This window comes from Drosophila sulfurigaster, chromosome X (assembly GCF_023558435.1).
Source record: "Drosophila sulfurigaster albostrigata strain 15112-1811.04 chromosome X, ASM2355843v2, whole genome shotgun sequence".
NCBI lineage: Eukaryota > Metazoa > Arthropoda > Insecta > Diptera > Drosophilidae > Drosophila > Drosophila sulfurigaster.
The window spans coordinates 21,349,194-21,421,282 of record NC_084885.1 but is presented as its reverse complement, the minus strand read 5'-3'; the positions used below and the strand labels follow the sequence as shown (position 1 = coordinate 21,421,282).

The 72,089-nt window shown below is 35.3% G+C and overlaps 1 protein-coding gene across 4 annotated transcripts; it reads right to left on the bottom strand.

The window, feature by feature from the left end:
• Positions 1–17,811: 17,811 nt before the first annotated feature.
• Positions 17,812–68,690, bottom strand: LOC133848771 (runt-related transcription factor 1). 4 transcript variants are annotated; one of them, XM_062284463.1, is made up of 6 exons: positions 68,427–68,690; positions 36,007–36,965; positions 28,038–28,151; positions 26,095–26,211; positions 20,626–20,844; positions 17,812–18,975 (listed from the first exon to the last, which is right to left on the bottom strand). In XM_062284463.1, exons 2-6 carry the CDS (start codon positions 36,563–36,565, stop codon positions 17,936–17,938), a joined length of 2,049 nt encoding a protein of 682 aa, XP_062140447.1. In that variant the 5' UTR covers positions 36,566–36,965; positions 68,427–68,690; the 3' UTR covers positions 17,812–17,935. The 4 variants fall into 4 exon arrangements, with proteins under 4 accessions (XP_062140447.1, XP_062140448.1, XP_062140449.1 ...); XM_062284464.1 differs by having other exon boundaries at positions 26,095–26,196; XM_062284465.1 differs by having other exon boundaries at positions 17,813–18,975; positions 20,626–20,823.
• Between the last annotated feature and the right edge of the window lie 3,399 nt (positions 68,691–72,089).

Below are 72,089 nucleotides of genomic sequence, written 5' to 3'. Positions count from 1 at the left end.
TTTAAAATATTAGAAAGTAGCTAACACACATTGTATGAGCATAGTTAGAGTGTTAGCAAATTTCCATGATTAGTAAGAGAATAAATATACATCTCAAAAATATAAAACTCATCTTAATATAAATAAATTGCCTTGATAGAGTAAATCATGCAATTTACTTATTAATTTTAGAAAGGATTTATATTTCATTGAATTAAACTATTTCGAAAAGTATTAGATACTTTTGTGCAACATACACCAATTATAAAAATACCTGTGCTATAAAAAATATGTAAATAAACTCTTTCTTTTTTAAGAGACGTTAAAAGTGAACCATTAAATATCATTTTTAAATACTTGATCAAAATATATAATACCAAAATCAAAGAAGTAAGGTTTTGTATTCTTATTCATCGTAAAACGAAGAAATGTGATTTTTTTATTTGCATATTTTTTATTCCACATGAATTTTATACCATTTTTATTTATTAATTTGATTCTTTCTTATCTCATTTATTTATTTTAAATTTTAAAATTGATTTAATTATTGTTATTATATATATACACATTATTATTATATATTTTAGAAAATATTTGTTGTTTGATTAATTTAATTTCTTTTTTTTAGACTTTTTATTTTACATATATTTTACATCACATATATATTCATAGATATAATTATTATTATTTTATATTTTACATATCGTATAGGGCATCTCTTGGTTCAAACACATTCTTGTGACAGATATTCGAACGTTGTTGTTTTTGTGTGTGTTTTCTTTCTTTCAGCGTTTTTACCGCCAACACAAGATTTAATTAAACCAAAGACTTGATTTATGAACGAAAGGATTTGATGTCCGCACTGGCTCCGGCTGCAGATCGGGTGGTTGACTTCGGTTTGGAAAAATGTCGAGCAAATGGGGCGAACGGCTTACGGCACAGAAACAGCAACAGAAACAGAAACAGCAGCTGAAACTGAACCAGAACGAGAAGTAAAAACAGAGAAACAGAACAGAAGCAGAAGCAGAAGCAGAAATTGAAGCAGAAATAGAAGCGGAGCAAAGTACGCATTGTTGTTGTAATAATGATTTGGCTTCCACAAGAACTGAGAACAAGCGAAAGGACAGAGGCAGCTTCGGTTTGGGTCCTTTCAAAGGCAGCATAGTATGTGTATGTGTATGTATGTGTGTGTGTGTGTGTTGTACAACAGCTGAAAGGTCCGTTAAAAGCGTACTACACATAAAGAATTGTTTTGCTGCGACTCCAACTCCTCAACATCCTTCTCGAGCTTCACGTTGGCAATATTTTCTATTGTTTTAACCCTTTTTTTTTCTCCATACAGCTGTATGTATGTATTTGTATATATGTTTACGTTGTTGCTGTCTCCGATTGTGCTAAAGGCAAGCAGCATTTGCGGCATTGCACAGCATCGATTTAAAAAGGAAAAAAATCAATTGAATTTTCTGCTGAAATATTGTGAAAATAAGTTTGCCAACTTTAAGCCCCATAATTTTCTACTTAAACAACACTCGAAGTCAGAAACAAGAATGCAACAATACAGAATACCCTTGAAAACTTGCACAAATTATTATTATCGATTATTGTTAATTATTGACCTGAAACAATTTAGTTGATGTCCATTTAAATCTTCTTGCTGCCAGTTGAGATAAAATTATATATAAAAAAGTTCGAAATGAAACAAAGTTATCGAAAGGTAGAACTTATTAAGTTGTACAGGTTTTTTACTTAATAAATATTTAAAAGAAAAATAAAAAATCAAAAGGTTGCAAACAACTTTCGCATGAAGTATTTTTAGAAAGAAAGGACATTGAAATCGTATTTTATCTTTCCTAGTTAGCCATGCTTTTGACGACTTTTGATTCGTCGCTATATCAGGCGAGTGAATGAGCTTCAAGACACAGTAAACTTAAAAGTGCCAAGTTTGCTGGTGAAATACCAGGCGAACATGAATGAAGAGCAAGCAAATGAAGATTTCAATTATTACAGCCTCTAAGTAAGCAACAAAAAGTTCAAGTGTATGCAACGGACTTTAAGCGCTAATTTTAAATTTTTAAATATTTTATAGCATACTTTGAGGATGCGTCAAAGTAAATAGTTACCCTGATAATAGCTGTAACTCGGCAGGATATCGAAGGATTTCGAAAGGACCTGCCTTTTTGTGATCACATATATCGGAACTATCGATTTACATTCAAGGATTTCGAAAATTCAACCAAAAAAATTATCGAAAAATTTGAAAAATTTTACAAGGGGGAGGCATGCAAAATTGTCCTTAATTTAAAATTTTCGCTGTAACTTGGCCATTTTAAGGACGATTTGGATATCCTTTGGCAAATCGATAGATATTGATATAAGGATACAGAATGTGCACCAATATCCTTAAAAGTCCTTCCAACGACGGAAATAAAATGAATTTTTCCTATGCGAAAAATTACTTATATATCTGAAGTCCTTGCAAGGATCAAGCTGATATTGGCGGTAAACAACTTCTATTTATTATGACTATCGACTGGCAAAAGGACATTCAAATCGTCCTGGTACTTTTCGAGATATTCAGAATTTTTAACTCTTAGCGATTTTTTATTGGGCTTGAAGTCAAAAATTTACAAAAGTCGGATTCTGACATCATACTTTTTTAATCTTAATCGATAGTTTTGCATCTCAAGAGTCGAATGCAACAAGTCTCGTTGAAATGTGCAGGGATATAGAAGATCTAGAACAATTTGACAAAAACTAAATGATATGCAGTAAATGCAAATTTGTGCTGCATACTTTGAGGCTGCATGTATTCAAATTGTTGTTTAAGTTGTAGCCATAACTTGGCAGGATTACGAAGTAACATGTAGTTTAGTTTAGTTCTGCTAAGATTTGAAGATTTCAACGTTATAATCTGCTTTACATTGTCGGACGATTTAGTTATGTTTTGTGTTTAATAAATAGATACTAACACAAAATTACAGCAGTTGAAACAACTGTTAAAAATAAATAAGCTACAAATAAAAATAAAAAATAAAAAGTTAATGCCTTTTATTTTAAATTAACGATTTGTTTTTATTATTGGATTTAATCTTGTTCTAGAATTATGCACACAATTGAATAATATGTAACGTAAAATAAAAGTATTTTGTACAAACTAAATTGATTGGTCAATTTCGCGCAGTGTATCGGAGATTGATATATGCATTGTATTGATAGCCACCAATAAGGAGAATTATTTGGGGTCTGCATGTCATGCGAATTATTTTAATAATCTACGCTGAGATGTTCTGGACAATGCATCATTCAGTGTCACATGTCTTCGATGTTCAGTTCTCTCAGTTTGCGGATTCGATTGTTAAGTTTGTGAGCCTTGTTGAGTTTATGTTGTGCTCTGTTGAGTGAGTTGAGTTGTCATGGCAGCGCACACAGTTTATTAATTTAATTTCTATAAATCTCTCGATATTTCATTTGGCTGAGCATTATTTTTGTTTAGCCAGAGAGCCGCAAATTGGAATTTGCGATTACTAATTGGGTTCGAGTGAGTCAACGAGAGACAGATGCAAACAAAGAGCGAGATAAAGATAAAGACAGTGTGCCGAGTGCGCTCTGTTGAATGCCTAAAGCAGACCGCAAAAATGAATGCAGCCCTGGTCAGTTGGCCAGCTCCATGCCTGGCAAAATTTCGCAAAACCAAAAAAAAAACAAAAATCAGGAGAAAAAAAACAAGCAACAAGCTCTGCAAAATGTGCTCCAAAAACTTTGTTATTTCAACCACCGGCGGCAACGACGGCGACTGTAAAAAGTTTATAGGTATCCCCCAGCCCCCAGCCCCCACTTTACTCCTCCCTGGCGGCTATCCATTTGCCAAGTGGCTGTCCAGTAGAATGAGCCGCCCCAAGCCCAAGCCGAAGCCGAAGCCCAAGCGCCTATTGCTTACCACAACCTCAGTTTTTGCTAATTTTGAGTATTGCCATCGTAAATCTTTTCATTAAGAAAACTTTGCATAAGTTTTCGCAGCTTGTTTGTTGTTGCCCACCCAAAACAACGATTACGTCTTGTGCCAGAGGACGCTATATACACAAATATATATATATACATAAATATATACGAACTTTCTCCCCCCTTTTCTGACCATTTCTTTTTTGCCCAGCCGCCTTTTCGTCGGCGTGTTTTCGTTATTAGTCTGATTAATTTGGCTCTTTTCATAAATTGCCAACAGCATTCTAGCCGCAGTTTCCTACCCCCTATCCCCTTCCCATAGCCTTCGCATCGCCCTCTATCAACTGGCAACAAGATAAGCCCACAGACCCGGCTCCATTACAAAACAAAGTGAAGAAGTCGCCACTTTGCCAGGGCCACAACGAAATTTGAACACACTTATTGCAGCTCGCAGCGAATCTGGAAAATCTGGACTCGATTCACTCTTGATGCTTGATGAAACTTTGTTGCCCCGTTTTTGTTTGGCGGCAGAGTAAACATGCTCAGCGCGCTGAAACCTTTTTCAACAACTTTTGCGTTGCGTGAAGAGGCAAAACTCTGAACCACATCATACATTATCCTAATAAAGGATAATTCATTAGTATTTGAACTTTCTGGCATTTTTTGAAGTCTTTTGGCTGACGAGGCAAGCGCCATTTTAATTGCTGCCGCATTTCGCATCTTTTGCCCTCAGTCCATCTAGTTTTTTTAATTCAGCATCAACAACAACATCATGACGCTTCTCGTCATTATTTCGCTCTTCATCTTCATTATGATTGCGTTCCGTCTGCTGCTATTACAACTAGGGCATTTGATTGCGCTGATTTGTTCCACGCTTTTCTCCAAATTTGTTCTTTCCGTTCCGTTCCATTTTTTTTGTCTTTTTTGGTTTCTCTTCTTTTTTTTATGTAGCCTGGCTTTTGGTTCTATTAAAAATTCCGCAGTGTTTCAATTTTCTGGACCCGCATATTTCACGAATGTTTATTAATAAAAATTTCATAAAATCAATAAAAACGGCGGATGTTACTTGGCGGAGGGGAGCACGGGGTGTTGTGGCGAGGGAATGTTGAGAAAAAGCCACTTGATGGCAGAGCAAGATAGACAATAAAACCGAGAGAGAGAGAGAGAGAGAGAGGGAGAGAAGGAGGGAGGAAGAGATTGTCAGTGTGGCATTCTGTCAGAACTTTAAGCTGCTTTCAGCTTTATGGTCTCGCAATCTCGTAGTTTCATTAGTGTTGCAGCCACCAGCAACGTGCCATCAGATCACTCGCCACCCGCCACCCGCCATCCGCCACCCGCGGCCACCCACTTTTGTGGGTACTCTGAAAAATGGCGTCGTTGTCGTCGTCGCACTTAAGCCAAAAGGTAAAGTGGAAAAGTGTAAAGACAGCTCACAAAGTGTATGCGGTATCTTATTTTAAGCTGTCAGCCAGCAAAATATCCACCCAATTCCAAAGCTACGAGTATGTAAAACCTTCACAACGTCTCTCCCATGCCACGCCCATGCTTGCGCCCTCACACGTCACTCATTATGCGTTGTGGCATGCGCTGCCTTAGCTGCCCCGACACACATTAGTATGGATTTTTAATGGATTTGGCGTTAAACTAATATCGCAGCGTCGCCTCTGAAGTAAAGCAGAGTCATGTGGTTGCGATGCTCTTCCAAGCCGAGCAGCTAAATCCTTTTCCCTTACATGTATGCTTGTATATACATATTCATTTATACATACTATATATTTAGTGTAGTGTAGTGTACGTTCTTTGCCAACATATTGTCGGCGGTTAGCGACTTGAAAGGCGATTCGTTTCAGCTTGGCAAACTATTAATTTTACAGCTGGCGAGGACGAGTCAAGCGAACAGCTCTTGAGCTCAGTTAAGGAACAGTCAAGGGTCAGGGACAAGGCGTTAGATTCATTAGACAATACACAAGGATTACGTTGCATTACGCTGTTGCAAGTAAATACGTGCATTCAACTAAATTAATGGTGTACAGAAAATGTTAATTTATTTAAGCAAAAGAATCATCGTGAATAGTATAAATATAATAATTAAAAAATTATATAATTAAAATTAAGAGATTGCATATAAATAGGTGCACTCAAATAAATTAATGATGTACAAAAATGAAAATATGAAAATAATAATTAAAAGATTTTATTAGTAAAATAAAGACATTGCAAGTAAATAAGTGTACTCTAAAAAATTAATGACGTACAAAAAATGTTAATTTATTTAAGCAAAAGAATCATCGTGAATAGTATAAATATAATAATTAAAATATAAAATTAAAGTATATAAGTAAAATAAAGACATTGCAAGTAAGTACTTGCATTCAAATAAGTTAATGACAAACAAAAATCTTTTTAATTGGCGTAAATTGAACATTTTTTTTATGATGAAAATTCTATAATCTTATAACTAAGTAAAATTTACATGTTGCAACTAAGCACGTGCAATCAAAATTGAAAATGTACAAAAAATGTTAAATTAAAAAAGGTGAGAAGGATAATAAATAATGTGCAAGAATTGAAAAAATATTGAAAAAGAAAAGAATGATGTTATTGTCCTTTAAAATACATATCATAAAAAGTAATAATAAATTAAAATTAGAAATATATATAATATAAATATTTATATTTTTATTGCAACTATCAATTTACATGAAGGGAATAAGTAAGAAAGCTATTGTCGATACTGCTTGACTGTGAAATACCTGCTACACATCTCCAATAAAACCATATTCTAGAAATATACTAAAAATATACCGTAGAAATTCTAAAATATACCAAAGGCCATATATGGTGTATCGATAATATACTACATCCAAAATATATCATAAAGTATTAAACATTCCAGATTTTCAGCCAAGGTATCTGAGATCCGATTGCAATAGGATCTTTTTTAATGTTTAAGGAAAATACAAATAAATTATTTACCTAGAAAAGATTTCCTATAATCCTTAATATCAAATAAACACGTTAAATAATTTATACTTAACTGCCGAATAATATTTAAGAGCAAACATCGCTTAACCGCATATTTTTCTGGCTTAAGTATAAGCAGAGAAAAATAATTATAGATATATTAAATATATTAAATAATCATAAAATTAAAATATAGATATTGCAATTAAGATAATTTATGTTGGTTCACTTAATATCTTATAGTTAAAGAAATCTATTTTAATGTTCAAAGTTGAGGCTGTAAAGAGATATATACAAAAGATATACACATACGATTATATAAATATATGATAAAAAAAGGTTTTGCTAAAAAATAATAAAACAGCAATAAAAATAAATGAAATTAGATCATAAATAAATTTAGAAAATGATTGAGTAAAACCAAAAATCTCAAACCCTAAGAAAAAAAAACCATTTGCAATGGAGTTTCGATTTGAAATCTTCCAATCGCATTTCCTTATTTCAGTTTCAGTTCAAGTTTCACACCCATCATCCAACCATTTCCTATTTCCAGCAAACTCAAACACACTTACACACATACACACACACAAATACACACCGCCTACGAGTATACGACTATTGCGTGTTCGCTCGCACACACACAAGGCATAAGCCGAACATTTTCTTGAATAAATGTTGCGGTTAACCACAACTTATAATTGGTCGAAATGCCTTACGCTCGAATAGAGAGCGACGACGACGACTTACCCTTAAAATCTGCCTATACGAATGTGTATGAGTGTGTGTGTGTGTGCGCCTGTGTCAGTGTCAGGCTATTGACGACCAATTGCCAAATCATATTTATATGCATTCCAACAAAAATCTAAAGTAAATGCAAAGAAACGATAATGATACGTTAATAATAAGGTGCATTAGAAAAGCTTTTGCGCTGGCGCCATCTATGGACTTTCGACGGCAACAGATTCAGAAAAAAGCAATGACGAAGGAAAAAAAATATCCGCCAAACTCGTAAAAGTTTATGCCTTGGCCCAAGAAAACGTCTTGGACCCGGTCTTGGTCTTGAGCTTCAAGTCGAAGACGTCGTCGGCCCTTGGGGCACCATCCACAAAGGGGGTGAATGTCTAAGTTAAGTGGATTTTGGTGTGCGCAGACGCCGGGCAAGAAGACGAGACCATGAGACCATGGGACCATGGAACAGCACCAATGGGGGGCACAACCCCAAGTTTCTTCAATGCAATTCTTTTCTGGGGGAAAAGGCAAAAGTTAAGAAAACTTTGTTGTGAGCTTTTTTTTGGCGTATGAAAAATGTAAATAGGTTTTGTTCGCTTTTGGGTTTGCCTCTTTCTTTCTATCTTTTTTTTTTTTTTGCTATATTTTTTTTCTTTGGTTCGGTTTGCATTAGTGGTTTGTGTAGCGCCCGCCGCTAGATGGCGCCAGGCATGCTGTTTGCTATTTTTGCGCGCATCGCGCGCATCGAAAAGTGCAACGAGCCACAAATGTTTGCTAATAAATAAACATGCGTAATGAAAACTAATGAATAATGTAATCATTTTCCATTTTCTAATTTTGATATTTTAATTAAAATGATTTGCAACTCGTAAAAACCGCAAAACGATTTCAAATCATTCTGCCCGGGTCCCCAAAATGTATTCAAATCATATCATATATACAATTTTTCTCTTTCACACACAAACACACACACACACACATACGCACACGTACACTCAACACACATTGTTGTTGCCATTTTGTTTTAAAATGATCGCATTTATTTCGCAATTGCCAAAAATCAAAATCATTTTTGCTGCCAGCTGCCAAAAACATGGCCAAAACAATATTTGTTTTGCCCCCCCACCCCTAAATGTTCATGCATACGGCGAGTGTGTGTGTGTGTGTGTGTGTGTGTGTGTGTGTAGATGTGTAGGTTAACCTTTTGTGTGGTAAATGAAACGAGCTTCGCTTTATGTGCGCTTGGCTGGAGTGGTCAGCGCTTTGAATGTGTAAATGCCTGAATGTTTTCGACCCAAAATAATAGAAATATGCTTAGTATAAATATTTATAAATATAATGAATATAATAATAATAATGTCGAATGCAAACGCGTTTTATTAAATATGAAATGTGTTTTTAGCAGCCAATTGAAAATAATGCACGCACAAATCATACCACATGTTTATATACACACATACATACGAGTAGGTACATACATACAAACAATCACACACACACACACACACACATACTCATCAATATTCACATTTGCATTTGGCATATTTGCTTAAATATTCAAATGAACAGATACTTTAAAAGAGTTGCATTATTTCAATTGTATTTTTTTGATTTATTTATTATATTTGTATTAGCTATGTTAAAAATATAATAAATAAATAAACAAATTTCTAAGCTTAAAATATAATAAATAAATAAGCAAATGCGTTTCAAATTGTGCAACTCTTTTAAAGTAACTGGCCAATATCATGAATTAGAATTGCTTGTAAAGTCACAATAAATAAAAGAAACTTTCAATTTTGAAACTGCTTAAAAATACAAAAACATTTGAATAATAATTTAGTTGCTTCATATATTTACTTTTGCTTATTCTTAACTATATCGAATTCAAAAGGAATAATAAGAAAAGAAAGAAATTATTGAAATTTTAAGTTAATTAAATGTTTTCCATATTTGCTTTTAATACTTATTTTATATTGAATATATGTGTGTAAAATGATTGACAAGGAATACAAAAATTGTTATAATTGTCATTTAAAGTTTAATAATTAATAATTAATTTATCTTGAATGTCTTGAACTAAAAAGGATTGATTGAGAAAAAGCTATATGACATTTATATTTAAAGTTGCTTAAGCAATAAAATTATTGATTGGGAATTTACACATTATCTGCTGTATTTTTAATAATTTAGTTAAATAGTGACAATTTCTGTAATAATTTATTGTAATAATTATGATTAAGACATATTTTGCTTGCATTAAATCGAAAGTTGCTTAACAAAGAAAATGCGCTAATTGCAGAAACATTTTCTTTAATAAATGTGAGCTATAAACTTAAATATTTTGTCTTTAGACTGATGGCTTTTGTCGCCTGAAGGAATTGTATGCGTTATTGCAAAAAATAATAATAATATTTTTGTATATTTTATACTCATTCAATTTGAGTATTTCCAAGCTTCTTCGAAAATGTCAAAAAAAATCACTACGAACAAAGAAATGAATTGCACTAAAAAGTTATTAAAATATAATGAAAGATAGTTTTGAATTAATTTAGCAAAAGAATTCACTTCAAGAATACAACAATTATTTAGAAATTTAATAGAATGGAATCAAAGTTCTTGCCTGAAATTGAGACTGAAACTTGAAGATGTTAATGCGTAATTAAAACATATTGAAAATTCACCAGTTTATTAATAATGAAGTAACTGTTTTGACATAGAAAAAATGCGAAATGGAATAAGTAATTGCAATAATTATTGATGATGATTTGAAGATTGTTAAACCATGCCAGAAAGTGTGGTTGCAACTGCAACTGCAATAGCAACAGCAACAGCAACAGCAATAGAAACGGTGGCAGCAACAAGCTGCACACCTCCCGCTCTCTAAAAACAATTATGGAAGCCAGAATTCTACATAATGAGCATGCATTGAAAGATAATTCAATCAGGCTCACATAGTTAGTGCCGGACTCTCTCTCTCTCTCTGTATCTCTGTCTCTGTCTCTCTATGTATGTAGAGCTATCTTTCCGTCTCTTTTTGTGGCTGCCAGGCGTGCTTGCATCTCTTTCTTTCTTCGAGAGAAGAGACAGAGAAGCTATCTTTGTCAAACAAACATGCAGCTGTGCAAATGCAATCAATTTAGTAGCAAATTGCATAATTCGACTTCAATATAAATTTTCGTGCGTTGCAAACTAACGCAAAATGTTGCCAAAATGTCGACACTGTCCATGTGTGCATGTGTATGTGTGGGTGTATTCATGTGTGTGATTTGTGCATGTAGTCGTGCATTAAAATTAATTAGATTCGAGGGAGTAATTCCAGCGACAACCGCACGAATTAATTGATTCAAATCAATATTCGGCATTTCGGGCCATGCTCGAAAAACCAACCAAAAACCGAACCAAGAGAGCCCTTCAAAAAAGGTGACACCCGATATCCCCCACAAACAAAAACTGTCCACTCCACAGTCCCCCCCGCCAGCAACCAACTCAACGATTCTCACCCATAATCCTTGCTCGATATTCGGCTGCTGGCAGTCATCAGCCTCAGTGGTGGCCACACTAACAAACCATATTGAAAACGTGCTCCAATCGTTGAGAGTTCAGTTTGATTTGTCTGACAGTTTTACGCAGGCACACACGCGGTCTGTCCCTCGTCGTCGTTCTCTCCCCTCTCCCCTCTCTCTTTCTCCTTTCTCCTTTACCCTTTCCTATTAAGCTGCCGTCATGCTGATGCTGATGCTGCAGTGCCAACATGGGACACAAAAGTGGCTTCAATAAATTGCCAGTTATGTAGCTTGGGGCGTTGGCTCAAATAAACAATGGCAGCGTCCACTTGATGAAGTTGCTTATGAAATTCAAATGCATTTAACACTATCCACACTCATTTCGCACTTAAGGGCCTCAACTAAAAAAGACCAAAGTTCGACATTAGTCGGAAACCTATTCTATGTTATTGTTTTTTTTTTAAGTTTGCAAAATGTGAAAAAACTGTGCTGCTTTTGAAATGCATTTAACTTTTCCACTTCTATATCTCGTTTAACGGCCTCAACTGGAAAAGGACAACGTTTTGGAATTAAGCGGAAATATCTTGACAACATTTTTCTGTGCTCTTTTTTTAAAGCTTGCAGTGTGTGATAAAAAACTGCAGATTTTAAGATGTGGTTCAGACCATCTCGTTTAACGGCCTCAACAGGTAAAACCAAGATATGCCACTAAGCAAATATACTTGGACAACATTTTCCTATGTTCGTTTTGTTATGCTTTTTGAATGAGATGAAACAATGATCTACTTTTAAAATGCAATTCAGACTATCCAAATCTATATCTCGTTTAACGGCCTCAACTGGAAAAGGACAACGTTTTGGAATTAAGCGGAAATATCTTGACAACATTTTTTTGTGCTCTTTTTTTTTAAGTTTGCAGTGTGTGATAAAAAACTGTGCTGCTTTTAAAATGCAATTCAGACCATCCAAATCTATATCTCGTTTAACGGCCTCAGCAGGTAAAACCAATATTTGCCACTAAGCAAATATACTTGGACATAAGTTCTTTTTGTTATGCTTGTTGTATGCAATGAAACAATGTTCTGCTTTTAAAATGGAGCTCTGACTATCCTCATTAATATATCGTTTAACGGCCTATACAGCTTAAGCAAATATTTGCAACTAAGCAAAGTTGTAGTGACAGCATTTTTCTCTGTTTATCTTTTAATTCTTAATTAGTTTTAGTAACGAAAAAGATGTGCAGTTAAATGAATTTTGTTGCAAAACACATTGCGGCCGTTAAGTGCAAATATCGTAAGGCACTGCAAGCTTTTAAAGCAAGTGTGCATTACAGTTCGGCATTTCAGTTTAACCAAAAAAAAAAAAGGGAAAAATGTAAAAATGCCAACTGCAGTAGGTAAAAAGGCAAACGGTCAAAAGCCCAAACAAAAAAAAAATGAGGCTACAAATAATGCACACAGTTCGAACTTTGTGAACAATTTGCACGTACTGCATTTTCTCTCTTTCTCTTTCTCTCTCTCTCTCGCTCTCTCTCTCTCTCTCTCTCTCTCTCTCTTGGCTTGCACCTGAAGTCTGTGAACTGTGAACTGCGATTGCTGTCAAAGGACGAATGCCAAAAATGCAACGGCAGCCAAACGAAAACGGGGAAATGTAGAATAAACAATGAAAACCGCTGCGAAGAATGTTTTCATACCTTTTAGCCAACGCATTGGGCATTTGAGTGTCTATGAGTGTGTGTGTTTGTTTGTGTGTGTGTGTGTGTGTGTGGTGAGGTGCAAAAATGGAGCAGCCGTTAAATATTTGCGCGTTGCGAGTAACGCCAACAGATTTCCAAATGCAGAAACTTCGCGACGTCGGGAAAAGAGATGGAGGAGGAGGAGGAGGAGAGCCGCATAATTTGTGCCGCCGACCAAAATCACTGCAATATTTTGTTGGCCATTCACCTGCATCAACGCCAATTGGGGAGCACTTCTTTCTTTGCCATTGTTATTTGTCTCGTTGTTGTTTTTGCTGTTGCTTTCGTTGTTTGTTGTTTTTGTGGTTTGCGGCTGTTGTGTTCTTGTTGTTGTTATTGCTGTGTAATTTTTTTTCCGTTTTTTTGACCTTGTTGTAGTTGTTTTCATTTTGTATTTTTGTTACGATTGTCGTTGTTTGCCAGTCAGTTAGTCAGCTTGAAAGCGAGCCAGCTGAAGGCGGAGTTGGTTATGGATATGGATATTTATATGGCTTTTGTTGGTTTGCTGCATAAACAAGTTAAATATATTAGCACATAATTAAAAAGTTTGCTTTCCACCCCTTGTACTCCAAAAAGGGAAGAAGCTGTTTGCTAATTAAGAGCGTCAAGCTCTTTTTTCCCCGTCACACACACACAGAGAGATACAGATACATGTGAGTGGCTTTAATTGGTATGATAATAAAATTTATAAACACACTCAGACACCACACCCATCACCTGCATAATTGAGACACACAAAGTTTCACTTGGCATAACGGCAAGAGCAACAAATGAAGCAAGTCAAAAAGATGATTGTCGGTTGTCGGTTGTCGAGGGTTGATCCCAAAAATGATTCCCAAGCCTCTTTAATCATAAATACATATTCTACACACACTCGCATGTTTGTCCGCCTTGCATTTCATTTCTATCCACCTGCTACTAATTATAATTTTCATTTCAATCTGTAGACTGAGTGCACCTCGCATTCATTTTACGACTGCTCAGTTGGCATTTATGCTGCCACCTTAGCACCTTAATTAACGTGCCTCAAAGAACAGTTCAAAATAATCTGTGCATATTCTTCTCTTGTAAATTGCGTTCAGCTTCGGATATGTACTAGAAAATACTCTACAATTTTGTTGTAATTTAAGGCGAAACTTGACACATAAATGAAAGCAAAATTTTGGGAGAATAGATTAATGATTGACAATCGATAGTGCAAAATAACTGAAATATAAATTTTATATTTTCTTTCTCACTCAATAATCTCTTAGCATTTCAATTTACTTTTCAATATTGAACTGGATTTTTGTTAAAGGCAATAAGCATTATAAATATTTTTTAAACAATATAAAACCTGTTTCAGATTTAACACAATACATTTACTTTAGCAGATAGCTATAATACATTTAAGTATTAAACCAGACAAGCCAAATAAATTATTGAATACTTTGGTTCTTTAGTTTCTATTGCTCCCACTCACTATGAGATGACAATACTAACTAACTTCAGATGGCGTGGAAAGTCAATATTAGATCGGATATATCATTAATCGATATTTACATATGCATTTAATACATAGTATCATTGTGGCTTTTGCTGTGCAGTTTCCAACAAAACTATTTTCATCTTTTATAAGATTTCATGAACTTAAATTACAAGAAATATGGGATTAATATTATTTATAATAGATATTTTAATTCATATATTTCAATTTTATTTAAAAGTCACATTAACTTTTCTTTTGTTTATTCAATCTAGATTAATCTTTCATATAAATAGAAGTAGTAAAGAAGTAGTGAAGATGTTTAATAAATGTATAATACAAAATATGATTAATAAAATGAGTTCTTAAAAATATCATTACTTTTTTATCATTTTGTGTATTGGAACATAATCATATAGAGGCTATATATACCTGTCCATGGAGCAACTAAAGGGTACTGCAAATGAATCTTATTGTATGACAATGAAGAACAAGCATACAAACATTCGGCTTGCCAAGCCATTCACTTCAGTTAAGTTCAGTTGAGTTGAGTTGAGTTGCGATGTAGATGAGAGATGTGAGTTCAGAGTTAGTCACTCAATCAGACAGTGTGGTTGCCAAGGGATTCATTCGCCTCTCATATGAAACGTGTTAATATGCGAAGCACGGCAGAGAAAGAGTGCGAGAGAGAGAGTGAGTGCTAGAGAGAAAGGGGTAAATGAGAAAAATGCTTCACTCGTGGATTCGCAGACAGCATCTCAAGTGGTTTCGTAGTCTCCATGCAGCTAAGCTATACACAAACAAACACACACACACACATACATACATATACACATATTTCCTTAGAGTGTCTTCTTCTTAAAATGCGCAGCTCATGTGAATGTGTGTGTTAGTGTTTGTTTGAAATTTTATCAAGCAACGCAAGTAATGGTTGAAATTTTTAATTATTCACCCTCACACACAAACACACTCGCACACACACACACACACACATATTTGTGCCTCACACTTGGGAATTCGAATGTTTCCGTTGCATACTTTGGGGCGCAAGCTTCCTGCTAATTTGCCATGCAAAACATCTTTAGAATTCTTATAAGTAGGCACAAGTGAAATAATTAAAAGTTGCACCAGACTAAAATAAAGTAATGTCCGCACCTTTCCCTCTCTCTCTCTCTCTCTTTCAGCTTCTTTCTTTCTCCCTCTTTCGGGCTCTCTCTACGGAAACATTTATCCCAAACCTTTTGCGGTTATTTGCCCAGCTAACTGCACACGAGTTGCCACTACGTGTTACCATTTAGCTTTATCTCGACTCATTTGTTACGCTTCGACTTATTCCCAGTTCCACCCAGAGGCAACCATCTCCATCTCTGCCTCCAACAACTTACCTTACCGTTAGGGAGCACATTTTTATGGACTTAATAAGAGCACAAAACGTAGAGAGAGAGAGAGATAGACGAGCCATTCTCATTCTCATTCCCATTCCCATTTCCAATCGCAATCGCAGTCGTATCCCATATGCCATTGTCTGGCCCGCGCAGGTGGCTAACTGACTGGCTGGCTGGCTGGCTCTTGCAACTTAATTGGATGCCACAATGTGAAATAAATTGAGCGGAAAATTACGTAGCCCGCCAATCTAAACCACAGCTAGACGTTCTCGATATAATTTTACCTTTACCAATTGCTGTCCCGATTGTCTCGTAAAAAATACTGCCAAGCAAAAGCAATTTGTATTGGCAGCTCCTCCTCCTGCAACTCTTTGTCGGATTAAAAGACTCGCATTTTGTAATTTCCATAATAATTTTTATTAATATATTGTTTAATTCAATTGTCGTAAGTTTTGTTGATCTGTTTTCTTGTTTTTTCGTATTTGTTTTGAAATTAAATTTTGCATTACACACATCATTTTTGTATTACATTGAAATGTTACTGAACGATAATCGTTGACGTTGCTGCGACGACTATTTATGATATAAATACATATATATTTTAGGATATATATATATAGATATATATAAATATTATGCATATATGCAAAATTCAAATTCATCAAGCAGATTTTACATATTTTCTATTTATACACATAGTTTTTGGTTTTTTGTTTCTGGTATACATCAATTATATTTTACGATCAGCTTTTGCTTTTACTTCTCATATATTTTTACGTTGTATTATTTTATGCTTTACGTTAAACTTTTATTTAAAAAAAAGTGTGCTACTGGACATTTGAAAATGATGTAAGCGGATCGATCTCATTTTGCAAGATTATTCTCTACCATCTTATGAGATCTATGCTAAATAGATGATCTTTCGCTAGAAATCCGAACATCATTATCATTGTTATCATTGTTATCGTTATCATGTGAATCTTTTAAGCCAATAAATGGAATTCGCTTAATTGCTAAAATTTGTATGTACTAGACAAAAAAAAAGACGTTATTACAATTATTTATGTGTGTGTGTTTGTTGTTTGTGCGTGTATTGCAAGTATATATATATGTATATATATTAAAGTGTGCTTAGTATAGATACATTGAAATGGTAATCAGTTTACATTGCACAGACTTATACACAATTGAAGTACATACATACATGCATATCGAAGCACATGAAATGAACAGTAAACAAATTCACGAACATTGATTACAGCTTAGGAACTCATATACAACGGCTCTTTCCAATCCCCTCTCCCCTCCCCACCCATTCATTATTCCCTCTTTTCCTACTCATTTAAAACTTTGTATTATACACTGTCAAACAAAAAAAATAGTCTTATAGAATACAGAAAACAATATTATTATAATAATTGTCGTAATAAATAAAAACATAGCCCCTATATCAGATATTGATAAACATTAAGAACAACTTCAAAAATTGTCATCGTTTCTATTATAGATATATATAGTATTTTTATCGCTTTTTGGTATTTTTTTCCGTTACATTTCTATGCGCATATTACGTAGGTTTCTTTTTCTTTTCTTTATTTTTTTTAGTGTTTATGACTAGTTTCTGTAGTTTTATGGCTCGGGCATACCGCGGGCCTGGGACTGCCATTCCTCTCTCTCCCTCTCCCTCTCTCACTCTCTCTCTCAATCTCTTTTTTAGGAAGGCAGTTCCCAATGCTGTCTACGTATGGTTAAAAATATCTATGAGTGTGTGTCGCAGCAAATAGTTTTGTTGCGTGCCACGAAAATTTGCTAAATCTGTCAATTTTTAGCTGTCTTGATAATTTTTGTAATTTTTTGCTTAACATTTGACTACGTACGTTTAATAAAATACTATATAGTTTTGAGTTATTTGAGAACTCCCAACAAATTCTACTAAAAAGTTTTATGCTCATCATACGTCGAGACAAAAAAAAAACACACGTTGTTGACCAAAAAAATTGCATCTCTTAAGTCGCTAAAATCGTATTTGTATTTGTGTATATACAGTAATGTACAGTTAGTAAGCCCCACCTCCAATTCCATCTCCCCTCTCCACGAGGCCATCACCAAACTCTCCCTCGTTTCCATGTTGTTGTTGTTGCTGTTGTGTCTGCCCGTGCTGCTTCTCCGTTGTCGCGCCCTCGTCGTGCTCATGGCACTAAAGAACTGCGGAGCCGCACCACAGAACCTGACCTCAATATGGCCGCCACACGCTGCCCCCATTGTCAGTTGGATTGTGGTGGCCGCGATGGGCAGCGAGCGCGGCCACCTGACGATTTGTGTTCCCATCCTCGATATTCCGCACCGACGCTCCGCAGTTGCCAATCAGCGTCAGATCACCCGGATGCGCCACCCCCCCACCAGTCATGATGTTGTGCTGCTGCCGCACACCCACATTGCTAATGTGATCCATCACGCTCTGCAGTTCGCCATGCACCGATGAATTGGGCGAGGCATGCGACGGCAGCGTGTGCGAATGAAAACCGTGCGCCGATTGATTGGCCGCCGTGTATAGCTGCGAGTAGAGCAGACTCGCTGGCAACACCGGATAGAGTGAGCCATTGCAGCCGGCGGCTGTGGCGCCAGCGCCGCTGCCATGGCCACCGCCTACACCGACGCCCACGCCCACGCCGACACCGACGCCGACGCCCACACCGCCGCCATAGGCCGAGGCGGAGGCGTGTTGCGCTTGGTTAACAATGCCGGGAAAGTTTTGATTGGCGCCCAGCATCGCTGCATTGCCAGCGCCCGCCGAGGCGCCCGCTGAGCCGCCACCGCCGCCACTTGAAGAGGCGCCCGTTGCACCGCTGCCGCCATTTGTGGCACCCCCATTGGTGGCACCACCGCCACCGCCAGCACCACCGCCAGCACCGCTGCCACTGCCCAAGTTCGGTGTGTTGGTCGACAGCAGATCCTCCTGCACTGGCGACTCGGCCTGCGAGCTATCGCTGAGACTACGCGGTCCATTCTGGCTGGAGTGCACATTGTACTCGTTGCTCGCATTGGTGTGATATCGCGGCACCAATATCGAATTCGCACCCGCGCCGCTGCCCGCTCCGCTTGCACTGCCAGCGCCGGTTGCCCCGCTGCCTGTTGAGGCTCCGTTCACCGTCGAGGTGATCGATGTCTGGCCGCTGGTGCCGAGCAGACTGTGGTGCGACATCTGGCCGCTGGTTGAGCCGACGAGGCTGCTCAGATGCTGGTCCAGATCGCTGGCCGTTGAGTCGGGCAGCACTGCAGCGATAGCAAGAGAGGAAGTCGAAAAAGATGCTGGATTAGTAAGTTACACTTGAAAATTGTGAGTGAACGTTAAAGTTAAATAGTTACAAAATGAATAAAATACTATTTTTCAATTATTTATTGTTCTTGTTTGAAATTAACGAATTAGCGTAAGAAACAAAATGATTATCTGGTAACTCTAAGTTAAGCATAAATTGATATGGCATCCTTGTGTTGAATTTCATCATATATATGTACATAGAATATTGCGAAATGAAGTAGTTCGCTTTGAGTCGTTAAGTTGAATAGAACACAGCAAATGAAAGCTGTCGAATAAACGTTTAATATATTTTCCACGAAATCAACTCTTCTCTTTGCACTTGTACTATTGCGATCTGATTCCAACAGTTCTGGACACGTAAAGAATTAATGTGACAAAAACAACATTTATTTAACAGACTTATTTACCATTATGAATTCATCTTGAAGTTGTTTATTATTATTTCTTTTTTTTTCAAATTTGTATGTTTTACTTATATATGGATGGCTATCACGAATAGTAAACGGTGCAGGAATTATAACGAGTCAGAGTTAAGGAAACACTGGAACATCTTCTTTGTGTATGTCCGGTGATATCCCGACTCCGGCTAAAATATACTACATCGCTGTATCTGAACAAGCTTCGAAGCGCTTTACAATTTTTTACATATGACAATTTTGAGTGTCGAACAAAACACATTTTTTAAAATTTTTCTACAAGTTTATTTATTAAATTATTATATTTATTGCGAATAGTTCTATTCAATTTATTGTATGTATATTTTCGAAACTTGTCACTTGACATAAACATTGTAAAAACAAATTAAATGTTTAAATAGTTATTTATTTATATATATTTTGCCTAGTGCTATCAGCACCAGAAGCTTAATAACAACTTATTGAGATTAATTTTATGTTCAAATGAGCGAACTATTTTATTTTACTGCAGTAAAAATGAAAGTAATTTTTGTTATATTTATTTATGCGAATGTTCTGGCAGAATGAAATAGACAAAGCTGCTGATATTTGTCCGTGTCAAACATGTTTATTTATAGGTACGCCTGATGCTATCATATTTCTTAACTGAATAATTAATAAATTAAAAGATATTAATAAAATAAAACATCTTCAAAATTTGCGTTCATATTTTTTCTATGGAGTCTTAAGAAACAAAAAATATATATATCTATACAAAATGTGAAATATATAAAATTAGAACCTATTTGCGTGTTTATTCTATTGAATATTTTAATTAAAAGTTCAGCAAAAACTACAATAACATAATTCGAAATATGAAAACGATGAATGATACAAGTTGGACTTTGATATCAAAGTTGACAAACAAATGTGAACTTAATTGACAGTCCCTAAAAGTAAAAGAAGCTCAGTAAAACGTTAAGGGAACATTTCTAAATCAACAGAAGATCCATCATGAGCACTCCACCTGATGATAGGGGAGGATAATCTGTTCATTGTCTTCCAACACCATTTTCAAGTATACTACTAACAAGTAAAAATGTGACTTATTGCTTCCTTTTTCTTTTTAATATTCATTTTAAGAATACGATAAAAGTAAGTTAATTTAAAATAAGAATACAATGAAATATAGAGAAAATGTGAACTTACTTGGCACACAGTCGCGATTGGTGGCGCCTCCAAAGTCCTGGTTATTGCTCTGATCGTTCGATGAGCAGGTGAAACTCAACGCCGGATTGTTAAACTGTGCCGATGTCGGAGTTGTGCACGACGATAGTCCGCTGCTGGCCAAGTAGGGTGAATAGGCCGAGGCCGCTGAACCGTAGCCCCAATGCGTGTTGCTGGCACCTAAACCAAATTGGGACATATCTTTGTTGTTGGTATTCGATTGTTTTGTTTCGTTTGGTTTTTTTTTTTACAGAGATTGTAGCAGTTAGTGGTGTTAGTGAGGTGAGGAGATGAGAAAAAAATGCAAACAAATAATCAAAGAGAAGAATGTGACAAAAAGCAGCGAGTAAGTTAAGTATACGACATGTGTGTGTGACTGTGTAGAACTTAACAGCAAAGCAAATCGATCAAAGTGAAAGCAACAAAACAAAAAGATTTACAAGTTGCAAAATATTTTTGGTTAGTCGTGTTAAGCAGACGACTTCAATTTAGAGGAGTTTCACGCGTTCACGTTCGTATAATTATCATCGGAATAATTGCAAATGTGTCCCTCACAAATTCTAGTTGCTGCTGCTGCTGCTGCTGCTGGTTGCTGGTTGCTGACCGACTGACAAATTTATGCCACATGTGTGTGTGTGTGTGGGCCGCTAATTGGAGCCCCATCATGGCCATTATGCGGGACTTTACCGTAGCACAAAAATTACAAACAAATCTGATGCGATGGACAGACGGATGCGAACCAAAAATGGTTCAATGTAAACGTAAAATGGATAGCCCCTAAAATGGCCAAATGTTAGGCTCCCAACACGGTCCGGAGGGGGGTAGAAGGGCGGAGATTTAAAAACAGTTTCGGATGAAGTACAGACCACGTTGCGGGTCCTGGCTCATGCACAGATAATTAGGCTTAATTAATAGCCCATTCGGAAATTATTAATTAGTTTTTATAGGCGACGGGCGCATTTTCGTATCCGGATATTGATTTTGTGGTGGCTTTATTAATGCTATTGGCTTAAATGCTTCTACCTCCATTAATTACGTTGCTTTTTTGTGTGTGTTGCTGTTGTCCCTTGCTCTCGCTGCTGCTTTTGTTGTTGTTGCTGTTGTTGCTGTTGCTGTTGATGGCAGCAGGTCTGCTTTTTGATGTTTGTTGTCACACCGATTGACTTTATCTGCGCATATTATGTTACTGAATTATTCACAAGAAATTGAAAGCTCAAAATGTTTATACATTTCGCAAAAGCCAATCCAATTGCGGCTTCTTTTCTCCCAGCCTCCGACCCTAAATACAACCCTATACAATATTATTTCAAAATAAGACTTTCTGTTTTTAATGTGTATCTCGAATGCCTTTGGCTGTCAAAAGGCGTGAGAAGTCCAACAATTTGTGTTACGCTATTCAGTATAAAACTGTTTTACATTTTTTAAATATTTTCAGACGCTATTTCTAAAGTTTGTTCAAATACTTTTTTCTTAAGAAAATCTTTTATAACGGTCCTTACATAATCCTTTAATTGAATGTTTAAGTATAAATAATGTTAATGTTAATACTTTGTTCTCAACAAAATCTTATTTTATTTTTATATGCATGTTGAAGTAGAAATAATGTAAATGTAAAAAATTTTTCCTTTACATTCGTTTTTAAATGATATTTGGTATTTTTTAATTGACTATATGTTCATTAAGAATGTCTTATACAGTTTATATAGCTGTTTATTCAAAGAAAAATATATTATTTTGCAGAGAAAATTACATTATTTACATTATTACATTTTTACATTATTTCCACTTAAACATCCATTCAAAATAGAATGTAAGGAACATAATATAAATGTAAATGAAAATGTAAAATAAAAAAAAAATGGTTCTCTACATAACCTTACATTCTTCGTATAATGAATATTTTGGTAGAAAATAACAAATAACCCTAAACTTTTGTTTTCTTTGTAATATAAAACAAGTCTTCTTATAATGAAAAAAATATATTTTAAGCCTTAAACTCTTTAAAATTAAATATTTATTATGTTCGTATTAAATTTCCCTAAATAAACAACTTATTCTCTGATAAATATAGCCAAGAAAAATATCTGTATGAGATTGAGGCTACAGAAAGTTTTTGTGTTATCCCTAAATACTCTTATAATGTAATATATTTCTTAAAGCTGCAGACTAAAACAAAATCTGAAGAAAGTTTTATTACGAATTCTTTCAATACTTAATATTTTATTTCATTTGTATGTATTTTTTTTTATTTTCAGTCTATTTGGCTCTAATTGATAATTTTTGTGATTAATATTTAAATCAGAATATTAGAATTGTAACAGGCTGGCATTGTTACACATAGCGATATTGTATTGTAGAATTAAGAACGGTTTGTTTTTCAGTAAAATATTTTGTACAATAAACCTAGCTCAAGATTCATTCATGAATGTTAGTCGAATGTCTTATGATGAACTATTTCCATAACATATTTTAGCCAAAAGAGTTTAAAGCCTTCACCTAATGTATGTACCCATTAGAATCAATTATTAGAACTGCAGGAATCAAACATTCTTTACTTTAGCTGTTTATGAGGTATCTTGCTATGATGCACTCCCCACTGTGTGTGTGTGTGTGCGTGGAGTCTCAATTTGTTTATTTATGTGTGTGTATTTTATTTTGCTCGAAATTAATAAAATATATGCCAGTAATTAAGTCAAGCAGCGACTGTCAATAAAATTTGTTAATAAATAATTCAGGTTATTTTGCTTTTTGCATATTTACAATTAAATTATGGGTAATCAGTGACAACAGACGCTTCCAGTAATCATTATATATCATGTACACATATTGTATATATCTTTGTATATACATACATATATCTATATATGTATATTTTTATAAATGGGAATCAGCAATAGATTGAAATACAGCGAGGCAAATGTCAGGCTGTAAATCGCTCAATTTGCATTTTGATTTGTGCGCTTCATGCTAGACATTTGGGGCATGAGAAGAGGATGATTTTATAACTGGGATTGGAGAATGAACTACAACGGATTGAGAGTCGAAATTGGCAGGCAATTTATGTGCTGATTGAATTGCATTTGATATTTGTTTAATGCAATGCAAGTTTTCTGTTTTCTGTCTATTTTTTTTTTTGTTGTTGCCCATTATAAAACTTGGTTCGCTGCCTGCGCAATTTCATTAAAATAAATAAATTTATATTCAAATAATCACTTTTTTTATGTGCGTCCAGTACATCTTAACATTGTTAAATTATTAATAAATAATGTATTTAAAAAGGAAAAAAAGGACCAAAAAAAAAAACTTCATTGCTGTCATGTTTGACCAACGATTTGTCGCTGTTATTGGCGTTGTTGTAATGCAATTAATTGTCAATTTAAATTGAAACATCAAATTTAATATAGCACACATTTTTAAATGTATAATTTAATTTAATTCAACTACAAAGCAAACGAGCAAAAAACTTGCACACAATTTCAATTTTATTGATTTATCTTTTTTCCCCAGCATAAAAAACTACAACAACATCAACAAAAAGCAGTTGATGCATTTTAGCTAAAGGCTAAAAGCAAAATTAGCAATAAAAAAAGAGATACTATACTTTAATGAATATTTATTTTCAAATGTCATTAAGTGACACGTTTTGGAAAACATTTAGCTTTAAGCCAAGCATTCTAGCTTGGGTTGTTATTAATATTCAATGCAAGAACTGCGAACTATTTTATTTTTTTGATAGATGAATAGATTGTTGTCATTATTTAATTTTATTTATAGCTGGCATTATTGCATAATTTATATTTGAACTTTATTGATATGAAATTATTTTATTGTAAATTTGGATTTATATTATTTATTAGAAAAGTGGCATAATATTTTATTTTTTATTAATAAACTTTCTTTTCGTTTTTAAATCATTTTCTACTTCTGTTTTGATAAAAAAAAAACTACTATTTGTATTTTATTCATTAGAAAAACATCAACATTTTTTGTTCTAACGGAAATTTAAGTTATCTATGATATGTAATCTTTTTTTAAATAGTACATTATTTGTTTATGTGTGTTTTATTTGTTATTAGAACAGTTGCAATTATCTTCTTATTTTAATGAAAATCTAAGCTGGACTAACAGATTTTATTAATAGCAGGCATTATATTTCATATTTCGATTTTTTTTTTGCTTCTTTTTATTTTAAAAATATAATATTTAGTTTTCTGAGCAATCTACTTTTTATGGTATTGAATACTTGTTTTATTTTTTATTAGAAAAGTTGCAATATTTTCTATTCTAAGCTAGATAAATAGACTTTATAATAAGCAGCGTTATTGTTTATATTTACTTTTGTTTTTTTTTTTTGTACTTTTGATATATTTTAATTTCCGTTAAATCTTTTTGGATTTTATAGTATTTTTATTTTATTATTTTTTAATTAATTGCTGGCATAACTGTAAGTATTTAAATATTTTTCTCTATATAATTTTTGAAAATACTATATATGCAATTTTGTTTTCCGTGTAATCTTATTTTGTAAATTATTATTCAATGTTGGAATGGAACACAGCTCCAACACAGCAACGACAAAAATACAAAATGGCGACAAACTTACACACACACACACACACAGAGAGTGACACCTACATGTGTGGTGTACACTCACAGATAACATAAATAACACAATCGATACATTTTGTAGACGCCAGTTGCACTTTTTTTCGCATGATGTTTGCCGATTGTTGTTTTTTTTTATTGTGTAGTAAATTTGTTTGCATAGTAAACTTTGGTTAAATAAAGCGTCCAGCAACAATAGCAACAACAGCATTTTCGGAAAGAATTTAACTGTCTGTACATTTTGAAATAAAAATTATTATAATTCAGGGTCTAATTAATACAGTCGCTTTACTGCAGGATTAAGTTGATTGTTCTTTGATTTTTTTCATCGTTGATGTTGTGTTTCGATTTCATTCAATTTATTGATAGGTTTTTTTTTTATTGTTGCTGTTTTCGTTTTGATTTCCTTTTATTTTTTTTTTGCTGTTGTTTTGCTGCATATTTTTTGTCTGACCGCAGTTTAATACATGACGTTGTTGCTGCCGATGCTGCTGGCGAACAAAGCCTGCCACCTAATCGTTTTGTGTGAATTTGTGTGGTTGCATTGGGGTGCACCACACAAACCACCAGGTCCCCAATAAACAACAGCAAACCCAAACCCATATCGAAAGCCCAAAAAAAAAAAAGTTCAAACTCAAACTCAAACCTAGAAAGCCGGAATACTTTTGTGGCATGCCGTTACTCAAGTGTTAAATGAAAAGCTGCAGAATGCACTAAAATTTGCAATAAATACAAAAACGAATGCACAAATATTTTCACAAAAACTTGAATTGATGAATCAATGATGATGATGATGATGATCAAGATGTAGATGATGTGTTGAGAGCGTAAATGTTTTCTACTTACTCTGACAGTTGCCAATGGGCGGCATGCGGAAGCCGGAGAGGGGATCCGTGGAGAAGTGGAACGGTCGCTGGCCAAAGGCGAAGTGGAATTGTTGTTGCTGCCCTAAAAGGGATAACACTAAGTTTTTTTCAGTTTTAATTATCTGTCCTTAACTAAATGTTTTTGCAGTTTGGTTTCTTTTGTTCTGTGTGCAATGTATAAGTGTATTAAATGTTTTTTAAATAAGAATTTGCTTTATTACAATATAGCCTGAATATAATTCCTATAATCTATTCTTGTGATACGGGTTCAATAGCTTAAGACATCTATACATTAAACGAGTAAGGAAGCTACAGTTGAAAGTGCTTTACTATGGGATACCTGATAACCATGTTAAATAAAAGCGAAATTAGCCGACATTATGTTATTCTTACAATACAGTAAATTGATATGATATTTACTGAAGTCTTTCATTGGTATATTGATGTATAATGACATTTAAAATATACCATAGAGTACAAAATGTACCAAATCTAATATTTTTGTATTTTATCGTATATTTTGAATGTAGTACAATATTATACATGAGGTTGGAGATGAGTCCTTCTGCCTATTAAATGAACGGGGCTTAACGTTTCGGCATTACAATTTAATATATCAAATATACCAAAAAATACCAGATACGATATTTGGTATATTGATATAGTAATATATTACATTGAAAATTTATTAGAAACGGTCGACTTTATCATAATCTAAAGATAGTATAAGATTGACTGGCCTGTTATTTTGCTTATCGAATGCCAAAATTGATTTGTTCTGATAATGATACTTAAGAATTTAATTGCTATTTTGATGCCCATGGAATGAGCAAGTTGCTTTTGTTTAATTAGCATTAATATGGAGAAACATCTTAATTAATTCATTTCTATACCTATAAAATGATAAAGTTGCATTTCTTTTTTAAATGCTAATTAAACAGAAACATGAGAATACCTTCTCTATTCTATGTTTGTATATATGATATTTTAGTAAACAACATTCAGAATTATATTCTGCATAGTGGAATACTTAAACTTCATAAATTGTAAATGGCAGCAGCATTTGCCAAAGACACTGTCGTAAGCTTAAAGCATTTACTATAGCTAATAGCTCAGTTTTTCTTGTTATCTCTCTTTAGTTCTCTATCTCTCTCTCTCTCTGCTTCTGCTCTGCCTACAACTAATCGTTGTCTCCCTTTTGGCAGCTGCAGTTTTACGGCACATTGTATTCATTATAAAATAATAACCTTTTGTCTGACAATGGCGGCGGCAGCTTAAACTCAACACAGCCATTTGCATGTAAACGCAGCTACATATGTGTGTGTGTGGAAGTGTGCAGATGTGTGTGTGTGTGTCTACCGCAGAAAACTGTGCTCTCTATTGTAAACTGGCAAAGTTGCAGGCTGGCATCAGAGGATATAAATCATGCCATGGATTGAATTGTTGTTCTCGGACCCAGTCGATTACACTGCCAACAGCAGCAGCAACAACAACACCAACAACAACAACAACAGCAGCAGCAACATTGGCAACTGTTGTCAGTTGGCTGCTGTCTCGAGACCGAGTCTCAGACTTAACATATGCAAAGTAAAATATTTGCATGCTTATAAATATGTATTTCGAGAGTCGACTGCATATTGAATATATCTCAAAGCGACAGAGAAGACAGACAGAGACAGAGACAGCGACAGAGAGGAAGAGAATGAGTGAAAGAGAGAGTAAATGTAAATGTGTGATTGGAGCTTTAATAAAGTCGCAGTCATTGTTGTAATTGCTGCTTCTTCTTCTGCTGCTGCTGCTGCTGCTGCAACTAATAGATTAGAGCTAAATCAAAAGCTTTGCGTAGGTTTTGTGTTTGTTTTCTTGAGCTGTGAGTTTTGTGCTTATTGGCCATTCAGATATTATGCTAGTATGTATACTTACTGGTCTTGGAGCGTGGCTCACGTGGCCCATCGACAGTCACTTTGATCGCCTTGTTGTAGGTGGCTATGTGCGGTGGATTCGTTGACACGGTGATGGTTAATGTGAAGCTCTTCCCTGAAACCAAAACCAAAAAAAAGAAAAAACATACCAAAATGTATTCACAAAATGCGATAACATAATTGTATCAATTTATGGCCCATTCTGCAAAACAACCCACAAAAAAAAAAAACAAAAAGAAAGACAGTTAAACATTGAATGTTTACTAAACACGCGCGTCGCCACATTTACGACCCCCCAAAACATCGGTCGATTGTCACATCGTAAAAACCTTAGCCAGAATTTGTTGACTATAAAAAAGAATAAACCCTGGTTAGACAACAAAACTGGGCTAATGAGCAGCGCGAAACAATTACAATTACAATCGATTGAATATCAAATAGAGAACAGAATTGAAGAAATGCTGATTGGGGCATAAATTGTGGTATAAATAGTTTAAATTATTATTATTCATTTAATTAAATCCTAAATTTATTAATGTATTTTGAAAATAACAGATAATTATGTATTAAATATAAAGAAGTTGCATTTAGATGATCATAAAACTATATCAATAAGTATCGAATTTGAATTCATTTAATTCAAGTGTTTCAAAAGTGAAGGATTACAAAAAATGTGGAAATCGCTAAAGTAAATTTCTTGATACATTCTATAATTGCTATTTTTAAATAAAATAAAATACGTGAATATATATTTTACAATTAAATTTTGTAACCAACTTTTTCAATATTATTTAAAAAATGTTTCATTACAGTTTTTATCGACTATTCATAGTTGAATTTCAGTTAAATTTACCAATAAAAATGCTCAGGATTCTAGATATGCATACATTTTCTTAGTCAAGAGCACAATCTTAATTTTAGACACATTAAAAATTGCTCATTAATTTGATCACATAAAAATATTAATTGTATTGAATTTCTACAAGAAATTCAGACGGCATTCAGCAGTACACAACATTCAACTCGCAAAAAGTATTTCTTAAGAATTGCTAAACAATTGCATCATTAAAATGTTCCATTTACATTAAAATTGTGCTTAAAATCTGTGCAGTATTAAACATTTCACAATATATAGCAAACATTTTCAGTTATTTATTATTTTCAAGAAAAATAATCGAATCACAAGAATCATTTCTTACCTCCAATCACAGCAAATAATTACGCAATAATTGCATACAAAAATCTCAACAACATTTCTCACATTTTTACTGAACGTTAACTTTTCTATAATTGATAACCGTGTGACTGTCTCCTTGGCGTAATTTAAAGAATTAATTACAATTCAAACTCATTGTCTTTAACATATGTCTCACACACACACACACATACATAGGTGAAGCGCGCCTTTCTTTGTTTGCCTGCCAAGATTTATTTCATTTGTGCCACAGAGTTTTCTTTTAATTAACTTGTTATGCCTACGCCCCAGTCAAAGAAAGAGAACGAGAGTGACGTCTTCGTTTTTTGTATTCTACTTTCTTTCTTTTTTTTGGTGTTGTTGCCAGGCAGGCAGGCAGGCAGGCAGGCAGCAAAGCAGACAAGCCCACGATGAGTTTGCTAAGATTCAATTAAAAGCATTTCGGCCAACTCGTGTCGACTGCAAAAACTGTCATCTTGCCAACTCACTCTCTCACTGTCTCTCTCTCTCTCTCTCCTCATCCACCCCCCCAGTAACTTGATCCGTAGTCTGTCTATGACAACGCGGCGTATGCGCAACGTCTTTAAGTGTTTTTTGCCCGTGTTGCCGCCGTTTGCTTTTTAAGTTGACAAACAAAGCGTAAATCATTTCGGCACACACAACAATAAACCGCCGACACACACACACACGCGCGCACACACACACACACACACAAATATATAGACACTGAGGCTTACACATGTTGCTGCCACACTCCACTGAGTTTCCTTCGCTAGCAACGCCGCAATCTTCAACGTTGTCTTCGTTGTCTAATCCCCAATACTCAGTCCCCTCAGTCAACTTGCTTGCGATAAAAAATGAACTTCGTCTTGAGTCTGTTAGCAGTTGTTTTCAAGTGGCATTTAGTCTTTGCCCTTTTTCAGTTCAGTTCCTTTTTCCTGTTGCGTTGGCAAAAAGCTTTACTTCACTTTTATCCACTGACACTTTACTCTTGTTGCCATCAAGTGTAGTTCATTGTTACGCTATTTCTCTTTCAATTCCCTCGAATTTTGCGATTGGGATCCAAGTGCTTACTACACGATATTTTGTAGATGCCGCAATCATTTTTGTTGCCGATTTACAAGCAATTCGCAATGGCAACATTTGTCATTATTGCCCAAATAGATTATGTGTTGATTCAATAATTTCTATCTATAATTTTGATTTGAATTTATGAATATATAAGATATGGTAGAAGATTGTTGTATGTAACAGACAGAAGAAGGCATCTCCAACTCCATAATCTATATAGATTCGTAATCAGCACATATTCGTCTGTCCGTCTGAACACCTAGATCTCAGACACTATACGAGATAGAGATATAATTTCTTTTTGACAGCACTTATCTTGTTTGCACGCAGATGAATTTTGCTTTAAATTTTTTCCCCACTTTCGCCCTTGATAATCGATAATAATCGAATAAAAATAGTAACTTTGATTTAAGAGTGGTATTTTTCGATACACACAATAATAACAACAATATATATGATTCAAAATTTGGACGCAATCAAATGAAAATTGTAGAAACACTTTCGTAAGGAAAAAAACGCCTTCAGCAAAAGGATCTTAGATGCATGAAATTAGTATTGGTATTTAAAAAATAATTAGCGCAACCTTTTGATCATATTCAAAATAGGTAGAGCGTATCTCACAGTCGAGTACACTCGAAATTTTGTTAATTGCGTCGATTTATATTTGTTAATATTTTCCTTATATTTAGACTAAAAAGGATGAATTTAAAATGAATAAAATTATGTGACACCTTACTCAAAAAATTAAAAATGTGAAGTAGAATGCAAATGTATAAAAAAAAACAAAATGTATTGCAACACAATTTTGTTAAACGTTTCGTCATGTTTTGTCTCGCATTTTGAATAAATTGCCAAAAATGTGTTGTTGAGCCTCAACGTTGACTTATCGACGACCAAAATAATTTCTGTTGCCAATGTGTTTTGTTGGGTCCCCATAAATCAAACAAAAATTCCAAGCAAACACAATGCAAAGATGGAAGGGCCACAAAAAAAGGCTGAACACATGAACTGAAAAACTGAAAAGAAAATGCAAATGGCGGGTGGCAGGTGGAAAGATGGAAAGCGGAAAGTGGGTTGGTAAACCAAATAAGCCGCAAAATGCGTTTTGGTGTTTTGGCCGACTTACTGGCCGGATTTAGATGGCTCAGAAAGCTTTCAAGGGCTTACATACAGCGCACAGGTGAGGAGGTAAAAATGAAGAGAAAATGTTTGAGAATTTTTCGGCAGCCATCATGTTTGCCAAATGGCTTAAGACAGTTTTGGGAAATAAAATAAATATGTGTGCAAGGCAAAAATAAATAAATGACAGACGAACCGAAGTAAAATATGACACAAAAGCGGTGCAAATATTTGAACGAAAAATATGTATGTATCGAAGCAACAAACAAGGCTCGGGCTTCAAAAATTTAATTGCAAATAATCCGCAAATTGTACATTTGAAGCCACGAAAACGATTATGTGACTAAGTTGAATTTTGCTGCCTCTGGGATTTGTGACTCTACCACAAGTATTGACAGACACACAGATGTGTGTGCGTGTGTGCGAGTGTGGCCTACTCCACTTTGTCTTGCTTTAAGTTTCTCATGTCTCCTTGTTGCCTTGCTGCCTCTGTTTCTGTCTCTGCCTCTACCTCACGCACGACACGTGTGTGTTTGTGCCTTTGTATGCCTTTCATTACCCAATTGATTTATGACGCTTGTTCTGCAAATTGCCAAGGATTTGCTACAAGGATTTCAGTTATTTGTCAACAGCTTTGATTTTAATGTCCTACACAACAACATGCCATCACCCTCACTCTCACTCTCTCTCTCTCTCAGCAAGCAATGAAATGTTTCAAGAATTTTGCTAGATTTCACTTAAGTCGCTCATCATAACTGCAAATGACATACAATTGAATGCCTGCCGTTGCCTGTTGCATGCCCCAAAATGTAACCCCCAAAAAAGAGCCCCCATTTTGGCTGCCTTCGAGGTGTATCCTTTTCACACACACACCCAAAGAGAATGAGAAGCAGTCAGTCAAGGTGTCAGTTCGTAGAACTTTTCTTTTCTTTTTTTATTTGGTCTGTGTCTTGCCTTTTTAACGCCTCCTTTTTTGAACGCTAGAACGCGCCTCGACTTTTGCCAGGCATTTGTCTTGCCTCGACACCCAAAAAACTCAACTCGACTCAAACACCGGCAAAATGCGCCCCTTTTTTTTGGTTGTCGTGTTGTCGTTTATTTCTTTACTTTTCACTTTGGGGCAACGACAGCAACGCCTTTTGCTTTCGCTTTGCTTGGCAAGGGGAGTTCACCATTTTTTTTTTGATTTCGTTGGGGGTTTCAGATTCGGGTTCGGCGTGCGCTTCACTTCATTTTGCGGCCGACTTAAATGGCTCGAGCGAGTTGTGTAAATAAGAAAAGTGAGACCATTATGAGCTGCTCAAGCTTGACTTTGCAGCTCTAGATAATGTCGATAATGTTGCTGCTGAAACTGCTCCACTCTCTCTCTCTCTTTCTCTTTCGCTCTCTATTTTGCTCTTTCACTCGCTATGGATGCGCTGGCGGAATTATCGACGTGGGTCGCTGTAAAAAACTCTCGTAACAATCGCCAACTGGCACCAAATAGTCACTCCCTCTTCACATGCCACATGCATTTATATGCGTGCAAGCTCCTCTCTCTCTATGTGTGTGCGTGTGTGTGTGTGTATGCGTGCATGTGCATGGCACTTTGCTAATTAAAAGTGTAGCCCAGTGCAAGGCGCAGGGGCCAAATAAATCGATGACTGGGTAATTAAATTGCATGACGCGCGCACACGATATCAAAAGCGGGGTTAGGCCTGGATGGGGGGCAAGGAAAGAGGGGAAGAGGGGGCGGGCGTCGCGTTGCCTATGCATTTTGCTATTTTGCTATTGTAATTAGCTGGCGACAGAAACAGCGAAACAGAAGCTAAAACAAAATGGCGGCCACGGCGACAGCCAACAACGAGAGCGACGGCCAAGCCATGCATAACGATTAACGAACGCAGAGGGCATAAATCACGCATGCGACGCGTTGGCCCGGACGACACAATACAAACAAATCATGCAACGCAGGCATCGAAACAGCAGCCATAGTCGAAGTAGCAACCATTCAACTAGCTCTCTCTCTCTTTCTCTTTCTATTTTTATCTCTTTCTGTAGTTTGTCTTGTAACGATAATCGTTCACTTGAATTCAAATGCGGTTTTCCAGCACACAACAGTAAGAAGAAGTAAGCACACAAAAAAAAGCATGTGAAATAAAGCAAATTTTTTTTTTTGGCTTGGATCACGTTACTCCACGTGGCGAAATGGAGCTCAATGGGGAGTCGTTTTGTTTGCTCTCCCGTTCGCTGCTCTTGACTGTTGCCAGACAGCCTAAATGAATGGGAAATTTACAATTAAACGCCTCAATGCGAATGCGAATGCGAATTCAAACGAAAGCGCGTCTATTGACATGACCAATGAATGACAATGCGTGAATCCTGCGGCAAATCAGACAGACAACTGGACAGACAGACAGACAGACATAGTCTCGTTTTTCGGTTCCTGCTGACGTCGCTGCCGCAGTTAAAGCTTTTGGTTTTTGCGGTTTGCAGCAGTTGGAAACCTTCTCCTTCCGCCACTCATTAAGTCTAGCTACCGAAAACAAAAAAAAAAGGAAATTTGTAACATTTTACACACACGGTATTTGATACACCAATTAAAGTGCCTGAAGTCCATTTGACTTGACAGTTTATTAAAACACTTTAAGATAAAAGACCCAAAGCTTTGGATTGGGAACTCGTCTCCGTCTCCGTAATGAACTGCTGACAATTTTGTGCAACGCTTTACAAGCGGTTACTACAAAAGGCTACAAAAGCCTGCTCTGTGTCAAAAAGCAAAAGCAACAAAAGTCAGCAAAAAAAGACAATGCAAAAAGTGCCCGAATAATACGCGTTCTCAAAAAAAAAAGAAGCGAAAACACAAAAAAAAAATTGTGTGAGAAGTAGACACAAATGGGCAGGACGCACTCAAAACTTTTGCCACTCAGCGCGAATGGCAAATGGCTGACGAGACGGGGAAGTGAGGGAGGGGGAAGGAGGAAGGACAGAGGACAGAGGACGCAGTGCGAAGGATGGCGATAATTGAACAAATTGTTTCGAGTGCATTTCGGCCACAAAAGAAAGGACCGACAACAGCAGCAACAACAATGCCAATAGCCACAGACAATATGAGAAGCACTTGAGAAACTTTTTCGGCTACGAACCGTTCATGATGATGATGATGAATATCCACCCAAACCCAAGAGCGAGACAGCGATAGCTTTAAACAAGCACAGAGCAACACAGAAATACATATTTGCAGTGCCGAAATGGAGAGTTTTGTGTTTATAAATGGTTCTGTTAATGGCAATACAGATGAATAGAAAAATGTTCTACTAATTAAGATATAATTGATTGCATAATGTTCGCGCAATGTTTCGATAACTCATATATTTTATTATGACTCATTTTATAATATAATGAATTCCAAAATGAGGTTCTATAACTTAAAGTTTAAATTTCCAAAAGTTAATTCAAGTCTAAAAAAAAAGAAATAAATTATTGAATTCCACAAAAAATATTAGCATTTAGTTTAATCATTTAATTGGCTAATGCTAATTATGTAAAATCAAATTGAGAGTTATTGATAAGAGTTTGATGTCAAGGCCGACATTCGCAAGCATTCAAAGTAAAAAAACGCCAAACCATTATTATTTTATTTTGCAAGTAAATTGTAAAACATTCTCTCTTGGTGAGGTCTATAATTGTTAACCTTTCTTTTCTATTAAGAACTAAAACTATTACTATGTCAGCTTATGTAAGCACACATACATGACATTGTAATAGCTTTAGTTCTTAGGACAAGTCAGGAAATCTTCTCTACGATCAAGTAAGTAAGTAAATAAGGATAGTCATCTCTAAGAACTTAACCTATTACTTTGTCAGTTTATCTAAGGATACTCCAGTTCTCTATTTTGTAATTAACTGGCGTAAGTAAGGCAATCTCACCTAAGGGAGCGTAAGAGTAAGAGTAAGTTGAAATAGTCTTCTCTAGAAACTAAACCTATTACTTTATAAATTTATGTAAGGATACTCGTGTTCACTTCTTTTAAGTAAACAAGAATTTGTAGTGTAAGAAGTTCTTGGAGTAATGTAAATCTTCTCTAATAAAGAGTAAGAGTAAAAGTAGGAAAGGATAGTCTCTTCCGTGAACAACATTACTATTACTATTACTTTTCAATTAGCAACAACATGTAGTGTAAGCAGTTTATAGCGTAAGTAAGGCAATCTCCTCTAAGATAGAGTTAGAGTAAGTAAAGATAGTCTTCGCTAAGAATATAATCTATTACTTTGTCAGTTTATCTAAGGATACTCGTGTTCACTACTTTTAAGTAAGCAATAATTTGTAGTGTAACAAGTTCTTGGAGTAATGTAAATCTTCTCTAATAAAGAGTAAGAGTAAGGGTAGGAAAGGATAGTCTTCTCCGTAAACTAAACCTATTACTATGTCAGTTTATTGAAGGAGACACCTTTTTATTACTTTTCATAGCAGTTTATAGCGTAAGTGAGGCAATCTCCTCTAAGATAGAGTTAGAGTAAGTAAAGATAGTCTTCGCTAAGAACTGAATCTATTACGTTGCCAGCTTATGTGAGGTAAGTTGTAGTGCAAATTGTGTTGACTCACCTCGACCGCTGCGTCCGACGAATCGAAGATCATTGAACTTGGCCACCTGGTTCTTCATGACGGCGGTGCAGTTGCGCAGCTCGGCACAATAGTTCTCATCGTTGCCCGCCCGCACCGTGACCATGGTGCCGTCCATGATGTCGCCCAGCGAGACGACCTTGAAGGCCACCGGCAGCGTTTTGTTCGATCGCCAATGCGGTGGCAGGACGGTGCAGACGAAGAGCGGACTGCTCGTTCGGATGAGTTCGCCCGGATGCTCGGTGAGGAAGTCGCCGAGGGTTCGCTCGGCCAAGATGTCCGAGGTCATCTTGGTGTAGGCTTCGTTTAGCAGCTGGGCGGGTGTTGGGGGCGTGTTCTGTTCGGTGCTGTTGTTGTTGCTGTTGCTGCTCGAGTTGTTGTTGTTGTTGTTGTTGGTGCCATTTGAGTTGGTTGTGTTGTTGTTGTTGCTGCTGCTCGAATTGTTGTTGTTATTATTATTGTTGTTGGTTGTGTTGTTGTTATTGTTGTTGTTGTTGGCATTCGATGCCGTTGAATTGCTGCTTGTTGTTGTCAAATGCATTTTGTGGCTGTTGCTGTTGTTGTTGCTATTGCTGTTGCTGTTGCTGCTGCTGGTGCTGTGATGCTGTTGGTGCTGTTGTGAATTGTAGTGCTCGTTGTAGAGATGCTGTTGATGAACCTGTTGTTGTTGCTGTTGCTGTTGTTGCAGCAACTGCTGTGAATGCTGCAGCTGTTGATGATGATGCTGCTGATGATGTTGATGATGATGGTGATGATTATGATTATGATGCAGATGCGATGAATAGTGCTCCTGCTCCTGCTGCTCCGACTCCGGCTCCTGCTCAAACTGCTCCAGATGTCCTTGAGCGTGAGCCTGCACTTTTTTTAGACGCACAATTTTGTCTTCTTTTTATAGCCAAATCGACAATGAATTCACACAACTCTTTCCAACAATGGGACAGCTATAAATAAATAGAAAGTATGAAAACATTATTGTATATTGTAAGAATATAGCACAATTTAAATGAATATTTCTTAATTAAAATGTTCGCTGATCAAAACTTGTTTCTAGTACTTTGCATAAGGTACACAAAAAGCGAGAGATATCAAGAATTCACTTTGATCATATTTCATTCTAAAAATGTCCAAGCTTTAAAATTCTATTCTTAATAATTTTGTATCAATTTAAGAATCGCAAATACGAGTATTGTCTGAAACTTCAGTTATGAATTTATGTACACAGAGAAGAAAAAATATGGATTTATAAGTGCTAAGATTGCAAATCTTAAATCAAGATATACATATTGTATATATAGTAAATTTGCATTTTAAGATTATTAAATCTTATTTTAAGTTAAAAATCTTACTAGAAAATAATATTGGATGTCTTGATTTAAGAACTTTTTGATCCCAAACAAGATATTTAGGCTGCAAAAGTCTTACAACAAGATTTTGTTCTTCAGTTATTTATTTCAGATTAATAAAATCTTCTTTTAAGGTCGAAAAATGTTATTAAAATGTTCCATTTGTGTAACAATTACTTTTGTCTCTCTCTCTTTCTTTTTTCAGTAACTTTTAACTCGATTAAAGCAATTGTTGCTGGTGTCTAATAGAGCAACATTTCCTAAAACGTCATTAACTTGAATTTGAAGTTGTCTGTCTGTGTATGTGTGTGTGTGTGTGTGAGTGTGTGTGTGAGTGTGAGGCCAATGCAATTTGGAGGGCCATCATGTTAATGTCTTTAAATCACAGTCAAACGGCATTTTACATACGCCGTGGTCCGTGGTTGGCCGTTGTCCGTGGTTCGGTCTCTACTACGTGCAAGTAAGCAGAGACCGGACGACACACATAAGCACAAATCAATTGTCAACCACTCGACGCGCCCATGAGAGGACATCGTTGGCCATTGAACGAGCAAGCATTGGGCAAGCGAGCGAGCGAGCGAGCGTTGGACATTTTGGAGCCTTCAGCGGAACGCAATTTGCGTTGCACTTTTCAATTTCCTGCAACTGGATGGGCCAAAAGGATAGCTGTGACTGTGACAGGAACTGGCACAACTACGCACAGGACATGCGAGGACACACACATGCGGCTAGCTGTGGCATGCAACTATCCAAACGCAAATCTAGTCACCTCTCTCTCTTCCTCTCTCCCTCTCCACCATCCCATCTCATCTCATCGCATCGCATCCACGTGGAACATGCGCCGCCTTCACGCTGTAACCAGTGTCAAAATGATTGTGGACTCACGGGTGAGAATTTGTGGTTTGATCCTTGCATATTTTGTCGCTTTTCGACGCGCGTCCTACGACATCACAGGACATCAGCGGGCCTCCCTCACCTCCACTCTACTCACTCTACCCACTCTAACCATCACCATCATCATCGCCATCAGTCAGTGCCCAGTTTTTGAGGCACATCCCCTTTTCGGTCTCGGTGCCGCGTCTCCAGAACCTCCCCCCGCACGTTTGGGGCCAGGATGTTCGGGGCTGGAGGCATGACTGACCACATCCGCTGACCTTGTCGGCGGAGTTGTCATTGTTGTTGGTCATGTAACAACTTTAAAATTCCTAGCTGCAGATTTCTTCAATTTCATGTGATTCACACCCTCAATATGCTGTACAGTTGCTCTCTTGTCTCTTTGCCCCCCTCCGACTTCATTTAAGCTATAAAAATTACTTAAAAATGCCACAGCTCATGGGTTGACTTTTGGCCAACACACAAGCACAACGCAAAAAAAACCAACAAAACAAAAAAAAGCCAACAAAATCAACCAAAAAAATGTATATTGTGGCGACGAGGGAAGGGGGATTAAAAAGAGAGCAGAAACGCGAAAGGAAATCGCGGCAAAAATCCAAACGGAAGCCAAACAACGGACTACAGAAAAATTGGCACATCGGCTGGCTGGGGGCGGGGGTTGGGGTTGGGGAAGGGGAAGGGGGCGTGGTATAGCCATTTGGCCATCCACCATGCAACATGCAACATGCGGCATGTGGCATGCGGCATTCACCATTTGCCTTTTATTGTAAATTTGCTTTATAAAGGTTATTACTGCGCCATACAACGACAGAGACAGAGAGAGAGAGAGAGAACAAACGTTGGCGAGACAGAGAGCGCACAGCAACAGTTGTCCTGTGATCCGTCTGTCTAATGACCTGACAAGCACTCTGCCAATCTGGGTATATGTGCTTGTGCATATCATTTCCAGCTTTTCAAATATCAATACACTTTTTTGAAGATTGCAGACTTTCCATTGTTTACTGATTTGATTTCATTTAAAATATATAAATTTAAAATAACGACTGACGAGAAAAACTGGAACAAGTTCAACACTCAAAGTCTGTATCTTCCGTTTCAATTTATGCATCCTAAATATCTTTGTCTTCTTTTGTTGGAAGCTTCATATGTACATTATGATTCTCGAAAATTATAAGCCATTTGATAAAAGTAGAAAGAAATGCTAGAGCAAACTGTAAAAATATCAAACACACAGTTTTACAGAGTTTTTTTAATCTTTTATAGTTTAATAGATCTACAAAAATTCTATAGTTAGTGTTTTAAGTCAAAGTAGAAAAATTATTCAGTTACATGACGAATAATTACAATTTGCTGGTTTAAAATCAAATATCAGAAATATTGTCTTAAAAAAATGAATGTTGAATTGAAAAATCTAATTAGAAATTTATAAATGTTGTCAGCTCATCGAATTATGTTACATCGTATTTTGAATGAAAATCGAATTTTTCAGATGGAAGTTGCAAGTTTTCGAAATGCCGAAAAATAGTCAGACTTAAAAATTAAATTGCGTTTCTAGTGTAGGTAAAAGAATTCTTCAATTTCATGATGAATGCTTAAACTTTTATAATTCTAGAAATTAGAATAAAGAAATTTATTAAGAATTATTAGAAAATAAAATAAGATGTTCATTTAGATGTTGCAAATTCGTTGAACTTATACAGAATATTAAACATTAGTGAAAACAATTTGAATAGTTCTTCTAATCGCTTTAAAAAATATGAACCAATGAATATTTGTATATGCAATCTTTGGTATATTTTAATAATTTTAATGGTCAATAGATTAAGTATATATAAATATTTATTGTTTAAAATTTTTAACTAGAAATCTATTCAAATTCTTGAATCTAGTTTCAGAAATATTAAATTTTCTGTGGCAATTGTCAGTTCAACAAATTTGTGCCATTTATATAAAAATATGTAAATATTTAAAAATTTGTTTTTATAATTTAATATCATTTGGTGTTAGTTTTAATTTTAATATATGTAAAAGTATCAAACTACTAAGAGTTTAAATTAATTCAATTTCAAATTTGAAGTTCTTTTTCTGAGATTTTCCGGAAAGTGTATCAGGGAAAAAGTGTTTCGATGCTTGATTGAATTTGTGGACAAGGCCGTCGTGGTTGTGTATTGCAAAAAAGGAAAAGAAAGTAAGCAAAAGAGAAAACGTGGCCAGCTGAAAGCCGAAAGTCGTGAACAAACGCGCCATAATCCGCGCTTGCCGTCACCGACAAACGACGCGTTGCGTCGCGTCTCGCGTCTCTCATCTCGCATCTCACTTCTCATCTCCTCTTATTTCGAGGCGACGCGTCGCGACTTTCCCGGAAGCTGGGCAACGGGTCACGCGCGGTTTGTCACCTCGTTGTTGTTGTTCTTCTTGTTCTTTTTGTTGTCGTTGTTGCTGATGCTGTTGTTGTTGTTCTTTCTATTGTGGTGATTTTTGCCGCTTCCCTTAAGCATTTCATTACTTCTCTACCATTTTTAACCCGTGTTACCTTTGCTCACACTGACACTTAAGCTACAATACATTGTTCAAATTTATTCCCATATAATAGTTTTAATAAATTCAAATCTTAAGGTAATAATATTGAAAATCAATTCAAAATTTTAATTTTAAATGTCTAGAAATTAAATTTATGTTATTTGGAAATATAATATTTAAACGTATTCTATATAAAAAATAATCGTAATAATGGAAATACATTTTTATGTTATTTAGAAATATAATATTTAAACGTATTATATATAAAAAATAATCGTAATAATGGAAATACATTTTGAAAATTCTGTCAATTGTTAATATTCATTTTATTGAGAAATAGAGTATTTCAACGTATAATATTGAAATGATGCCTATTAAAATATTTTTCAAATTATTATAAATATTCAAATTTAAGATTGAATTAAAGTGTGAATCAAGAGTTATAAGATTTATCTTGATTAAAAATACAACAATATTTGGGTATACGTTTTTTTTCAGTTTGAGTTGACATGCGAAATTTTCGCTATAAAATTACCCATATATAATTTTAATGAGTGGATGCTTTAGAAGGCTGGATAAAAAAACGCTTCAACAAACTAATTATAAAATAAAAATACTATGCAAATTTTGAATATTCCAATATATCCCATTTTTTTTTTTGTATTGTTGGCTTCGGCTTTGGGGCTAAATCAAAATTCATGGGACGATGGGCGACACTGCTCAATCGCGCGAAGGCATCAATAGCAAACACACACAAACACACACATATATATGTACACTCACTCTTACACACAGACAGACAGACAGCCAGACAGACGGACAGCGAGTGTACGGACGGTTTACATGCAAGTTTAACCCTTTGATGGCCCCACACACATGTACAACATGTAAATTGTTTCAATTTGCGGCATTTGCCGTAAAGCTGCGCAATTTCGACATGCCATGGATACCCCCAGTATGTGTGTGTGAGTTTGTTTGGTCATTGTGTTCTCTCGTTTTATTTTTTCTCTCTCGTTTTTTTGTAGCCATAGTTGGCATGTCCATGTTACATGTCCAGCTGTTGTGCTCCCACAGAGCACTCTCGAGCCCAATCTGAACCCAACCTCGAACCCAAAATACTAAACTTGCTAAATGTTATACGCACACATATGTACACATAAAAAGGTATGTGTGTGTGTGGGTGTGTGTGTGTGGGTGTCGTCGATGTCTCATCTAAAACAGCTTCTGGCTGATGCTTGCTACTGCTGCTACTTTGATGTAGTTAAATTTTAATTGGACTTTGGGTTTTTATTCCCCGTCTGTGGTATGCCATTCATGCGAGCTAAAGAGAGGGTTCAAATGTTTCAACAAAAGAATGGCATTTAAAGTTTCACATATTATGTTAACACGTGAGTAACAAAAAAAATCCGAAGAAACTGCATTAATTCATTGCGTGTTGCGCTCTCTTTTCGATATCAGTGAACAACATCAATTAGAGCTGTGCTCATTGAAAAAACAGTGCGACAGCAGCAGAACTAACATATATAAAGGTTTTGCAGTTACTCCTTTTTGTTAGTTGTTCGCTGGCAATTTCTTTTGTTAACTAAAATATAGATTTAAGAAACCAGCAGAAACCCTATTCGATTTCGTTTGTTTTTTATACATTCACAACGTTTTGGCTCTTCACTGAAATAACAGTTTTTGATTTTCTTTATCTTGAGAAAAGTTTATTTAATTACGATCAATATTTTAATTTATACAACAATACACTATAACCATTGTAAATCTAAAACTATTGCTGCAAAGAAGTAAGGTAAAGAATCCTTGAACTTGAGAGCAAAGTGTTTAAAGATTCAGTGTCGTTTAAAATGTATTTCCAAGAAAACTGCGATATGGAAAACCACAAATGTAGAGAATTGGCACATGGTGTGCTTCAGCAAAGGTAATCTTTTAGCATCCGCTAGGGATACAAAAGCGGAGCTGAGTTTGGTAATCAGTGATGTGACTATTCGCCGAAGACTGTTGGATGAAATTTTGAAGACACGAAGTCCCCAAGAGATGCATTACTTGGTAAAAGACATCTCAAAGCGAGCCACTTGAACTGGCTACTAACCAAATGGCGTAATGTTGTAGATTGATGCACAAAAATTGTGTAATGCTCAGTCTACAATTGTTCACATGTTGTTGTCGTTGGTTTTGGCCTGTAAATTAACAACAATTGCCACTAACTAACAGCAAATTAAGCCATACATTGTTTATAAATGCTCAAAGTGTCTGTGTGTTGTGTTGTGCCTCGTCGCTTCCTTATCTGGCTTCGCTTTAATGCCTAAATCAACTAACTTTACGGACAGCAAACTTATTTCCGGTATGCCAAGAACATTTCCAACAGACTTTCAACACACGCACACACACACAGTAGAGCAATGATGAGACTAAAGGACTCAACGGACTGCAGGACGCAACGCAAAATCAACAGTCAGAGAGAAGACACCAAATTCAACCATAAATTGATACAGTAACACGCCTCAGAGTCCACGCCACGCCCCCGTCCATGCACACACTCAGCCATTTTACCATTGCAAAAAGGACTTGCTGCATTTCGGAGAACGATGCAGTGCAATGCAATGCAATCCTTCCGGACTGAAAGTCCCTTTATCTGGATAGCTGGCTGGCTGGCCAGTAAAACCAAAAACGAGCAACCAACAATCCCAAGTTTTCGGTCAACTTTGGGGCCAAAACAATGCTTTCTGGCAGCAGGCGCCAACCACCAAGCACCAGGCACCAAGCACCAGGCAGCATGCAGCAGTTGGAGTGAAGCAAGGAACGGAAAGGAAAGGAAAGGATGAACAAGGAGGCAACTGCTGCAACGAGGCACGCATCTTTTGTGATTCGTGCTCGTCGAGCAATAGCGCACTGCTTGCCATTCCTTATGTGTGTGCGTCAGTGTGTTGCCAGCATTAATAACGTGCAGCGGCACACGTCCTGACAGCCTTCTGCCCTACTCCTTTACCTCCTTCCTGCCTCCAGCCTCCTGCCTCCTGCAAGTGCATAAGTGTACAACTGTGTGCACACGCGTTGAAGGCCTACCAAAAAAGCAACTGCTACGGCTGGAGAGTTGGACTTTCTCTGGTCAATTCGCGGTTTTGCTTGTCACTTAGCCGACGCGTTGGCCAACGGCAACGATGGAGGCGGTGGCGATGGCGGTGGCGGTTGGGGGCGGGGGGATCGCCCCGTTGGCCATTTGATAAACGACGAAGAAACAAAACGATGCCAAACGAGATGCCATCACACGAAGTGCAGCCACTGTCCACAGTAACAGCCACAACTTGAGAGTGTGAGTTGCTGTTGCTGTTGTTGTTGATGTTGTTGTTGCTGATGTTCCTCTTCCAGTTGCAGTTGGCCTCGAAGCGACAATGTGACGACATTTCAGTGTCCATTGAATTATCTCGCCGAGGTGTCTGAGGCTTGTCTCGACTGTCCCCCGACTGACTGACTGAGTGACTGACCTGACTACTCATTCCCTCACATAAATTGGGCCTAAACAGCTTGTGATGAAGCTTATGTACAAGCACTTGTCACACTCATTCGCATAGCGCTGCTTTAGTTTCGTTTAGGGAAACCTATTTACATTCTGTTGCAACAGAGCAATGTTTAGTTGCATTGACTTAGACTAAATGCATTTATTTCTGTTCTTTTAAGTAATGTTAATCTTTTATCTTAATTGCTGTATTATTCTATTTTTGTGTATCAAGATAAAAAGTTATACTTAAAAAGGGAAGAAATGAGAAAAATATATTAAAAATATGTAAAAAGTAAGAAAATAATATAAACAAGTCAACTGTGATATATAGTATTACTACATTAAAAATATACCACTGAGTATGTAAGTAACCTGTGATGAGATATGCACCACAGTTAAGTCAAAAGGATGTAAATTAATTAATATGAATATTTAAGTAGAGTAACGAAGTAAAAAAAATACAGTCGAATGTGCTCAATTTTCAATAAAAGCAAAACAGTGTGGTATTATTCTTAAAATATACCAGAAGACTATATATATATATATATATATACAATACTTAAATATACCTAAAACTATATTTGACAAAAGAGTGCAGTACTATTCTGAAAATATACCAGATAACTATACATAGAAAAAATACTATAATATACCGAAAGCTATATTTAGTATATCGATATTCTATTCCATTAAAAATATAGTGTACTCAATATATTACATTGTCATAAACAGTTATGGTAGATTTTTTTTTAAAATAATTAGGCGATACACTTTCTACTTAAAGCAATAGTTATGTGCACCAATTAATTTTTGGTGCACATATCAAATTTAGTTTTTGTTAAAATATGTCTCTTAAATATGTTTTAAAAATTTTAAAATAATTAAGCGATGCACCTTTAACATTTTTTAGTCGACTAAAAGTAATAGTTATTGGCATCAAGTAATTTTTGGTGAAGATTTCAAATTTTGTTTTGTAGTCAAAGTTATGCAGTAGTGATAGAATACTTTAACTTATAAAAAGGTTCATCATAAGGACTTTATTTCTTGGAGTGTATTAAATTTTAAGAATTTTAATTTTTACCCACACTTGCATACATTTTGTGAGTATTTTAATTTAATGCAGGTATTACTAGTCTTGCATATTACATAAAAGAAATCAACATTGTGATAAAAAGAGAAGTGTCATTTTCTTAGCAGTAAGCATTTAAACAATAGATTATTTTATTTCTTTTTCCAATTTAAAAGTGTGTAAGCTCTCTTTCAGCTGCATTTGATCATTGAGTAAGATACTTAAGCTGGCTTAGTAAATTAACGTGTGGTAACTAGTCAATTGCGTATCGTCTACAGAAGGTCTCATTCTGATAGTGATTGCATAGCTTCTCTTTAAATATAAACAATATATGTGCGATATACAATATTTATGGCAGAATTGAGAGAATTGCTTTATACTCGATAAAGAGTTCAAGAGTTCAATTCTTCATTGAGGAGAGTTAAGCAAACTACGAGTAGTAGATTTTTTAGATTAGATAACCGACTACCCTCAAAGACATATATGATAAAGTGAAGACAGCAATACTTTCTAATTAAAAGCGCAACACATGATTAGAAGACAGTGGAAGAGTATCAAGTTGTCGTTGTGCTATTTGTCGAAGACACGGCATTGCAGAGATGCAGTTTGAGGTATTTTTAAGCTTTAAGTGGCGTAATAAGTCCAGATTGCTGACATTGAGTGCAGCGGGGAAAGAAGGCGCCTGAGAGGGGGAAAGCTAGAGGAGAAGGAGGAGGGTCGTGATGTTTGTTGTGCTTGTGCCTATGTGGCTCAATGTGCATAGACTCTGGTGCAAGTCCTTGTTTGTTTGCGCCTGCCCGCAGCTTGCTTTGGCTTTTGCTTTTAAGCCGTCTCCTTGCCCAGAACAAAGCATCCACATCCATTCGTTTGCCGTTGCAACTCTCAGCAGTAGTTGCAATGGTTGCTGAAGCAACAGCAACAGCAGCAACAGCATCAGAAGCTGGAACTAAAACCCGAGCAGGCGTTTTACATTTTTGAGGCTTGATTGGATTTTACACAGGCCTCTGCATCAAGTGAAAAATTGCATTTTGAGCATCTGCCTCTTGTTGTTGTTGCTGTTGCAATTGCAGTTTAGTTGATTGTTGTTGTTGGTGTTGCTGTTGCTGCTGTTGCTGTTGATGAAGTCGGCTTTGGTTTGGTTTCATTTGGTTTTGCTGGTCAGCCAGCCTGCGGCTGTCTGTTATTTTGAAATACTCGTTGAGTGGCTCGTTTGCGGTGAGCATGCATGTGGTTAGAGGCCACAGACGCACCCACATTTCTTTTTTTTTGTTTTTGTGTATTGTTTTGTTTTTGTTTTTCTCCAACCCAGAGTCAGCACTTGTGCGTGTGTGTTTGGGTTTTTTTTTCTAACACATTTTAAGCGGTTTACGCAATGCCAAAAATACAACTCAAAAGCCTTGACCAATGTCAATGCCAGAGGCCGAAGGAAAACGTGAAGGAAAGGCATGGGAAAAGGCAGTGACAAAGGAAAAGGAAATGGCTGTAACACCCATTAACAGTTTATTAGCACCTCGAGCAGTCAAGTGTGCAATGCCACGCCCATTTGCCAAAGGCTCTCTCGGTCTGTTGTGTGTGTATGTGTGTGTAAATGCAATATTGCATTTCTACGGCAATTAAAATGAATTTTCCGGTTACTTGACACATAACATAATTTGCATTTCCGGCGCCTGGCACGCCCCCAAACTCCACCCAATAGCCGCCCGCCCACTCCAAGGACTTCACACACTTGACGTGTCGTTTCTGGGGGCCTTAGATTGTTTAAATGCATAAATGATGCAATGAATGCAGCTTGAATGCAGCTACAACAACAACAACAACATTGCAATGACAACAACTGCATCAACGTGCAACCGCAGACGCATGCAACCCTCGAAGGTGCCCCGCCTGACCGCCTTTCTCCAACCCCTTGCCTCTGTGATTAAACGAGTTTGTGTTCCTGTGTGTGTGTGTATGTGTGTGTGTGTGTGCTGTTTGTCTGTCTCCGTGTCATCTTCAGACAACACTAGTCAACAGCATACGATTTTGATTATGAACTGCAGATGACTTCTCCACTTTAACTGAATTCAATTTAATATCAAATAACTTCATATAACTTATAATAATATCAGAGTTACTTGATATGAAATGAACTAATTAATAATTTAAGTATTTAGATATTTAATGGAGTTGACAACTGATTTGGAAATATTAATCTAAGGCTTGCTAAAATTACTTTTAAATTATTGCTTGGATGCATTAAAATTTCATGAATTTCAGCTGAATTTTAGCCAAAAAATATAATTTCCAAGAGTAGCACAATTGAAAATGCATTAATATATATGTTATTACCTAATATATTCAACATATTCAAAATAAATATGCATATTAAAAGGGGTAGCGGGTATAAAAGTAATTCACTATTATTCTTAAAATACACCAAATTAATATAACTAAAAGATACTGAAATATACAAAACACAAAGTTATAGCATCAAAATAATACATTATTATTCCCAAAATATACCAAATTAATATACCGAAAAAATACTAAAATATACAAAATACAAAGCACAAATCTATTATACCCTTTAAATTATGGGTAGCGAGTATAAAAATAATACAGTATTGTGCTGAAAATATACCAAATTAATATACCGCAAAAATACTGAAATATTCAAAGTACAGAGCAAAAAGTTATAGTACCTTTTACGTAGCGGGTATCAAAATAATACAGTATTATTCCCAAAATAATACCAAATTAATATACCGAAAAAATACTGTAAAACATAAACCACAGAGCACAAAGTTATCGTAGCTTTTGGGTTGCGGGTATCAAAAAATTAAAGTAGTACTCTTAAAATATACCAAATTAATATAAAGAAAAAATACTGTAAAAAATAAAGTAGTATTTTTAAAATATACCAAATTAATATACCGCAAAAATACTGAAATATTCAAAGTACAAAGCACAAATGATATATGAATTGTGCAAAAATATTCAATTGAACTAAGTAAAACATTTTGCGATTCGCTCTTGAACCTGTTGCCCAGTGTTGACATAATATGCATGTTGTCACCATTGTCAAATGCATGTCTCCTGCTGCTTGATGCTGCAGTTGCAGTTGCTGTTGCAGAAGCTGTGGCTGTTGCTGTTGCTGTTGCTGCTGCTCATGCATTTTCCTCAGCAATTGATGGTCGAGTAGGCAACATGAAGCAGAAGCAAAAGCAACACACACATACACTTGGTGAGTTTGTTCAAATCACCGAGTTTAACAAATTAAATGACTTCTAGTGCGTACATTGTTTTGACATGGATGTCCCCAACAATCCGTAGCATATTCCCCAACAGCAGTTGCAACACGTTGGGTTTGAGGGGCAGCGTCTGGGCAGTGCCAAATTGCTGTTGATTGCTTGGCACTCGCACTTCTCGCCCACCTGCAAATGTGAAGCATTTGACAGGCACACACACACACACACACACACATAAAGAGACCACCATCATTGAGTTTGCTGTTGCCGTTGCTGTTGCTGTTAAGGTTGAGGTTGTTATTATGGTCGGAGAATTGCGCCCTGCACTTTGCATGACGCGTTGTCAAACGCAGACAGCAGCGACTGCTGGAATTTCATGACTTTAATCATAATAACAAAAAGACTTTATGTTGCCATCTGGTTGGTCGTTGGTTGGTTGGTTGGTTGCTGATCGAATGGCACTGTGTCTAGTGGACCACCCAGCGATCTCCAAGTTGGATCATCAAGCAGCATCAGCAACATCCGAACAACCAGCGGCTGCCTTTGATACGCATAATATTTTGTGTTTTTATGGCGTTTGTCTTGCGCCTTTCATTTTTTATGTCTTTATAAATACACAACGCAACAAACGGGCAGAAAATATGAGAGCTGCGAGATGATTCATGTAATCACCGCGACGAGTCGCCTCTGTTTTGTTTATGGCAATTAAATTTCATTTAACAAACAAAAATGCCAGCAAAAAAACAAAACAAAACAAAAAATGAAAAGCAGCGCACAAAAATAAAACACACACAGCATAAATGCACTTTTCGAGTTGAGTTGCGATCTCAAAAGGAAGGCAGCAAAATATGAAAGGGAACAAATTAATTTAATTGCATTCGAGTCTTAATGTTCAATTAATATTATATTATATTATTCGTAAAGAACTTCAATATTTCAGAAATTTTTTACTTTTATGGTTGTAAAATAAATACAACTTAATTTCATTCAGTGTCAAAGAAAAGTTGTTGGAATAATATTAGTTTAATTATTATTGATCTAACAATTAATTAATTAAAAGTGCTCTGTAAGCTCTCTTATATATGTTAACATCTTCATTCCGTTTTGTAATCTTGAATAAAGAACAACTAATTTTGATTTAACTCTGCGTTTTAAAGTCTTACGCGCCGCTGCAACTAACCACTTACTACAAAAGTTATTAAGATAATTATAAGAAATATTAAATTGTTGTCTCCATGATTATGAAATTAATCAGGCAGCTGATCACACTATCAATATAGGGAATATCAATATTAAATATGCAAATTTACTTCAAAAGATTCGCCTTTAATCTGAATCACAAATTCGACACTTGAATTGAGCATAGTTTGACTTAAATAAAAGATATTTTGAACCCACAAAGTTGACTTTTCATTACAACATTTGATGTGATACTTTTTTTGAAAACCTTATAAAGCTTTAAGAAAAATTCTTTAGACTTTCTTTGCTTATCATTGAAAAACCTCAGCTTAATGCGTTTAATATATAACTTTGTGCCGGCAGGAAATGTTTGTAACAGGTAGAACGAGGCATCTCCGACCCTATAATGTATATATATTCTTGATCAGCGTCAACAGCCGAGACAATCTAGCCTTGTCTGTCTGTCCGTCCGTCCGTATGAAGCACTGAATCTCAGAGACTATAAGAGATAAAGCTATAATTTTTTTTTCGACAGCATTTGTTATGTTTGCACGCAGATCAAGTTTGTTTCAAATTTTTGCCACGCCCACTTCCGCCCCCGCAAATCAAAAAAATCGAGTAGCAAGCGTAATTTTAAAGCTAGAATTTTGGTATATACAATAATTACTATAGTAGCTATGATTCCTGAAAATTTGGTTGCAATCTGATAAAAATTGTCGAAGTTATTAAAGAAATACTTTTGTATGGGCAAAAACGCCTACTTACTAGGGGTCTTAGTTGCTTTGGCTCACAATCTGGTATATTGTGCCGTCTATGGTATATGTTGAATGCGGTACTATATCGATATACCAAATATACCATTTGGTATATTTCTAGTATCTTTGTAGTATATTCGGTATACCTCAAAATATATTTCATTTATTCAAAATGGGTATCTCACAGTCGACTGTAGCTTTCTTACTTGTTTTTGTAAAAAACTGTAAAGCTACAAGTGAATGCATTTATGAAAAATTTGATATGAATTTTGATATCTAAGAAGCGTAAGAATGTCTTTCGTATAGCTGGATTTCTTTTAAGTAGCTAAACGAATATTATTCGTATTTATTGTGATACTTTGAAATATTGAACGTGTGTATACGTTAATATAATGTTAACGAAGAATTACTTGAACAATTTGAAGTGTCATTTGATTTAAGATTAAGTATGAAATCACTGAGAAATTTAAAGTGAAGTGAGCATAAATATCAAGCTTCGTTTTTCAATGTTTTGTTCACTATTTGAAAATTGTTTCAAAGCATTTTTATGTTATATATTTTTTACCACTTGTTTATTATATTCTTTTGCCGTTGATTACATTGAATATTGGTGTAAATTTTGGCGTTCAAAGCTTTGAGATTTGGAGCTTAATTTGATTTAAAAAACTTGAATTAGAACACAAAGCCGAGGCACGTTTTGTTTTGGGTTTCGACTGATCTTCAAATCACATTGCGACACTTTTGTTTGCGTTGATTATTAATCACAGACAGGTTGCACATCTTGTTGTTATGTTGTTCGACATCTCAATGTTTATATTTGCTGTTGGTAGCTTTATGATTTGTTTTCTTTTTCTTAGGTGCACCGCAGCTGCAAACGCGTCGCGCGTGTCTAAAACTGAATTATGGCTTATGCTGTGTTGTGCTGAGCGGGAGCATTAAATGATGCCACAGTGTGTGTGTGTGTGTGTCCAGCCACATGTGTGTGTGTGTGTGTGTGTGTGAATGGGAATGTTTGTTGTATGCTCTGACATTTGAGTTGAAGTTGCCGCGCTTCTCCTGCTGAATGGTTGGCAAACAAACACTCCCGAAACGCGAAGTCTCCTGTCGCTTTGAGATAACCCAAAATTTCATTGGATCTCCGTCTAAATTACACACACATGTCATCGTATGTGTGTCTGTGTGTGTGTTGCCTGCTAGCATCGTTTTCATTTATGTTTGCGGCAGCCTTTTTTGCCTTTGAGTGTTGAATATTTTTAACGGCGTATTCTAATTTTTTTTATAGCTCTTCTTAATGTGTGTGTGTGTGTGTGTGAGCTGGCTGTTTTTTAATTTGTCGAGAACTCACTCAACTTGCTTAGGCACTCACTCACACACACAGACATACACACACACACACACATGCGCTCACTCACTCACGCTAGCTGCAACTCAACTCGTCTCTCAATTAGCAAATTACGCAGACCCCAACTCCTCCTCCCACTCTTTCCCTCTCCCTCTCCCTCTCGCACTCACTCACTCACTCCTGCTCTCGCTCACTCGCTCGCTCACACGCTGAGTGTTGGCTGCCAAGTCAAGGGTTGCAAAAAAGCACCGTTGGAGCCCGTTTCTCGCACAATTCTCACTCGTGTTTCTCACTCGACTCCGTTGGCGCTCGTTCTTCGTATGCGTACGTGTGTGTGTGTTCGTCTGTGTGTGTGTGTGTTTCGACTCCGCCCCCCGTCGCATGCGACCACCAAAATGCATTACATGCATCTCTCTATGTGTGTGTGTGTGTGTGTGTGTGTGGTCAGTTTTATGCTGGACTCTCGTTTTACTTTCTGTATTTTTATTTCTATTTCTGTTTTTGTTGTTTTCTATTTCGGTTTTACTTTTTGGGGATGGTTTTCTGTTTTTGTTGTTGCTGCCTCGTTATATATTTTTGCGGCAGTGATTTTATTATTTTGCGTATGTTTTGTGCTGCATTTCGTTTCGTATTTGCAAATCACGCAGTTGCCTCCGCCTCCACCTCCCCGCTTTTTTTGTTTTTTGTGCTGCTGCCCTTGCATCACCAACTGTGCCACAAATGCCGCCCACAGCATTTTGCGGTGTGTGTGGGCCCCAGAATGGAAGCCGAAGCCCAACAGGCTGGCAACAACACAACACAAAAATCACTAAATAAACAACAAGGGAAGAGTAGCGAGGGGTGGCGGAGGGGGAGGAGTGCGGTGTGTGGTGCGGTGCGGTGCGGTGCGGTGCACTGTTCGAGCACGAAAACCGGTGCCAACATTTTTGTGTGCAATTTTTAGTTAAATTATTTTTACACCCTCATACACATGCAAATGGCATCGAATTTGTGTGCATGTGTGTGTGCTTACACTTTTTGCTGTTGCTGTTGCTGTTGCTTTTATTGTTGCAGCAAAGTGGCAAGTGCAGATTTGAAGTTATTACCAAAAACTAACCAACGTTTTGTGGGTTTGAAGTTGTGTGGAATAATATTGGTAGACCTAAAAAGCCTTTGGCTTTGCCAATGCCAATGCCATTGTTGCTGTTGTTGTTGCTGATGTTGCAGTTGCTGTTGCTGCTGCTCTTGTTGTAAATATTTTGTCGATTTTTAGGCACAGCAGCAACAAAAGCAGCAACAAAACCGATGCATCGAAAGGTGCAAACGAAATATTTTTCTTTACGCCTGCCACAAATTGGAAATGCAACAGTTTTACTCTCAGATACTCGGACATGCAGCTTGCGTGCACATTTTGCATTCCTTTATTTTTGAGAGAGCTACAGCAAATACAGGCATATCGTATTTTGTATTTTTGGATTAACTCTTGCTCTGTTGCCATTTTAAATTGACTAATGTCCAAATATTGCATTCAAAGTTTTAAATGCAGTGGAATGTGGAACTTCAACTAGACGCTCAGATTTCTCACAAGTACAGAAAATTGCTTCTTAAAATTATATGTATATAATGAAAAAAATCATTTATAAAAATTAAAATTAAATTAAAATGAAATCAAAGCAAGGCATATTACATTTGTCAGATAGCAATTGCTTCTTAAGCAATATTGCTAGTATTAACAAATAATATTTTCAATTAAAATTGTATTCAAATTAAATGTAAAAATGTCTAAATTAAAAAATTATATTCTACAAATCTAATTATATGATACAAATCATGCAAAAAACTACTTCATAAAAAATATTTTACGAAATTTGTAGAAATTAAAATGAAATTAAAGTAAAACAAATCACACTTTGCGCATGGAAATTATACAACAAATTGCTTCTTAAACAATATTTTTATATTCAAAAATCATTTCCAAAATTCAAATTGTATTGAAAATCAAAGTGTTTCTAGAATAACAATTTATAATTAGCAAATCAATGCAATCACCACAATTCTTTAATAGGAATTATAATAAAACGGGACAATATTCATAACACATAATATAAATAAATAATTGGTAAAATGCTAAATTATGGATGATATATTATTTGAAATATTTTGCTAAAATTTTACAAATAAAAGCCAAATTAATTTCCATCGTTTTTTACTTCATTTTTGCATTCGTTTAAAAGTATACTGAAAACAAACCCAATAATATTTAAAAATGGTTCTTTTAATAACCAATAATTAACAAACTTGATGAAGTTTGAATATTTTATCTAACAAATTTTAAATTGATATATCAAACGTAGAGAGAACCAAAAAATTTCATTAATTTTAAGGAAGAACAAATTGTATATGCTGAAGTACAATAAATGATAGAAAACAATTCAAAAAATATTGAAAAATTTAATATATTTAATTGCTAGTCAGTTTCGAAAGTTCAGTTATAATTGCTAGCAAATTTAGTTTTGTGTTTTAAGTTCAAATTTAGAGCAAGAGAATAAGTAACGTTAACAAAGGATTTTAATATCATACATGAAAATTCACATGCTTCATGTTTAAAATTTCTTATCAACTTTAAAAAAACAGCAATTTTAATACTTTGTTTTGAAATTTGGCCATTTAATTGTCATCAAGTATGAAAGCTACAGTCGATTGTGCTCGACAGCGCGGTATTCTGTTTAAAATATACCAACTACAAATACTGAAATATACCAAAATCTATATTTGGTATATTTTTTGAGTGACACATTCAAAATATACCGAATCGATGTGCCGTAAAATACTACAAAGAAGTAGTGATAGTATTACATGTGATAAATATACCAGATTAATATACCTCAAAAATACTAAGATATACCAACAGCTATATTTGATATATTAATAATATGTCGGAAAATACTAAAAACAGTAGAAGTATTATTGCATGTGAAAAATATACCAGATTAATATACCTCAAAAATACTAAAATATGCCACCAGCTGTCACATGCAAAATATACCGAATCGATGTGCCGTAAAATACTAAAAACAGTAGAAGTATTATTGCATGTGAAAAATATACCAGATGATGTATATTACCTCAAAAATACTCAAATATACCAACAGCTATATTTGATATATTGATATTAATACTGATATTGTTTTCGAATATGGTACAAAATATACCAGATTGTCAACCAAAATAGCTAAGATCCACAATAAGTAGGCTATTTCAGAAATAGCTTCTACAATTGTCAGTCAGAAATCAGAAAAACTGTATTTATTATTGTACATAAAATGCGTGTACTTCGTAGAAAGTATCCATTGAACATTAGCAACCGACTTGCCTAATCAATTAAAGGCATTTAGTGGCGAATTAAGTGCATACAAATTGCATGTGCAATAAAATGTGGACTATTATAAGATGAAACCAACAAAAACAGAAACAGATATAAAAAAAAAAGTTGGCGCCAACAGCGAGCCAAGCTCAGCATGCTGAACACGTTTATAATTTGTAGACACAGCAGCGTAAAATAAAAAAAAAGAAATATAATAATGTGAAAACCGCCAAACACACACACACACACACACACACACAGACACTGACACAACGAGAACAAGAACAACAGCAAACAAGTGCAATAACAACAACAACAACAACAACAAGACGGGGCGACACTCTCTGTTGTTGGGCTGTGGGTACAAAAAATTACGAAACCAAAAATCAGCAACCAAATATGTGGTTGCCACCAACAAAAGAGCTAACAAAAGGCAAGTGCGAAAGAGTGCAGCAGCAGCAACAGTCGAGTGTACACGACTGCGAGATATGCTGTAGTTGCACTTGAAAATATTCTGACTAAATGTGAACTCAATTCGATTTATAATCCTATGGCCAACAACTTTAGCAGCGAAATTCAAATTCAATTAATGCTTTCACAATTCGATTAAACCACTTTCTGGCTGGTCACAGGGTATCTATGGAAATGCCAGCAAAACTTTCACACACGCATCCCGCATGAACTGCCTCAATGAATGGAGGGATGAAGAAGGGAGCAGGTGAGTTGTTTGGCGGACATTGTAAAAAGTCAAAAACAAGACACAAAAACCAGCGACAAAAAACGAAAAAAAATGAAGTAGAGCGAATGCAACTCAAAACGTGAGTGAGAGACAAATGCACAGTACAGTGCAGAATGCAGGAGTAAGAGTGCGTGTGGCTGAGGCCATGGCCATAATAAACACTCTGGAAAACACGCGTGCCCATCATTTGGTGGCTATAACAATAAACGAAGCGGGCGGGCAATTGCTGCTGCGTCTCCTGTCTCTCTTTCTCTTTCTCTCCTGCTCAGCCTCAGTGTGTGTGAGTGCAAACGAGGGGCTGACAGCTGTACAAACGCAGAGCTGCACAAACAAGCCAGCAAGCAGCCAGCAAGCAGCAAGCAGCAGGCAGCAGGCAGACACAGGACGCGTTTGGTCAGTTGCCTGGTTTCCGTTGCACACACGTCGCGTATGCGTAATGTGCGAAAAGCGCAGCACAAAAAAGGCGAACACGAAAAATCAATAAAACACGGCAGCAAAAAGATGAAACAAAAAATACGCGAAATGAAAAGAAAACGCAATGCATTGCAAAAGCGAACCAGCAAACCAACAACACAACACAACAACACAACACAAAAAAAAAAACAGCCAAGGAAAAATGCAAGCTCATGCAGGATATACGCAACAGGATAAAGTCTGCCTGGGCGGCCAGAGCCTGCCTCATGTCCTGGCACCTTTTTGCTTTTTGTGTTGCAACACAACACAGTTAACGTGTTCATTGCAGTCAAACTTGTTGACAATGCTCGCATGCAAAAAGGCTCACGGTCTGCCTCTGGTCTCTCGCTCCTCGCCTCCTCCTCGCCTCTTCCCAAGGGGGTTGGCTTGAGCGCCTTCTTGTTCCTTTTTAAGGTTTTGCATTTTGAGGCCAACATTGAGGCCACGAACGGCGCTGGCTTCCAGCGCTGTCGACAACACCAGCAACAGCAACAACAGCAACAGCAACAACAGCAACAGCAACAACAGCAACAGCAACAACATCGACCATCAGCCATCAGCAATCGCGGCCCACAGAAGCTGTTCCTGGTTCCTGTTTCTGGTTGTTGATTCATGTTGTTGTTTGTTGCCTTTTTTCCTCCCTGCTGCTGTTGTTGTTGTTGTTGTCGTCGTTTTTCGTTTCGTCGTTTCGCTTTTTTATTTGTCGGCCTGTTTGTTTGGCCAGCATGTAAATTTATGACGCTGGTCAAGTAGTTGCTTCAGTTGACTGTTTATACGCTGCCATCAATCGGTTCTCTGCCTCAACATAAACCGAATGGACACGTCAATTTGTCTTCTTTCAAATGAGTTCTGAACGAAAACGAATTTGCAATCGAAACTTAAGACGCTACTTGCACTTTTAATCAAGGTATTCACTTATTTGTGATTGTCTTTTTCACTCAATTTAATTACAATTTAATGTCACCCCAAAATGCTTAGCAAACAAATTCAATTTTGGGCTGCAAAAAAAAGTGCACCAAGATTTGATGCATCAAATCAACTTCAAACATAAGAGAAAACTAACTAACTAATATTCATATTAATATACTAAAGAATATAATAAATATACTAATAAATATACTAATAAATGATAAAATATATAGACTATTAAAAAATAAAACTGTCAGAAGCGTTTACATTAAGTTTTTGTGCAAGCAAAAAAAGTATTGAAGTTTGTTCCAACCAACAAATGAAAAATTAAATTTAGGTGAAGCAATTTGTAAAGCTTTGTTTATAGCTGAAAAGTTAATAATGAATATTTCCAAATATATACTGTCTTAATACTAAAAATTAGTAACAGAAAATAATTATAAAGTAATAATAATAATAATCATAATAATAATATAAATTTGGAATATGTACAACAAAACAACGACAGACTTAATTTTAAATTTAGATTCAACAAATTACAAATTAAATACAAGTTCTGCTATCATAGAAGAATGTGGTCTCAATTTTGAATATTTTGTAAACTAACACCAAGATTAACAGCAAAAAATGAAAACCCTCTCGCAATTTCAATTACTAAATCAACAAATCAAAAAATTCAATTAAATTAATCACCTATTGTAATAGAAAATATTTCGAATTAAATATTTTGTGTTTGATTTTATCATTTTACAAATTCTTAGATCTTTTGCCTACCCATAATACACTAAACATAAAAATAATATATTTTTTTAAGATTTATTAATGAGATCGATGCACTTCGACGGTTATAAACAAGTAAGAAAGCTACAGTCGAGTGTACTCGACTGTGAGATACCCGCTACCCATTTTGAATAAAAGCAATATATTTTGCGGTATATTTCTCAAAATATACCAAATATACTACAAAAATACTAAAAATATACCAAATGGTATATGTGGTATATCGATATAGTACCGCATTCAAAATATACCATAGACGGCACAATATACCAGATTGTCAGACAAAGTAACTAAGACCCCCAGTACTATAAGTAGGCGTTTTTGCCCATACAAAAGAATTTCTTTAATAACTTCGACAATTTTTATCTGATCGCAACCAAATTTTCAGGAATCATAACTACTATAGTAATTATTGTATATACCAAAATTTGTAACTCTAGCTTTAAAATTACGCTTGTTATTCGATTTTTTTGATTTGCGGGGGCGGAAGTGGGCGTGGCAAAAATTTGAAACAAACTTGATCTGCGTGCAAACATAACAAATGCTGTCGAAAAAAAATTATGGCTCTATCTCTTATAGTCTCTGAGATCTAGGTGTTCATACGGACGGACGGACAGACACACAGACACACAGACACACAGACGGACAGACGGACAGACGGACATGGCTATATCGTCTCGGCTGTTGACGGTGATCAAGAATATATATACTTTATAGGGTCGGAGATGCCTCCTTCAACCTGTTACATACATTTCCTGCCGGCACAAAGTTATAATACCCTTCTACCCTATGGGTAGCGGGTATAAAAAGAGCAGAACATTTAAGTTGATACTAAAAGAAGAATGAATGAATGAATGAATGAATGAATGTTCTATATTTTAAGTATGCCCTAAGAAACAGTTGGACATTGAAAGATGTTTTAATGAGACCTTCTATCAATGTTAGTGTATGTTAAAAATATATGAAATATCGAAACAGTCATAAAATTTAAATGATATACATACTAGCAAAGCAGACAAGATTCAATAATTTAATATGCTTACATTATTTAAATTGTTTGGTAGTTGATCTTTGATTTCATTTCAAAAGTTGCATTAATTTTCCGTTGTCAACTGTTTAGAGTATTTGTCGGTCTCATAGTTATTGCCAACCAGTCAGTCTCTTATCTTTTATGTGTGATTTTTGTTATTGCCGCTTTACTGACCAGTTTGGGAATTTTTGTTGTTCTGCGCGTGTGTGTTTAATTTTATATATATTTTTTTTAACAGCTTGTTAACATTTTGTCGCCTATCAATGGGCCATGATGCGGACGACTGCGCTGAAAATCGTGGCAGTTATCGGTTAAGGTTTAAGGGGGGCAGAGAGCTGATCTGTTTGCGGTTGCGCTGGGTGTGTTTTCTTTTTTTTTCCTTTTTTGTTCGTTTTTTGGTATGGCATAAAATTGTTGACAGAGAAAGGGATGAGGAGGAGGAGGAGAACAATCTGATTGCCTGATTCGCTGATTTCCCCGTATTTAGTTTGGGGCCAAAGAAAATGCGTTAATGAAGTGTTGCTCGAGAGCTCATTATGCTTTTTGCTCACGTTTTCACATTTTTAATTGCATTTCTGGGCGCTCTGTCGTCTGTCGACTGTCTCCAAACAGACTACATACTAGAGTAGTTATCCGATGGCGATGCGTTGGCGGGCAACGTTTCATTAAATGCGCCACACGGCGAGCGATTAAAATGACCGCCGAGGCAGCAAATCGAATTAATTTTTGTAACGTGCAAATGGGCTGCAGTTGGGCAAAGTTGCAACACACACAGCACACAGTACACAGAGCAGAGAATACAGAGCAGAGAACCCAGAGCGCAGAGCGTTAGTGGCTGGCATTAAAAGCAGTTTGCCGCGATATATGCAACGAGACACGAATGCGCATTAAATCCTTTCCGCACAACACATTTAAGTTGATGATTAAGCCTTTCCTCTGTGTGTGTGTGTTGTATATATATTTTGCAATATATATAAGCTTTATAGGTGTGTGTGTGTGTGCGGGTATACATTATGTGCTTAAACACATAAAGATGTAATGACCTGTATACATGACCAACAGCGGCGACGGCGACGGCGACGGCAGAATTCTTTGAAGCGCTTAATAAACTACACGATGGCCAAAAGAGGCTAGTGTGTGTGTATGGGGGCGTGGCATGAGCTGCTTTTTTGTATTTTTAAATGCTTTTAATTGAAGCCTGCACAAAAGCGCAGCAGCAGCGGAAGCACGAGTACGAATCACAGCGCTTGCTGGCGCTGCCAGTAGGCATATTTTAATGAATATTGAGGATTAAAGGAATTTGCGGATTTTCATTGAATTATGCATTTTGGCCGCTCGTCCTGGCTGCGGTCACCAGCAACAGCAGCAGCGGCCAGGACACCCAAACGTATATATTTCTTTGTCGCAGGCGATGATTTATTAAGTCATTAGCACTTGTGCGGCTGCTGCTGCTGCTGGCTGCTGGCTGCTGGCTGTTGGCTGCTGCTGGTGGCTGCCCACGCCGTGCAACGGCAACGGCAACGACAGCGGCAACATGCAACCATGCAACAGAATGCCAGACCAGCGACCATGTCCATGTGTGTGCCATACAACTTGTAATTCTTATTAATTGTGTGTTGCTGTTGCTTTCACACACACACACACACACACACACACACACACACACACACACACACACACACACACACACACACACACACACACACACACACACACATACATATATATTTATGCCACTTTGTGTCCGTCTGTGTGCGCTGCGGTATTCAATATTCTTCACAGACCGAGAGGGCGGCTCATTAAGACCCAACGCACATTAACTGCACATAACCAAAGTTCATAAAAGTCTCTCTCTATCTCTTTTTCTCTCTTTCTCTCTCTCGCTCTGTTTCCCTTTCTCCCCCTCTCTCTATACATATTTGCAATTATCACAAAAATACCTAAAAACACATTTTAAACACTTATTAAATGAAATTATAATATTTAACATCATTGCCTCAAGTTGTACATTAATTATTATCCCAAGCTTCTGTTGCAATCACACATTACCTAAATATACACTTTTTATTAAATGAACTATAATCTATAATATCTCATATGATTGTCGAAAGTTTCTATTTCAATTATTTAATAGTTGAAATGGTTTTTTCCATCGATTTTTCTACCAAATATTTGCCTAAAGCACATTTTCAAACATTTATTTAATGAACTATAAAATAATCTATAATATTTCATATGATTGTCGAAAGTTTCTGTTTAAATCACTTTAACATATATCAATAATTGTTTTAATTGTAATGAATTTTTCAAGTTTCTTTTGCGACAATAACAACTATAGTTTTTATGATCAGACAAAAATTGTCGTAGTTATTAAACAAATACTTTTTAAAATTTTGTAAACAAATACTTTTTAAAATTGTGCACTCGCTATGAATCGTAATTCTTTTTGCTGACAATCTGGTATATTTTACAATCAATTGTATAATTTGAATGTTGTACTATGTATATTAATAAACCAAATATAGCCTTTGGTATATTTTTACTATTTTGTTGTATATTAATTTGGTATACTATTTTAAAATGAATACCACACTATTTTGCTCTTATTGGATATCTCACAGTCGAGCACACTCGACTGCAGCTTTTTAACTTGTGAACATTACCTCAAAAAATCTATAATATTTGTAACTATTACACCACATTTTGGCTTAAATCACTCGATGCCGAAAACACTTTTTAACATGAATGAATTAAACTATGAATTGATCAACAATATTTGAAAGTATTAACTAAAGTTTCTATATCAATCACTTAATATTCAAATTTGTTTTTAAATTGATAAGCACTCTTTAACTCTCTTTCTCTCACTCTTGCCTTTATAATATTCGAAATTTTTATCCTAAGTTTATGTTTCAATCACTTAAAAAATATGTTATTCTTTTAGATTAACGAATCTTCCAATTCTTTTTAGCATTGCTTTTATCAATCTCTTGTATCTGAAATTATTATGCCAATTATTTGTTCAAATCTGAAATATTTCATATTATTATCTCAACACTTGAACACTTTTTAAAACTGTCTCAATACATCATATTTGTAATATATGGAAATCAATAGAATCAATTAAAAAGCCGCAAGCACTTTAATACTAATATTTATTTCAAATAATTATCTCAAGTTTACATTTCTATCACTTAATACCAAAAAGGGTTTTTCTATTGATTGTCTCAAATGCTTTTAAACATTAAAAAAATAAATGTATAATATGTAAAATTATAATATTAAGTTTCCTTTTTAACTACATAATATCAATAGAGTTGTTGTATAAATAAGCCTATAATATATAAAATGATTATATCAAATTGTTGTCTAGATCTCATATAAGTTAATATATTATTTTACATTGATAAATATTTCAAGATTGATAAATATTTAAAAAATACTTTTCAACATTACTGTGTGTATTATTATTACTGTAAATGTCAATAAAATTTCGTAATCTGTGGCTTAATTTCTGGCCAAGTGAACTATTTTCAATTGATCAAATTGACAATATTGAATATCAAATTAATTAAATTTTCTAGCAAATTGAAATTCCAAGGAGAGCTTTGCCGTCAATATGTAAAGCATTTTTATTACTTTAGCACTTTGCGCCAATAATAATTTTGCAAATATATGTCTAAACATAAAGCAAATTTACTTGGCTATTTTTAAACGAAATTTATATTGTAGATTCCATGAAATTATTGCAAAATTATGGAAAGTAGATATTTTTGAAATACATTTATGCTTCCTTTGCTCAACAGCCAACAAAATGATGTCAATATTTTATTTAAGAAATTGTGTTTCCAGTGTTCAATTAAATGTGGGTATTTTCACGTTTCTCACGTTCAAAAATATATTATTTAAGAAATTATTTGAGGTATTTTCATGCGTATTTAACAAAAAGCTTTAAGCCAATTTTGCCTTGGCTATTTAAGAATTCTCTGGTCAGATTCAGATTCGATTTGAGTTTGGGTCGCCGTCTCGGGAATTGGGCTCATTGCGTGCGAAGTGCGTTTGGGAGAAAATATATGTGAGAGCGAGTGTGTGTGTGTGTGTGTGTGCAAAAGGATGTGTCTACTTTCCGCTGTCCACTGTCTGATGTCCTGTTGTCCAATTGTCCAGTGTGTCTACTGTGTCTGTTTCTGTTGCTGTTTCTGTTGCGGAGAATGTCAGAAATGCGTGTGAAAAATAAACGAGATTTTCGCAACGCGCTTTTGATATTTTTGCATGACAGAAGCCAAATGAGAAAATGCGATTTTCCGCATTGCTCCGGCCAATGACATGGGCATGGACATGCCGGCAATAGCCACCGACAGTCCACCGACAGTCGACAGGCAACCAGCCAGCCATCCCGATGTCCAATGGCCTACCAACTTAATGTGTTGGCGTTTCCTGACACACACACACACACCCACACACACACACACTCACAGTCGTATACATGGACAGACAAATGCAAATGCACACATGATGAGCAGACTCCTCTCACAAAGACACACGGCTCACAGATAATTTTTACAATTTGCAGCAATGCGTTTTTAATTTAAATCGATAAAAGATGCATTCGCACAAAAACAAACCAGACGAAGAGGACAGCAACAACAACAGCAATAATAATACAATGCAAAATAATTGCAAGCAACCCCCAATAAAACATCCTTTGCATCATCCTTCAACCATCAAAACCTGCCATACACAATGCACTATCTATCGTGGTCTCCATTCAACTTTTGCGACTTTTAATTATGACAGGCAACAAAAACCAAAAAAAAAAATCATCATTAAACACCGAAAAAATGTTGTTTTTCTCTTTGCCCAATTTAATAAAATCGTAATTCAATAATGGAAATGTTTGAAAATTGTTTTAATAATAGTAGAAAAAAAATTTATAAAATATTGTGAATTTCATGTATGAGAGAAGCAACCAAAGTTGCAAGTTTTCCCCAATTTAATAAAATCATAATTCAATAATACAATTTTTTTGTAAAATGGTTTAAATATTTAATCTTAATATTTATAAAACAGCCAACAAATCTTTTTTATATTTAACTTTAATTTGATTATTGAAAATAATTTTAATAACAATAGAGAAAAACTTTTGATATTTTTCAGTTTAATTTAAGAAAGTTGCAACCAATTTAGAGTGACAAAAAATAGTAAAAAACAATTTAAATGTGAGTAAATGAAATGAATTCAGTTCAGAAAGAAAAATAAATTAGTTATTTATAATAGCGTTCACACTTTGCAAAATGTTTATTGAACACCAGAGATTATAAGAGATAGATATTTAATTTTTTTCGACAGCACTTTTTTTGTTTGCTCTCAGATCAAGTTTGTTGTAAATTTTTCTCACGTAAAAGTTCATAAAACAAGCAATATTTTGAAGCTAGAGCTAAAGAGTAACAACTTAAGTATTTGATTCCTATAAATTCGGTTGCGATCAGATAAAAAGTTATTTAAAAAATACTTTTGTATAAGGAAAAACGTCTTAGTGACTTTGGGTGGCAAAATGGTATATTTTGAATGTAATACTATAACAATATACCAAATATAGCCTTCGGTAGATATCACTATTTTTTGCGGTATATTCATTTTAGTTGGTATATTTTGAATGTAATACTATAACAATATACCAAAAATATCCTATGACTCATTTCAGTATTTTTGCGGTATATATTCATTTTAGTTGGTATATTTTGAATGTAGTACTAAATCGGTATACCAAATGCAATCTTTGGTATATTAGTTATTTTAATAATATTACCGCAGAGTTTTGCTATTATTTAAACTCGTCTGTAGCTTTCTTACTTGGTTTCTTTCAACTTCAATTCAATAAAATCGTTATTCAATAACATGCATAGGAAAATCTATTATATCATTTCAATTTGTAAGCATTTTATATATTTTTACGAAGCTAAAAAAAATATTATTATATGTACAAATCTGCTATTCAGAATGTTCATTATGGAATGCGTTATTTCGTTTTTCTTTTTACCAAAATCATAATTCGATAATAGGAAACTATGAAAATTAATTTTTTATAATAATACAAAAATGTACTATATATTTTTCACTTTAATTCCCAAACAATATATGTGAGTAAATAAAATGAATTCAGTTAAGCTCGAACAAAAAAACAGAAATGTGTTATTTATTTGTTATAATGTATTTTAGGCTGGCCTTTTGTGTTATTTGACAATAATTGGCCAATATTAGGCGGCCATAAATATAAATTTAAATTAAATATAATTTAATTAAATATTATCTGTTAAGCCGTTCAACTAGCGTTGCAAAAAGTGTTGCCTACATTTGAGCGTCGGCGTCGGTAACGGGAATTCAATGCAAAATCGTTTCGCTTCGCATTGTTATTGTTGTTGCAATTTGTTTTGTTTTTGATTTGACTGCCTTACCACACACACACACACACACACACGCACACATGGACAAGCACGCACACACACGTGTTTTCGCATACGTATTTGTGTTTATTTTATTTTATTATTTTTGCTCTTTTGCGGTCAACGAGTTGGTTGACCACTTTCAAATACAACTAAAGCCAGAAGAGCTACGCCCAATGTGCCTCAAAAAAAAATACAAAAAGCGTACACAAAATACAAAATTAAAAAACAGTAAGCAAAAACAAAAAACAACAAAATAAAATAAAATAAAATAAAATGAAATAAAAACAAAAAACAAACAACTTGAGTGGTGAGCTCTGCTCTGATATATTTTCCCCTTTTTCGCTTCGAGTTCAATTCAATTCAATTCGATTCGTTTCGATGCTGCACTCTTCCCTTCTGTTGATTACGAGTTTATATGTATGTGCAATATTTATTTGTATTTGTATGTGTTTTTTTTTATTATTTATTTTTGTTTGTTGCAGTCGCTTTTTTAAATATCGCATGTCGTCTGCCTACACAGTTGATTTAAACGTTTTACACCCGATTTTTTTTTTTTGTTACTTTTGAATTTTATTTTTTATTTTTGCTTTCTCACGCGGTTTGTTTGTTGTGGTTGTTGCTGTTGTTGTTGTCGTTCGTTTGTTTTTTTTTTGTATTTTTTAGTTGGTTGCCCGTTGGGTTAACCGTTGAATTATCAATTTCGCGGTAGAACTTGCGGTGCATAAGTGCGGTTCACCAATGAGTTTTCGAAGGTATCATATTATACTGTTGTTGTTCTTGTTATTGTTGTTGTCGTATTTCCATTCATTCATTTTTTTTTTTTTGCTGCCTCCTGTTTATTTTTATTGCTCGTCGGTGTTGTTGTTGACCATTTGTCAGACCGAAATGAATACGTTAAATTTTAATTAATTACATTAAGTAAAAATTGTTCATCGCGTTCATTTTGTGTTTGCATTTTGACATGTGAAGTGGGTCATTAAATGTTCTTATTCGGCCTGAAAACATGTAGTTTTTTGTTGTTGTTTTTTTTTTATTAATTTCCCCACATTTTTTTTTCGATTGGTATTCTCATGTTGTTAATCGCTTTGTTATTTTTTCTCTTGGCCATGACATTGAGTATTTTACGAAATGTATTCACAATTTTTTACAGTTTTACAGTTTTGCCATCAAAAACAGCCATTTGCTTTTGTTCACTAGCTAAAGTGTTCAAATTATAAGGTTTCCGCAGTTATATTGGTATTATTTTAAGTAATATATAATAATGCATTCTACTTATTGTAAATTGCTCTTAAATTGACCCATAAATCAAGCATCTAAAATGCAGTTTATTAATCATAAAATGTTGATAAAGAAATAGCTTTGTAAAGCCTAATTTGTATATCATTTAAACCGCAACTAATTCTGCAAATTTTTACAAATTCGCTACTAAAATGCTGTTGTCAATATTGCAGAATTATTAAATGTTGAAATTTACTAAAATTCTTTTGTTAATATTGCAGAATTATTAAATGTTGAAATTCATTTCAAACATATGTCAATCTTTGCGCACAAAATTAAAGACAGAATGTGGAATATAAATACATACAATAAAAACAAAAAATAAAAAATGTCAAGAAAGAAATTAAACTGCTGCAAAATTTATGTGCCTCATGTGAGCGAGAAATAATTTTAAAATAAATGAATACATAAATTGGTAAATTTAGCCACCATAAAATATTATTTGGTAACTTAAATTTGTATACAATATTTATTACTTCATTTCATCATCACAGTTTTATCAACAGTTTTTTTGTGTTTAACTTTTTTATTGCTGTAAAAAGTTTCTTAAATCAATCTTAGCTCTGAATACAGAGCAATAAGAATAACCTTCACTTATTTTTAAAACTTGTTCACTACAAAAATTGTTGAATGCCACAAATTCGATCAGAGAATTACAAATTTCACACAACATTTCAAATAATTTTAATTTTCTTGATTTCAGTTAGTTAAAAATTAAATTATAATTAATATAAAATATTTACCTACAACCGTTTGACTATTCAATTTTAGTTTAAATTGTATTTGCTATTTCTAAATTACTTCTTGTTTTTCATAACTAATTAATAGCGAACAATTATATATGTAAATGCTCTTAAAATACTCGTAGTTTAAATAATAAATTTTAGCTTAAAGTAATATTAATAACATTAGTTTTTATTTTTCCAGAATTCGAATTACTTAACTAAAATTACAATAATAATAAATTATCTACAATTCATAAAAAACTTTACTAAAATAATAATAATCAAGTATAATTTAATTTAATTTTTATAGTAATAATATAAGAAATTATATATATGTTAATGTAAATATAAATTATATATAATTGTTTATTTTTATAAATTTAGTAATACTTATAAAAACACACACAAAAATGAAGCTAATATTTAAAGAAATTCATAAATGATGAGAGATCGAATTCTTATAAAGCGCAATCTATGTTTTTTTTTATAATAATCTTTGGCAAATTAACTTGGATTGTGTTTCACTATTAATAACGGAAAATACAAATAATATTTAAGAAACGTTCTTCATAAAGAACAATCTAAGTTTTTATCACTATAATAAGTTTCATTACATTGTGTTTTATGAAGAGTTAGTATTAATAGTATTCAGGAAACCTTCTTTATTAAGCACAATCTAAGTTTTCTTCCCTAGAACTTATTATTATTATTTTTAAATACAGTTAAAGTAAATTTCTTAAGAAATATTTCACATTATTTTGCACTAGAATTGAGACGAGTTATTTAGCTGCTAACAAACGACATGTTCACCTCAATTTGATCAATTAGTTGTTAAAGTTGTTTGAGCAAATCTTTTAAATCTTTGACTTACCCTAGGTGAAAGAATTCAGCTGCAGCTGTGGCCAATGATGGGCTTCAAGATTGTTGCACAATTATATCAAGATTTTTGTTTATATTGCGAACAAGTTGTGATTGCCACTTTGAAGGAATTTCTTTTCTTTCTGCGGCTGATCAGAAGCCGCACTTGATGCAAGCCATAGGCGACATTTAAGCCAACTTTTTGTTGTTGTGACACGAACAGAAAAAATCACACACAATTTTGCCTTGTTTTCAGATACAGATATAACTTTGTTGTATATTCTTTTTTGGTTGATATTGTATTCAGAGCAAAAAAAAAGAAAGATGATTATTATTATTTTTTGTATTTTTTTGTGGCAATTCAATTGATAATAAACCGCGTTTGCTTGCTGCGTTGCACAGACGACGACGGTGACGACGACGACGACGAAAACGAGAACGAGAACGATTGCGATTGCGATTGATACGAAAAGCCCGGAGCGGAACGGAAACGCGGCCGGCGAGTTAGTGGTCAGAATGCAAAGTGACACATGGAGCTTCAGCTGCTGCAGATGCTGCTTGATGTTGCGCTCCAACCGATTGCGTTGCCGATGTTCCCGATGTTCACGATGTTGACGATGCCGATGTTCACGATGTTCACGATGTTGACGATGGCAATGCGGCCAATGCTGCCCCCAAGTGTTGACTCCAAGTGCATTCGGCAAATGGAAACGAAGCCGCCTTTTTTGAGTGCACCGAGAGCCGAATGCCAAATACGACGAAAGACGAAGCACACGAAAACACGATGTTGCCCCTCAAAACAAAAAGTACGTGTATTAAATGTTGCTCTACTCTTGTTGTTGTTGCTGTTGCTGTTGCTGTTGCTATTGCTGTGGCGCTGTTTGCTGCGTGCGTGCGCTTTGAACCGGTTAACAGCACAATTGCAAATGATAACAACGCACACGGAATGAAAATGCTTCGTGAAAATTTTCGAAATTTTCACACAAAAAACTTTTCAAATTTTCAAAGCAGCGACACGACGCCACCGTACGTACGTATGTGTGTACGCGTGTGTGTGTGTGTGTAGGCGTACATGCCACAGACACACATACACACTCGCATGTCTGTTTTGGTTTTAAATAACTCAAAAGGGAAATTGAGTTTGAGCGCAAAAATGGGTTTTGAGCGAACTGCTTTTACTACGTGTGTGTTTACAGATTTATGCAACAATTAAAAGCGACGATACATTTACATGTGTATTGGTGTGTGCTGGCGTGTCTTGGTGTGAGTGCGCGCGCGCGCCGGAAACGGAAATGCTCAGCTCAATAATAAGTGTGTGCGAGTCCCGAGCTAAGAGAGACTAGACTTTTTTTTGTTTTTGGTTTTTTTGGTCAGTTTCGCGCGAAGACAGCAAATAAATTTTGCTTTTTTTTTTCGTTGTGAGTGATTGAAGTGGGGAAAAGGGGTAGAGAGGAGAGGAGGGGGACTTGTGGTCAGCTGGGGAGCTCGGACTTTAAGGTCAACCCCCGTTTTGTTGTTGTTTGGCCAGCTTGGTCACTTGGTCAAGGGTTGGCGCTCACTCACATTTTGCTCATTTCGATTTCCTCATTTCCTCAAACGCTTTCCGGTTTTTCAAAAGGCAATTTTCACTCAAAATCAGGTTTCATTTCTACACCAAAAATACATAAATTTACCATCATTATCAACACAGAAACGGGTTGAGCTTCGAGCTGCGCATCACAGTTCTAGAAATGAGAAAAACCACCCAAAAAAACACCCACATGAGGCCACGTCGCTTGGCGGTTGGGGGGCAAATGAAGCGAGATGGCTATATTAATGAATGCGTCTGTGTGTGTGTGAGTGTGGCCCACATGAGCGAAATACTCATTATCATAAACAACAACAGCAACAACATCGCCAACAGTAGCAACAGCAACAGCAACAGCAATAAGCAACGGGCAACCATCCACCGAACAAAATGTTCGCTGCAACATTTTACATAATATACAAGAAACATTTCACTGCTTAAACACACACACACATACACTCACATACACTCGTGCTCATTTACTTATGTATATGTAGATATATCGCCATAGTTGGCAAATTTATACATATAGTTAGAGAATACAAAACGCCGCTCAAATTATATACAACTCAAAAGCTTCGACTCAGGCACTGTTGAGAGTAGTTCACATATATATATAAATATGTACTGTATGTGTGTGTGTGTGTGTATTTGTGTGTGTGCGTGTTGTAGTTTTGCATATAAAATGGATTTTAAACTATTGAGAAAACTATCGCATAGTCAACGCCATTCGCCACATTAGTTTGCAGCTGCGTTTCGACTTGAAACATTGCGGATTGCTAAAGTTGCTTGCACAACCTCCCCTTCTCCCCTCTCCCCTCCCACTCTCTCACACACACACACACACACATATACACTCAAGCACTGTTCATTGTGCCCGCTGGGAGCCTCAGCGATAGTTTTGATTGGAGGTGAGTTCGAGTTTTGTTTGCTGGAATGAGTCGCTGACTATGAATGTGAATGTGAATGTGACTCTGAATACGAGTATAACTATATATATGTGTGTGTGTGTGTGTGTGCTAGTGTGCGTGCGAGAGCGAGAGCAAAGCGAGACTGTACTTAACTATGCAAGTGCCGAGCACACAACTCTATTTAAATTGATTGTTCTTTATTTTCTATTCATACATATCAACACATGTATTATTTTTAAACAACTCCTGCACAGTGGAACCGCATTTCATCAACCAAGTTTCACCTGTTCGCATTTGCAAGTGCCACAACTTGAACAAATTTTACTGTGTGTGATTTTAGCATATTTATCATTAACAGCCTTAGAAAAATTGCTAAATTTTATATATTAAATTATTACAAAAAATGTATATTAGTAATTTATTTACAATTTAAAAATATAAAAAAAATCAATAGATACTAACTAATAATAATCATTGATATTAAGCAAATTGTGCTGAATCGACAAAGTTTTTAAGCCGTATTGTACTTTAAAGTATTAATTTAATATCACATTAGAATTCAATAAATTTAAACTGTTCTATCGGCTTCTTTAATATGAATAGAATTTGTTTTTACTTTATGTAATATGATTTAAATATAATATTTCAATATTTCAAAGAATGTTGCATAATGTAATACTTAACTATTAAAATGTCAAGTTATTAAATGCCATTTACTTAGCTTAACACTATTATCAAACATCAGAAATATTCCTGTCTTAAAGAATACGTCCCATATAAAGTTTATGCAAATACGAATATAATTATGTATATACATATATAAATACCATAAAAACTTAAATAAGTAAGAAAATTTGGTAATAATTATAATAAAAATAATAATAATACTAAGAGTAATAATAACAAGCAAGAAAGCTACAGTCGAGTGTACTCGACAGTGAGATACCCGCTACCCATTTTGATTAAAATAAATATAATTTGCGGTATTTTTCTCAAAATATACCGAATAAGTTACAAAATACTAAAAATATACCAAATGGTATATAGTACCGCAGTCAAAATATACCATAGACGGCACAATATACCATATTGTCAGCCAAAGCAACTAAGACCCATAGTAAGTAGGCGTTTTTGCCCATACAAAAGTATTTCTTTAATAACTTCGACAATTTTTATCTGATCGCAACCAAATTCAGGG

Excerpts from the sequence above, each read along its gene's own strand:
- LOC133848771 (XM_062284463.1), bottom strand. The coding sequence starts at position 36,565 with ATGCATTTGACAACAACAAGCAGCAATTCAACGGCATCGAATGCCAAC. Across the intron at positions 28,152-36,006 it reads CGTCGGACGCAGCGGTCGAG|GGAAGAGCTTCACATTAACC; the intron begins GTGAGTCAACAC and ends TTTTGGTTTCAG. Across the intron at positions 20,845-26,094 it reads GCCCATTGGCAACTGTCAGA|ATATGTCCCAATTTGGTTTA; the intron begins GTAAGTAGAAAA and ends CCAACAACAAAG.